The sequence below is a fragment of the Cynocephalus volans genome, chromosome 4, assembly GCF_027409185.1.
Source record: "Cynocephalus volans isolate mCynVol1 chromosome 4, mCynVol1.pri, whole genome shotgun sequence".
In the NCBI taxonomy this organism is placed as follows: Eukaryota; Metazoa; Chordata; class Mammalia; order Dermoptera; family Cynocephalidae; genus Cynocephalus; species Cynocephalus volans.
The window spans coordinates 69,757,143-69,829,231 of NC_084463.1; the positions used below are offsets into that span (position 1 = coordinate 69,757,143).

The following is a 72,089-nucleotide window of genomic DNA, read 5'->3' on the forward strand; positions in this document are numbered from 1 at the left end:
CCATTCTGCTCGTGCTGTCTTTCCTTGTGTATATAGTAATAACTAATGAAGTATTCTCTTACAGAAGCTTCAAGAGGGTTTCTAATTCGTTCACTCATGCCAATTCCTAACCTTTTTGACATAGTTTGCAGCAAGAAATTGGGCACCAGGAACCAAGACCAAATAATTTACTGGATTCTTCAGGTTTGTGCACTTTCGATGAGTTCTCTTTATAAAGGTAAAATAAAACTTAATGTGGCATCTTTTCTTTTTTGAGTGTGTCAGTCATAAATTGTGGGGGAAAAAAATCATTGTAGGTTGACTCCAAATATAATAAATGAGGATTTCAATGTTTTCCTCCACAGAGGAGGTGTATGGCATGGACAGGAGGTTTGTATTTGTCTGTGAGACACCAGAGATGAGGTCAGGGCTCTTTTCATATGGAGTTAGATGGTTTTTTTTAGAAAAAAAACACTCTTTAAGGGAATCACACTTTGAAGATGGTTTGGCAGTATGCTCAGTAATCAAGAGCATAGGTTTGAGATCAAGACAGATCTGTAATAAGCTCTGTAATCATTTGGAAAGTTTTCTTAATTCTTCTGAGGCACAATTTCCTCATAAGTAAAATAGGCTTTACAACATTATCCACATGGAGTCATTGAAAGAACTAAATGAGTTTGTAAAGGGCTAAGCCCATTGCTTACAAATGAGTGAACAAGCAATAAATTTTGCCTGCAAGTTTAATCATTTTATTACCACTTTTATTTACAGAGACACAGAATCATTATATGGAGTCACATTTAGGAAATACTTAAGGAGATAGACTTCCTGTAGTCTGTTTTAGTCATTGATCAAAAAAATCTATATATCATTTATAATCAAAGTGAAAATGCTAGAGTTTGAAGTTAAATAAAGAAAGTACACATCTTTATTCCAGATATTTTAAAATATTTAATTTTGGGAAATGTATAAGGAGAGACAGAAAAAGAGTCAAGAGAAACAATTACAGCAAATGTAAGGTGAGATTATGTGGTATTGAGTATAATTACCTAAAAATTCAGACAATGAAAATGATGCTGTGGAATAAAATTATTCATTAAGTGTCATTATTTTCCAGGCTTGAAGAGGTGTTAAGTTCTCATGAGAGTCCAAAGATCAAGGAGGTGGGGGAAAAAAAAAAAAACAACCTCAGTATCTTTCAACAAGTGGTGTTGGAATAACTAAATTTTCGCATTAAAAAAAAAAAAAAGGTGGACCCCCCTCAAAACACCATAGGTAAAATTTTAACTCAAAATGATCAACAATTAATATATAAGAGCCCAAATCATAAAACTTTTAGTAAAAAAATAGGGATAAATTTTCATGACTTTGGATTTGGCACAGATTCTTAGATACAACACCAAAAGCGTGAACAAAAAAAAAAAGAAAATATAAACAAATTGGGCCTCATCAGAACTCAAACATTTTTGTGTCAAAGTACATTATTGAGTAAGTGAAAAAACAATCTACAGAATTGGAGAATATATTTTCAGATCATATATTCGGTAAGGGTTTAATATCCAGAATGTATAAAGAACTCCTATAACTCAACAACAAAAATATAACAAACCAAATTTTAAAATGGGCAATTAACTTAGACATTTCTCCAAAGAGGACATACAAATGGACAGAAAGTACCTAAAAATGTGCTCCACATCATTAGTCACTAGGTAAATGCAAATCAAACCCACAATGAAATACTACTTCACACCTAGTAAAATGTGTATACATTAATAAAATAAAAACATAAAATAAGTTTTGACAAGGATGTGGAGAAACCGGAACTCTCGTGTAGTACTACTTACGGGAACGTACAATGGTTCAGCTACTTTGGAAAACGGTTTCGTGGTTTCTCAAAAAGGTTAATTTAAAGCTACTGTATGACACAGCAATTTTACTTCTGGGTGTATTGCCCCAAAATTGAAAACAGGGACTCAGACAGATACTTATATGCCAATTTTCAATGCAGCAGCATTTATGCACAATAGCCAAAAGTTAGAAACAACCCAAATGTTCATCAATGGATGAATGGATAAATAAAATGTAGTGTATACACACAATGGGATATTGTTTAGCCATAAAAAGGAATGAAATTCTGATATATGCTACAACATGGATAAACCTTGAAAACACTCTAAGCGAGATAAAGCCAGGCATAAGAGAACGGATATTGTACGATTACACTTTATGAAATATCTAAAATAGGCAGAATCGTAGGAGACAGAAAGTAGATGAGAGGTTGCCAGTGCTGGGGATAAGAGAAAATGGGGAGTTATTACTTAATAATGAAAGATTTTCCTTTCGAGGTGATAAAAATGTTTTGGAAGTATATAGTGGTGATAGTCACACAACATTATGAATGTAACTAATACAACTAAATTGTGTAATTAAAAAAGGCTAAGATGGCAAATTTAATGTCATATATTATACCATAATAAAAATTGAAAAATAATAGAGGATGAGTTGAAACATTAGGTGTATAATCATAAATATAAAATATTACACAGAGTGCCTTTGATTTGCAAGCATTGTGCTATGTGGTGCAGATCCAGTAGTAAACATGAAAGATATAGCCCCTGCTCTCATAAAGTCAGTATTCAATAGAACTACATGATAGTTACATCTATCTATCTGTCTATCTATCTATCTGTTCATCTGTCATCTATCTGTATGTAATCTTTAATCTATCATATATGTCTCTTCACAGTTTGTGATAAGTACAATGAAGGGAAGAACAGAGTCTCATGAAAAAAAATTAAGGAGAGAAGGTTCTTCTGATAGGGTCATTTTAGGATTTTGGATTTTGAAGAAGAATGTAGATTATTTTGTTTTGTTGTTGTGTGTGTGTGGGGGGGGGTTATTTTGGTGTTGTTGTTTTTTCCTGGTGGGGGAGCTAACTGGAATGTGGATACTAACCCTTAACCTTGGTGTTACAAGGCTGTATTCTAACCAACTGAGCTAAGCGGCCAGCCCTAGCATGTAGACTCTAATAGTGAAGACGTGTAGCATTTCACAAATAAAAGAAGCAAAGCCAAGGACCTGATTTAGCACTCAGAATGGAAAGTAGCAGGAAAATATTTACTGATCCTGGCAAGAGATTAGGAAGTAGCAGTAGCGGGGAGAAATGTCAAACTTCATTGATATCCCCATGGCAGGTAGTGAAGAATATGTTAAACATAGTACATTTTAGGCCCTCCAGAAGCCAGAATGGGAAACTTGATTACACGTGAAGATTACACATGAAGATCAATTGGGATTCATCCTAGGGACACACGGATGGTTCAACATATGCAAGTCAATAAATGTGATACACTGCATGATATAGATTCAATATGCCCCCCCCCAACCTTATTGAGGCTTAATTCCCATCGTTAACTATTGAGGGTGAAAAATCATATTATGGTAATTGAAAGATGGAGCCTTAAAGAAGTGTTTAGATTGTAGGACCCTGCAGTACTGAATGGATTAAAAATGGTGGTCAGGGGCATGGTTTTGAGGTCTTTGAAAGGGGAGCACAAAGAGTCTGTCCATCTCTCTGCTCCACAATTTTTGCAATGTGATACTCTGGTGTCACTGTTGCCACCACCAAGGCTCTCAATAGATGTGTTCCCTGGACTTTGGATTTCCCAGCCTCAGAAACTGTAAGAAATAAATTTAATTTTCTTACAAATCACTTAGTTCTAAAAATTTTGTTACAAGCAAAAGAAATGGACTAATATACTACATCAACAAAAATCAAGGATAAAAACTGTATGATTATCTCAATAGACACAGAAAAAGCACTTGACAAAATTCAACATCCCTTCATGATAGAGACACTCAACAAATTAGTTATAGAAGGAAAATATCTCAACACATTAAAAGCCATATACAAACCTACCACCACTATCATCCTGAATGGGGAAAAGCTGAAAGCTTTTGCTTTAAGAACAGGAACAAGAGAAGGATGCCCACCCTCACCACTCCTCTTTAACAAAGTACTGGAAGTATTAGCTAAAACAAGAAAGAAAGAGAAAGAAATAAAGAGTATCCAAATGGGAAAATATGAAATCAAATTGTCCCCTGTTTGCATAATAACATGTTCCTACATACAGAAAAACCTAAATGTCCATCAATGGATGACTGGATAAAGAAAATGTGGTATATATATACAATGAAATACTACTCAGCCATAAAAATTAATGAAATCATGCCATTTGCAGCAACATGGATGAGCTTGAAGAAAATTACATTAAGTGAAATAATCCAAGCACAGAAAGAGAAATACCACATGTCCTCACTCAAAACTAGGAGCTAAATAAACCAATAAATGAAAAAGAAAGAAAGATGAAGCAATCATAATAACTAATTGAACTTTCAAAGGAAAGAGCAGAACTATGGTTATTAGAGGTGGGAAAGGGGGAGAGGGCAGAAGATGAGTGAGAAATTGGTAAAGAGTCACAAAAATGATTATGTTTTGTAATGAAGAATATGCTAATTATCACGATTTCATCATCACATATCATACACAGTTACTGATATTCAACTCTGAACCCCACAAATATGTAAATCTATTACTTCTCAATAAAAAAAGAAAAAGAAACTAGAAAAACAAGAAAAAATTAAACCCAAAATTGGTAGAAGGAAGAAAATAATAAATCTCAGAGCAAAAATTGATAAAATAGAGACTAAAATCACATTCCAAAGATCAACAAAATGAAGAATTGGTACTTTAAAAAGATAAACAAAATCAGCAAACTAGAATAACCAGGACAAAAGGGAAATTCTATCTGTAGTTGTTTGAGGAAATTCCATACTGTTTCCCCTAATAGTTGTACTAATTGAGAGTCTCACCAACAATGTAGAATAATTCCCACTTCCCTGCATCCTTGCCAACATTTATTGTTCTCAATCTTTTTGAGAATGGCCAGTCTAACTGGGGTGAGATGATACCTCAATGTGGTTTTGATTTGCATTTCTCTGATTAGTGATGTTGAGCATTTTTTCATGTACCAGTAAGTCATTTGTATGTCTTCCTTTGAAAAATGTCTATTCAGCTCCTTCACTCATTTTTTAATTGGATTATTTTTATTTATTTATTGTTTTTTTTTACTGTTAGTTGTTTGAGTTCTTTATATATTCTGGATGTTAATCCCATCAGACGTATAGTTTGCAAATATCTTCTCCCATTCTGTAGGTTGTCTCTCTGCTCTGTTGATTGTTTCTTTTGCTGTGCAGAAGATTTTCAGTTTGATATAATCTCATTTGTTTATTTTTTCTATTGTTGCTTGTGCTTTGGGGGTCTTATTCATAAAGTCTATGCCCCGTCTTACTTCCTGGAGTGTTTTCCTTTAGTAATTTTATGGTTTTGTAAAACTTATAAAGCTGGACTTATATTTAAGTATTTAATCCATTTTGAGTTGATTTTGGTATATGATGATAGGCACAGTTCAAGTTTCATTCTTTTGCATATAGAGGTCCAATTTTGCCAGCACCATTTATTGAAGAGGCAGTGGGCATATATCCAAAGGAATGGAAATCATCAGGTAGAAGGGATACCAGCACTCCCATATTCACCTCAGTTCTATTGACAACAGTCAAAATATGGAACTAACCTAAACATCCATCAATGGACTACTGGATAAGGAAAATTTTATGTATACACAATGGAATACTATTCAGCTCTAAAAAAGAGTGAAATTCTGCCATTCGTAGCAACATGGATGAGTCTGTAGAAAATCATGTTAAGTGAAATAAGCCAGACAAGGAAAGAAAAATACTGCATGCTCTCACTCATAACTGAGTGCAAAGAAAGAAGGAAAGAAATTCAGGAATTCAGGAATTCAGAAGGAAGGAAGGAAGGAAGGAAGGAAGGAAGGAAGGAAGGAAGGAAGGAAGGAAGGAAGGAAGGGAGGGAGGGAGGGAGGGAGGGAGGGAGGGAGGGAGGGAAGGAGGAGAAAAAAGAAAGAAAACATCAAAACAATATGTTGAACTTTCAGAAGGAGAGAAAAAACCTAAGGCTACTAGAGATGGGGGAAGGCAGGGTGGGGATTTGGGGAGGGATAAGTTGGTAAAGGGCATAAAGAAAAATCATGATCTGTAATAATGAATATGCTTATAATAAGAAATAAAAATTTTAAAAATTTTTGGAAAACTCAAATGAATAAAATAAGAAATGAAAAAGAAGACATACTAATATTTGAAAAGGAAAGGATTCTTCCAAATTTATTTTACAAGGCTGGCATCATTCTAAAACTGGGCAAGGAGATAAGAAAAGCAAAAACAAAAACAAAAAAGCTATGGGCCAATATCCCCAATGAACATATATGCAAACATTTTCAACAAGATAATAGCAATCCAAATTCAACATAAATATGTAAAAAGATCCTTAACTATGACTAATTGAGAAATATCCTAGAGATGCAAAGATGGGTCAACATATACAAATCAATAAGTGTGATACATTACATTAACCAAATAAAGACAAAAATGATATGATCATTTCAATAGACACAGAGAAAGCATTTGACAAAACTCAACATCCCTTCATGATAAAAACTGTCAACAAATTAGCTATAGAAGTTATGTACATCAACACAATAAAGACCATACATGGCAAACCTACAGCTAAGATCATACTAAATGGAGAAAAGCCAAAAGATTTTCTTCTAATATCAGGAACAAGACAAGGATGTCCACTTTCATCACTCCTATTCAACATAGCTCTGGAAGTCCTAGCTAGAGAAATGAGGCAGAAGAAATAAATGATACCCAAACTGGAAAAGAGAAAGATTGTCCTTGTTTTCAGATGACATAATTTTTATATAGAAAACACTAAAGATTCCCAAAAAAATGCTTTTAGAAGTATTAAACAAATTTAGAAAGGACAAAGTTAGCAGCATTTCTATATGTTAATAGTGAACTGTCTGAAACAGAAATTAAGAAAATTTTATTTGTGATAGCAACAACAACAACAAAAGATACTTAGTAATAAACTTAACCAAGAAAGCCAAAAAAGAAAAAAATCTCTACACCAAAAACTACGAAACATTACTGAAAGAATTTGAAGACACATATAAATGGAAAGATATTCCATGTTCATGGATTGAGAGAATTAACATTGTTAAAATGACCATATTACCTAGAGAGATCCACATATTTAATGCAATCCCTATTAAAATACCCATAACATTATTCACAAATATTTTTTAAAAATACTAAAATTCATACTATACCACAAATACCCTGAACAACCAAAGCAATCTCTAGTAAAAAGAACAAACCTGAAGGCATCACACTACCTGACCTTAAAATACTACAAAGCTACAGTAACCAAACAGCATGGTACCAGCATAAAAATAGACACACAGCTCAATGGAATACAAAAGAGAGCACAGAAATAAATCCACATACCTACAGCCAAATGATATTTGACAAATATGCCAAGAACATACATTGGGGAAAAAGGCAGTTTCTTCAATAAACGGTGCTCAGAAAATTGGATAGACACACACAGAAGAATAAATCCAGACCTTACCTCTCACCTTATACAAAAATCAACTCAAAATGGCTTAAAGACATAAATGTAAAACCCAAAACTATGAAACTATAAGTAAACATGGGGGAAACTATTTATGATCTTGGGGCGGGGCAAGGACTGTTAAAATAAGACCTCGACAGCACAGGAAAGAAAAGAAAAAATAAATGTGATTACATCAGCCTGAAAAGATTTTGCAGAACAAACAAAACAATTAAGAGTGAAAAGACAACCTACAAAATGGGAAAAAATATTTGCAAAGTATACATCTGACAAGGCATTAATATGCAGAATAATAAGAAACTTAAACAACTCAAAAATTTTAAAATAGTACTACCATATGATCAGCAATTTCACCACTGTGTATATGTCCAAAGCAAATGAAACCAGTATGTCCAAGAGCTACCTGCATCCCCATGTTATTTGCAGTACAATTTACAATAGCCAAGATATGGAATCACCCCAGTGTCCAACAGCAGATAAATGGATAAAGAAAATGTGGTATATATCCACAATGTAATACTATTCAGCCATAAAAAAGAATGAAATCCTGTCATTTGGGACAACATGGGTGGACCTGAAAGACATTATGTTAAGTGAAATAAGTCAGGCACAAAAAGACAAATACTGCATAATTTTACTCTTACATGGAATCAAAAAAATTTTTTTAAAAAAGAGTTGATATCACAGAACCAGAATGTAGAACAGTGGTTACCAGAGACTGGGGAGAGGAAGGGGGAATAAAGAAAGACAGGTGGGTCAGTGGGAACAGAGTTACAATTAGATAGAGGGATAAATTCTACTTTTCTATTGCACAGCAGGGTTATGATGGTTAACAGTAAGGTATTATATACTGCAAACTAGCTAAAAGAGAGGCCCTTGAATGTTCACAGCATAGAGAAATTATAAATACATGCGGCAATGGACCCACTAAATACCCTGATTTGATCATTATGAAACATATCAAGCATCAAAACATCAAATGGTACCCCATAAATATGTAAAATTTTAATGTGTCAATAAAACAAACTAAAATAAAAGTTAAAAAAAGAATTATACTTATTTAAAGGATGACAATTACTGAGGTAATACAGTCTAATAACTTTAATTAAAATAAACTGAGGCCTAGATATCGAAAATAGAAATTAAGTTTCCTTGTTCCTAAACAAGTGTCCTTTCCTTTAAAACATCTTTCCCATTCCAGCATATAAAGAGCAAGTTAATTTATCAGAATAGGAATGCAAAGGATCCCAGGCTGTAAACTGAGGACTGGTAGAGCCTAGAATATTAGTGAGGACTTAGGATACAAATTCTAGGGTGCAGGGTCACAACAAAGAGGAATTATATGAATTTTAAGGTCTTTGAAGAATGGCTCCTTTCCCCTTTAAGAAATTTAAGACAAAAGATGAAGGATTTGGTGTTAAAATAAATTAGGAGAACAGAAAGCCTCCTACAGAAGAAGAGAGAGTAGCCCTGATGAGGATTTTCATAAAGAGTCATAGAGGTAAAGATTTCTCAGATTAAGGCTTTGGGAAGTTACAACTTAATGGTGGGGGTGGAGGGGAATAGATAGATAGATAGACAGACAGACAGACAGATAGATAGATAGATAGATCCTTCAGAGAACTTTCTGAGTTGAGATCAGGAATTGTGCTCCAGCAGCCAATCCGGGTATCAAAGTTTAGGAAATGATTAGGGTATGAAAGGTCAAGCCAGAAATCAGTTTGGGGATAGGTTATGAGATCAATATCAGTGGCAATGGGTGTCTCAGTGGTCAAATAAATAGAAAGGCTTTAGCGGTCAAGTCTCTAAGGACCAGAGTTGGGGTTTGAGCTTCAAGGGTCTTAAATTTTGAGATCAGCCCTTGGCTAAGATTGAGAGTGGACAATTCCAAGGTCAAGTTCTCCAGTGAGTTGACTCTGAAAGATGATTTACCATCCTGATCTGGTGATCAGAGAAGGAGATGACAGGAGGTAATGCATCCTGAAAAACCTTGGGTTTGAAGAGCTTCTTTCAAGGTAAAGGTGAAGCTGTTGACCTAGGGGTCACAGCAAAGAGATGGTGTGGCCCAGGTGATCCTTGAAATATCTGAGGGCTAGATCTCATTTGCAGTTGATAAAGCTCTCCTTCCCTTATAACTTCACCAACATTCGCAACTCAGGTATCTTCACTGTGGTCCACAGTGCAATGTATTTTCTTGAAAGAGGAAGAGGTAGGCCATCAAACACTCATTTTATTTTCAGGCACATGATAATTTGAAGAACTAGGTATGAAGGCATAGATGCCAAAAATTGAAATATTATCCAAAACGAAATATTTTTACCATCTCACAGACAATTAAACATAGTATCAATAGCTAGTTTTGAAACTTACATAAACAACTGCAGTAGAAGATGTAGTTTGTGATAAATTGGACCTAATACACCACCAGTGGTCTGGCAATGATTGCATTTAGCTGCTGTTTTTTTCTTGTGTTTTCCTGTCATCAGTTTAAAAAAAAAACAAAAAAAACTTAAAGCAATGATAGTTTTTGTATTGATAAGGGCATTACTTTTGAGTAGTTATTTATTCATGCATACCAATGAATAAATTTTTATCGCACACACATTGTTATCCATCAGTGGAAATAATCTGATCCTGATTCAGCAGGGATGGCTAGCTACAGAGAATCAAGATCTTTGATCAATTGAATGCACTGGTATCTTTAAATAACTCTGATCTGTAATTATCATGATGTACCCTTGGATATGTTGACAGTGGTATGATTGTTACCTATTCAAATATGTTTCCACAATGCAGCCTACAGGCACTCAAAACCTTACTTCAATTACCGAATTGAGACATTTCTTCAATTTCTCATCCTGACAGTAGAATCTTTCTCTGGTCAAAACCTTTTCAAATGCATGTGTGTACATTGATTTCAGTCAACAATTAATTTATACATATCAATAGTTATCATCATATCTAGGAAACTTACATACATTTTAGTAGAGTTTGAATTACTCACACACTTAATATTTATATTCTGAAATCAAGTCAGAATGGCAATTACTAAGCCACCTAATTTTGCCATCTAGTATGTCATAAATCACCAGTTATAGAGATTATCAGTCCAGAAGAATACTCATCATCACTTATGTCAAAATTTGTTGTTTGGGGTAATGTTGCTGCACACAACTACAAGCTTCTCTTTGCAATTTCCTTGTAGTTCTTGAACACAAAAGACAGTTGCTGTTTGCAGACTAATAGTGCAGAATAAGGCTATTGTTATTTCAAGAAATGGTTTAACGTAGCTTTTGCAAAGCTTCTCCTTTCTCCTTCATTTTTGCGGTAAATTACAATACAGCTTTTCTGGACTAGAAGCAAATTTGCCTGTTCTTCAAGTTTGCAAGTTTGTTATTTCTTGCTATATTCCAATAAAATATAAAGTTATAACTTTTGAGTGCTTTAATGGGAAATACAATTGTCCAAAGGAAATACATAATTAGAACCTTGAGATTAGAGGAGAGGATTTGCTAATTTAAGACTCATTTACAGTTTCTTCAATTTGCTTTAGTGAGCAAGCTGTATTTCAGCTGAATCTGAATTCAGTGGCTCTAGAATCTTTTGAAGATATGACTACAGAGCTAAATTATTTGTTGCCTGTCCAGAATCTTGGATTGCTGTTGGTAACTTTTCTTGTGTTTATTTCTTATAACATCTTAGAGAATATTAGTGTAAAGAAGCATTCAAAGGTGTGTTCTCAAACTTAAATACGCAAATAAGCTACCTGGTCATCTTGTTAAAATGCCAACCCAAGTTTCTGCATTTCTAATGAGCTACAGGTAAATCCAATGCTGCTGGAATAAGAATGAATCATGGATATCGAGGATTTAGTGGATATTCCAAACTTGTTGCAACTCAGTCTACCAAATCTGAGGCACCTGGAAGCGTTCCTCATTTTAAGGACAAACTGAAAGTCATCATCATCCAGAACCACTATTGGGTGAGTGCTGTGTTGCTTTATTGCAGGGGACGTAACAAAGTTGGAAATTCCTTGCTGTCGCTGAGTGTTCTTCACTGGATCCAGTGGTACTTGCAGCCTGAAGGAGGGAAAGCAATGTTTCCAGTGCCTTGGGACCTTCTTTTACTGAATTTATCTTACTATCAAGGTATCAAGTAACTGAGCAACTTGCAGATTAATGTTTAATTCAATATTTTACTGGTGGACAATGACTTTGTTATATCTGTTTTCAAAGTCTATTGTGCTAAATGACTAATTAGCATCGTTTTCAGGAAAACCAGAATGTAACCTTGCCTCTTGTGGGAGGGTGAGGAAGCAGGTTGTGAGTTAGTGTGTGTGCGTGTGAGTGTGAGAGAGAGAGAGAGAGAGAGAGAGGCACAGTAGGAACACAGAAAGAGGAACAGTAGCGGGTAATGATGGGGAAGAAAGGAGAATATGATAAAACAGAAAATATGAGGATGATCACACCAACATTTACTTCTTTTCGGTGGCTAATAAGCAATATAAACAATCTGTTCTGTGAAAGAATACGAAGAACTCACTAGAACACCAGTGAATATGTCTTTACTGCCCCAGGTGATATTAATAAAGCTCATAGGAGTAAGGCTTTTTTCAGTTTCCTAGATAGTTTTGATGATTTGAGACCACTAATATCCAGACTTCAATAAATCCAGAAATTCAAGGAGCAGGAGGCCATGCAATATGCAGACCTAAGTGAAGAAGTTTAGACAGCTCAAATAGGGGTCTTAGTGTTTGCAGTGATTTTCACATATTATTTTATGTATTCCTCCCTATGCTATCTCACGTTCCACTTACCCATTGAAAATAATCCTACATATATGACCCCTGCCACATGAACTTTACCTGTCATTTGATGATCTCTTCAAGGACAAGGAGAAAAATAACAGAGGAATATCTAGAGTCCCCTCAGACAAAAGCAAAACAAAACAAAACACAAAAAACAAAAAGCCTATAGTCTGAATAGGCAGACAAGATAGATAATTAAGGATTACTCAGTAGCTCAGTCCACCTAAAGTTAGTGATTCAACATTGTGGAGAGCAGTGAGAGCTGACAGGTCTGATAAGATATACAAGGAACACAGTCGCAAGGCTTTTAAAGCTCAAGTAAGAAGGTTGCACTGAGAAGCATTCATATGCTAAAAATACATAAATCTAACACTCTGCTTAGACTGGATTTTTAGAATTAAACTTACCTGGATATATATCCAAATCTACTTCCAGCCCGTACTTGTTATTATTTGTGTGATCATATGTGTTATTAATCTTAGCTATATAGTTTTTTATCTGCGAGGTGGGTTAATGCTGTCAATCTCATAGTGTAGTAAAAATTATATCACATGATACACATAGGAATTTAAGCATAGTGATTTCCACATAGAAAGTGCTCAGTAAAGATGACAATGATAAAGTTGATGATGATAATGTCTCAATTTGGATGCCCCTAAAAACAGAGACAGAGTCAAGATCTTGAGTGCAGGTAGTTTATTTGAACAGTGTTCCCAAGAAGCAGAAGTGAGGGAGTAGGGAAAAGAGATGAGAGGAAGATAATCCCCAAAGAGTTGCATTAATAAATTCATTACTGCTTTGAGCAAACAGGTTTCAATCTCTCTGGGGGATCCTCTGCAATCATGTAGAACCTACCTTACTAGAAGATGAGAAATTGGGGACATTCGTCAACTGACTACTGCCACCCATTGGCTGAAATTTGCCTCCACAGTCAGGCTCTCCCCTCTGAAATGTCTACCTGCATGCACACAGCTGAGCAGCCCTCAGCACTTTGGTGAACATCTCCAGAGAGCACAGCAGAAAGAACGTGAGGCACAGAGGCTTAATGTGGGACACCAGCCACAAGACAGGAATTCTGCACCATGGCAGCACTAAAATTACATGGGGTGTGGCATGTGATGATAACGGTTTTCTCAGATTCATACTGCAAATTAATATCGCATACTACGTTGCTAAGGATACTTATGTTATATTCTTCATACCTTAAGTTTATTTATTTTTGTTAATCAATATAATTAGTACGTCATTCCACCCTACCCCACCCGGAAATGGGTGCATTTGCTCACTCCTTTGATCTCCTTATGGAAACATGTTGTTTTTCTCATAAGAAAACTTCTCTTATTCTGCTAGCATTATAGACACTTGAAGAATTATATTAAAGTAATAAATAACATTAATGGATGTCTGCTGTTCAACAGGTATTATTGGTTTCCAGACATTATATTTAGTCCAACAGCTTCTCTAAGGCAGGTGTTTTACAGGTAGAGAAATTTCAGGTGGATAATTATCAGGCTAATCATTACACCAGTGTAAAGTGTTAAGAATAATAATGACTGCTGATTATTAATAACAATAATCTTATAAGTTCTGGCCTCTAACCTCCCCAGCAGAGGCCACAGAAATCAATACCCCATAAGCTTGGCAGGGAACACACATTAAGTTAACCAGGTTAGGTGGGGACAGAGAAAATGGGAGAACATATGAACGTAGGAATGCAGCATCGGAGACTCAGTTCTAGGTAATGATTGCCATATGGAAATTCAGGCAAGATAGCCATGCAATACAACATTCTACGTGCAATCTCACAATTTTAACTTGTGGTAAATAATTCAATGTTAAAAGAAATCACATTTGTGAGGGTCAAGAAAAATACATCTGTGCTGATGATGGAGTCTGTGGGTCACCAATTTTTGATCTCTGTTGTAACCCCACTACTGGATTATAAATCCATGAGGCTGAGATTGCTCCTCATTCACTTGGATAAATACTCAATCTCTCCAAGTCTCCGTTTTCTCATCTGCAAAGTGGAATGCCTGTATTCATTTCCTAGGGCCCTCATGCCACATTGCCACATGCTGGGAGGCTTGAAATGGAAAGTATTCTCTAGTAGTTCTGGAGGCCAGAACTCTGAAAGCAAGTAAGACCGTGCTGTCTCTCCTAGCTCTGGTTGTCCCTGACAGCCCCTGGGGTCCCTTGCTTGCAGCTGCTTCCGTCAGCATATTGCTGCCTTCCCCCGTCTTCTGCGTCTTGACGTGTTCTTCTCCTGCCTGTCTTTGTCCTCGAGTCTTTCTTTTTATAAGGAAACCAGACATATTGAATTAAGGGCTTACCTTACTCCAGTATGATCCCGTCTTAGCTAATTGTATCTGCAAAGACCCTGAAGATCACCCTTGGGAGTTCTGATTGGGTAATCTGTGGTGAGCATAAATATCAATATTTTCCAAAAGTTTGACTAGCAGACAAATATAGATGAAGTACTTATTCAAGTGCCTACCTCTTGTTAAATACTCAATACAAAATAACAACTTTAGAGGCATGTTAATATGACTCTCTTACTTAAGAAGCCACATTATCTCCCTACTGCCTGTCACATCAGTTTCAATTGCTCATTGAGGCTGACAGTCATAAATCATCATAATCCGAACCCAGTCTATCTTTCAAAACTTATTTCCCACTGATCCCAAACCAGCTTCTTTTGACTCAAGCAAATTTTTTTTAAAAATTTTTTTCCTCCCTCCTATGACTCTGGCCTCTGAACTTTGTTCATATTATTCTCTGTCACTGGATTGCACTGGACTCACATCTCTACTCTTTAGAGATTAAAAACAAAAAAAAAATTGTGAACTTTGCAGTAAAGGAATCAAATTACACTTTGCACTCACAGACCATTGCCATTGAGAAAGAAACATCTACTTTGAGCCTCAATTTAGTGATCTTTAACATTGAATATTATTAATAATTTCCCAGCATTGTTGAGTGGGTAGCAGGATCTATCTCAGCACCTAGAACACAGGAATGACCCAGTAAATTAGTTACCTTCTCTCCCCTCCCGTTATCAGTCCAGAAACCATCCCTCCTGCAGGTACAGCATGTTTTGCCATCCTCAACAGCCTTACCTGCTTGCTCCAGGCTAGTTCATTGACTTTTGTTTGATTTCTCATCACATTTTTATGTATACCCTCTTTTATTGCCATTATAATTATTCTCTATGCTTATGCTTATACTTGATCTTCTCCAAATTATCTTCAGTTCCATAAGAGCAGGTGCATAATCCTATCCTCTGCTGACATACTCTATATTTCCCAGTGCAGTGCCAGCTAGAAGGGTAGCAAACCACACAGAGCAAAGATTGTGGGGAGGGGGGAAGGCTGGCTTCTCACTCAAGTTCTGCAACTTGTGCTTGCCAAGTCTTTGATCCAACTTTTTACCAGGACTTCTTATTCACAATATGAAATTAATGCTTACCTAACCTGTCTAACCTACACAGTTGTGATAAGCCATGAAATAAAGCAAATGAAAAATTTAGGAATACTTTACTTGGAAGTATATTTTGACATTACCTTGTTTCTGGAAAATAGCTCATAACTACTATAGATGGGAGATACTGTGGCATGGTCTTTACACCTGTCATTTCATCCTATAAAGTAAGAATGATCATAAGCCTTCTCACACAGATGAGAAAATGGAGGCATAGAGACATTACCTAACTTGTCCAAGATCTGCAACTAATAAAATGGAAGTCAATCCAGTACTATTAGATCTCAAAGTCCATGTTGATAAGACGTACAGAAGGGAGAAAGGTTTTAGACAAAGAAAAAATAAAATAACGTGTTATAGTTGATTAGTGCTCTCACTAAGTTGTATTAACAAAAATGTCCCAACAGCCAAAAAATTTAAAGAAGAATATGAAATAATTAAACTGAGTGAGTGACATTCAAAGGGTTGGAAATGGCACAACCAGAACCCAAGCACAGGGATCTTCTGCTTTCTATTCAGGACTTTTCATAATATCTTGTGTGTTATTTAAAATGATATTGTTGCACAGACTTATCACAAGCAATTCTGACTTGAAGATTTTTAAATCATTATGCCTCATGTAAAATACTACTTACAGCTGAACTACTCCCTCTATTTATTTTCAGATGATTTTATCTATACAATGCTATTTTCCAGGTTCGTGTACTAGTTGATAAACCGATCCCTATAAATTATCTCCATTCTGTCTACAAATCCCCATCCAGCTAGGGTAGTGGGAAATTCCACTGCAGTCACTGTGAAAACCACTTCTTCTTACCAGAGTTTTGGCTGATTTGTGGAGGCCTGAGTGTGTCCAGAAATCAAGGAAAGAAATTCTTCTCCAATTCTGTTTATCATGACACTAACTGGTCTAGTAAGTTTTTAAATTTTAATGTTGTTATGGTATGATTTACATGGAGTGAAATGTATCCCTTTTAAGGATACAATTTAATTATTGATGATAAAAGTATTTTCTAGTGTAACATGATCCCAGTCATGATGCAGAGCATTTCCATCACCCCAGAAAGTTCTCTCATGACCTTTGCACTCAATTCCCTCCACCTCCACCTCAGACTAGTGATATGGTTTCTATTGCAATATATTAGTTGTTCTTACTCTAGAACTTCATATAATGGAAATTATAGGGTGTGCATTTTTTGTGTATGGCTTCTTTCACTCATAATAAAGGTATAGTGTTTTTTCCATGTTATAGCATGTATCAGTAATTATCTAATACCTTTAATTATAATAAATAATTATATATAATTTTATAGCTGAGTAGTATTCCAGTGTATGTTTATAGCACAATTTGTTTACTCATGCAGCTGTATTGGACATTGGGTTGTTTCCAGGCTTTGGCATCTTCAGTTGTGAAGTGACAGTGGACTCTTGGTTTCTAGTGGCTCTCTGCTTAGTTTCCCAGGATGTGGAAATCAGTGCTTACGGTTCTATATCCCCAAATATATGACCTGACCACCCTTTCTGTGTCTTGGATGCCACCTTGGAGCACTCCAACTCACTGGTGTGTGGTCCTGGCTGGTGGAAAAACCTTCATGTGAAATCCTTAGGCATTTGTGAAAATAAATAAGTAAATAAGCAACATGGAAAAGAAGCAATGCACACGCACTTTCTGCTTTCTTCCATGCCATAAGTCTCCCCTGTGGAAAGGAGCACAAGACTGAGCTGCAAACAGATTGGGTTAAGTGGCAAGGTAAAGATAAAACCGCTTTGAGAAACTACAGAGGCTAAAATCTACACTCTTATCCTACTACACAGTGAATTCTATTCTAACTGAGATACATTTAACACCTAGCCTAGAGCACAGGAAGTAAAACAGGTGGCCCACATGTCAAAAGGTGAATTTGTTTTGAATTGTATAGTTTTAAAACAATAGTAATCCAGCTGTCAATATTTAGATATTTCGCAGGTGTGCACACACACACACACACACACACACACACACAAACATACACAATCTGAGTGCTGTAGTAACTCTGAGTTATTATTCCCTTAAGATAATAAGGTAATAATCTGAAGAGTATTTTTTGGTAAAGATATTGATAAATGTGAAAAACCATCTGCATTTTATTATTTGTCCATCTTCCATTAAATATATCTATAAAATAATTGGCCACATGGAGTTTATTCCAGGGGTAATCAATTGAACATGTGCATACAAAAAGCAGTGACCTCTTTGGACTTTCCCTGGTTTCTCTGTCTACAGTTGTATGAATCTTCCAATATTTCATCACCCACTTCTCTAATTCTTTCTTTCTCCTTTGCACTTACTACATTCTAGCATTCTGAATATCCCAGTTACATATGGGGCTTCCTGTTTGTCTTTCCCTCCTGAATGTGAGGCCATGGGGCAGGAAGCATGGTCTGTTTTGACTGAACCCCCTGTATTTTCAACAGTGTCTGGCATGGAGTAGGTCATCATGCATAATTGCCAAATATATTAATAGAAAAAATGTATGAAGAGTCTCACAAAAGATGAACTTAACTAGATAATCTGCAAATAATTAATCTTGATTATTTTTCTAGTATGAAATATTTATTTGAAAAATAATATTACTTGTATGCTTATCATGTGCCAGGCAAAATATTCTATGCAGTTTCCTCATTTTCACTCACTCAGTGCTCAAAACTGTGAAGGTATATACTATTAATAAATAAAATTATTTTACAGACAGAGGGATCAATGAATAGGAAATATCAATACTTTGCCCAAGAAGGAAAGGTTAAAATGCCCAACATTTTGAGTCCAGAGCCTGAGCTTTTAATCTCTATGATACAATGTTCCTCAAAAGACCGCCATCTGAAAAGGAAGAGCATTAGATACGAAAAGATTTGATTTTGGTTAAATATGTTTTCATTTCTAAAAGCAAAACTGCTTCACAGGGGCATATGGCTCCAGGGACTCTCCCCAGAGCTGTGGGGTAAGACAGGGAAAACCCTGGTTCAGTTTCTCCAAAGGGTGAGATATATTTCTGGATCACACTTCCTAATGAATGTGAGACTCCTTTTTGTGTGAGTTTAATTGTATACATATACTTTCTCATTACTATTTCATTCTCCAAGCCCCACTCCCCTTCTATCCTGACCTGTTCCACGTGCTGGTGAAGAAAAGTTTCCAAGGATACACTGCCTGAAAGAGTGAAAACTTTAGTAATCTAACTCTATCTTTGGAAAAAAAAGAATAAAGACGTATATGCATGCACAGTGATTATTTCTCAATACATGTACACGCCCTGCTGAAAAGGAAGGTGGAACACACTTTCAGTTTCACACCGCACAAGAAGGGTAGGAGAAAAAAGCCATGGCTGGTGAGTTCCTTCTTGTTAAACAAATAGGTCTTGGGGAAGAAATAGTTTTGGAACAATCTGGCTCTTCTGGAAGCCATGATTAGATTTTGTGAAAATTTCTGTGAGCAAAACTGAGGGAGAGGAAAAAAGAGGGAGAAAGGGCTCAGAAGACTCTCAGCATGCTTTAGAAAGGACAGACAATGGTCAGAAAGGAACTGGGGCTTTACTGGTATCCTGCTGTCATTTCTCAATCTTAACTGAACTCTGAAATGTCATTAAGCCTCACAAAGGGTGCACAATTGGCTCAGGATGAATACCAGCAGCTGGTATCGCCAAAGGAAATGGGCTATCACTGTTTAATTATTTTATTATTCAGAGTTGAATAAACATGAAACAAAAGGATGATCTCTGCTTTTCAGGGACTAACACAGGAATAGTAAATCTCAGTCTTCAGGCCACTCTGTGAGCATATGTAGGTAATACTGAGAGAAAAAAAAAGGGGACTGTGATAGAATTAGAGAAGGGATTACTGAACTGTGTGGAGACGTTTCACTGAATAAATCTGATGGTGATTCTTCCTTGTGGATGACATGGGAGAAAAATGAGGCTGTTTTCGTGACTTGCGAAATCCATGTGCTCTAAGCAGATGCTATCCTGAAGGAGAAGAGGAGGCAGTTTATCCGCTCAGTGGGCGCAGGTACCATCAATGGCTTGCTGGATGAACTGTTAGAGAAAAGAGTGCTGAACCAGGAAGAGATGGAGAAAGTAAGACATGAGAATGCTACAGTTATGGATAAGGCAAGAGCTTTGCTTGACTCAGTCATTCGGAAAGGGCCCCAGGCATGTCAGATTTGTATCCTTCACATTTGTGAAAACGACTGCCATCTGGCAGGGATGCTGGAGCTCTCCTCAGGTAAGGGTCGATGACTCAGACTAAAGTTCACATAGCCCTGTACCTTTGTGTCCTAATCTGATTTATTTATCAGTCATTCCAGTTTGCAGACAACTTCCTTATCTCTGGCTGCAGGGCCCCATTTCTGTATCAGCGGTCCAATTGCACATCCCCTGATTTCTTCCCTTTCTTCCTGTTCCTTCAGTGTCATTGACCTTCTTTCGTCTGAAGTTCATTTCCTGTCCTGAGTATGTGGTCAGCTCATTTCTTGAAGTTCATGAAAACAATCTGAAAAGCTTCATACTGTATGCTCCAGTCCTCCTGGCAAGGCACGTTATTATAATTAATTAATTTATTTTTGTTAAGTCCAGGGGTGCTTATTTAGTTCCCTGGCCTGAAGATTTAAGGTTTGTAATCAAATACTTTTTATAATTCTCTCCAAAATTTTGCTCTCTGGGAAGATTAAAGTATATTTCAGTGACAGCGGAACACTCAGAGAATAAATTATATGTTTATAGAAAAGTGAGGATTTTAAGTGGGCTATTTTTTTTTTTTTTCTGTTGTCCCTTTGCTTTTCCTTTTGAGTCAGATTGTCCACCAGTGTGGTACCAGACTGCGGACCATTCTGTGAGTCCTACTCCCTGCACCTCCAGTCTTCCAAAGGGCTGAATATGGGGCTCTGGCATCTGAACTGGTCCATTCTTGCAATCTCTTAGACCTCCCACATGGTGAAGATGGGAACTTTTGTGGACTCTGAGTCACTAATCCCTGTTGTACCCAAAGCCACTTCAGAGGGTGATGCTCTTGGGAAGCAAGAAGCCTTTTTTCTAGGGATTAGGGGGAGCCCATGCCTGTCAAAGCTGCAGATGTTTTCTGTGTTTATCAACATGTAATGAATTTCTTGTTTTTCTTTCAATACCTCTTTTTTTTTTTTATTTTACACCCCCCACCACCCTCTAAATTAGAGACAGCCAATCAATAACAATGAAGGTCAAGAATAAATGTAAAATAGCCAAAGTTTCTTCTTCCTTTCTCCATTCCTTTTAATCCATAATCCTTGAATCCTAGAGGCATTTACACAACCCACTGTGATAATTCCAACACCTGGAGTCTGCTTTTATAGCTATCACATGATACCTCCTCATGCAGGCATGTTTTCAGGGCCATAGATTAACATAATTAGGTGTAATATTTGAATGTTCTCTAATGGGAGAGATCCATCTAGAAGAAAGTTCTTGGCATGTACACTTCTGCCATAACAAGGCCTCCTCCAGAAACTGTTCTTGAATTTATTGATGGTAATTGTAGCCCAGTAGTCTCAATAGGAAGGATGGAACAACCTGTAGCCTGCTGCCTCAGGCTTGAAGTTTTGGAGACATCCTATGCCTCTCCTCCATACCAAGCATGGAACTGGACTCTATTTTGTCTGCAGAAATCTAGTCTTCAGTAGGTACTATGAAATGAAGAGTTGGAGTATTCCTCATTTGTTAGCTCATGCCAATTGTTACAGTTTGTGAAGTACATTTCTCAGGTGGGTGTTATATTGAGATCTTCATAAAAGTATAAGTAAAATTAAATTAACTCATTGCCATTGGAATTGACAATCCTCCAGACCTTGGTGGAATTATTAAAAATAGGTATGAGTGATTTTCTACATGGTTTAACTGAGGGTTTTCAGTGTTTTTCTCCTCAGAATAGGGCTCTTGGCACTGATAGGCAGATTGCATTTACCTGGCAGGTTCCAGAGGTTGTGGTCAGAGCTCCTGTTACATACATAAATATGCAGCACCCTTTGTGGGCTGTCTGGCAGAATGACTTGTGATTATGACCCCCAGGATTGATAGTGAAGACAGACTTATGTTCATACCCTGATTTCACCAATTTTCTGATCTAAAACACTTAGAAAATTTACTTAATCCCTCTGAGATAATGCATTAAGGAAGTAAATGAGCTAACACCTGTAAAGGGTCAATCTACAAAATAACCAAGTAAAAATTGGTAGTTTCTTATTACTATTACTATTAATATTATTACTGTTATTGCTCACTGCAACATAGTATAGAGAAACATATGTAGTATAGAGAACCGAGAACATAGCATATGGAATAAAGAATGGTTGGGAAACAGAATTCATATAGTTCAGTTTGCAGAATATTTTCCCATAACTCATAAATATGACAGCATCAAACCCATAAAATGGTCTAATGCATGTGTCAGGAATCTCTCCGGACCATGGAAATTTTACTAGTTCATGAAAGTGGGTGTTATTAACATCAGTGAAGAATACATTTGAAAGAGTTTTTCAGAAACTTATACAGAAATATTGCTGACTTTGCACAAATATCTGTGGTTCTGGAATGAACAAGACATTTCTGTTAACCTTCTCTTCCTAAAAGCAGATAAAAAGAGAGTCCCAGTATTTCTCTGACCCCCATCCTTCCCAGCATCTAAACAAATTTTTCTGACAACTTCCCCAATTCATCTAAGGCTTAGAACTAGCATTTGTTCTCCCATTGATTTATCCAATGAGTGGCCTTACCAGACATCTGAGATTCATCACAGCCGAAAGTGGTAAGGTGATTCACTGGCCTGTGGAAGGAATTTTCAGTGGGGAGTGTCCAGTAGATTGGGGTAAAGTTTTTCAGAGATGATCAGTGACTATTTTAATGTCCTTCATCTTTTTTCAGGTCCACAATCTGGGAACCACCTTAATACACAAAACTCCCGAGCAATGTTTTCTACCATCCCAGGTAACGCTGTTTTCAGAGAAAAAGCATTCTTTGAACCCCATCTTCCCTGACATTAACTTCTTGATCTCTTAATCTATTCTGCTTTAGCAGTAGTTATTTCCACAGCTTCACTATCTGTGTTTATACTAATACATTCTGAATCTGTGTCTCAAACCCTGATTACCCACTGGTGTGTCCAACTTCACTATTCAGTGCCTACTAAACACATTCACTTACATCTCCCATAGACACCTTTATCTAAACATTCCCAGAACTGAACTTGTCATTCTTTTTCCACTCTGCTTCTCTTCTACTTTCCTTATATTTCATTCAAACCAGAAACCTGAAATTCACTTTGGCTCTCTTTCTGCCCTCACTTCCAACATTCAAGCAGTGGCCAAGTTTTGAATCCAGATCTGACTCTCCATTTCTACGTCTCCTGCTACATTTCAAAGTCCCTATTTCTACAGTGTCCTATAATTCTTCAGTCATAACTCTCACTACATTTTGCTTGTAACTTTTCAGGATAAGTTTACCCTTTCCCCCCCACTGGAATTTATGCTTTATAATAAAATTAAACATGTCTGACTTATTCATAAGCATGGTCCTGTCTAACAGTGCTTCGCTCATAGTGTGCATGCAATAAATATTCGTTAAAAGACTATTTCACTGAAGAATTTTATCAAAATTATTATTATTCACTAGGCCCTTAGAAAAATATTTATCACATGCCAACCATGTTCCTCAGCCTGTTCTATGGACTGGTTAGAGAATCATAAACCACACCAACAATACTCCTGCTCTTATTGAGCCTGCACGAATACATGAATCATGAATAGATAGGTATTTAAGAATCTCTACTGTCAAATTGAAGCAATTCGCAAATTTAGGGATAGACATGACACTACATACACCTGTATCAGTTAAGATAACATGGGATACTATAACAAAGTCACACGATTATAATGGCTCAGGTGTGGAAGAAACTTACTTTTCATTCATGAAAATTCTAAAACAGCCATTCCTGATCAGTAGGCAGCACTTTTCCAAGTGCTAACCCAGTTACCTATACCTCCTTTATCCTATGGCTCTGATATCTGCAGCATACGATGCCAAAATAACTGTGGCTAGAGCCATCCAGCTAATGGCACTGGAAAGAATACAGAGGATCATTTGTGAGAAATTTTCCTTGATCCTTGACTCAAATAGATGTGTCACACCCCACTGGTGCTTGCATTCTGTTGCCGAGAAACCAGTCTTGTGGTCATACCTAACTGCTAGACTGTTTGGCAGCAGGCTAGCTGAGTGCCTAGGAAGAAGAGGAGAGTTTCTTTTTGGTTCTCAGTACAGACACTCAGAGTATCTAGTGTAAACAGATACTCAAAAATGTAAACACAAATCTTTTCATTCCATCTGTATTAGAGGTAGCACAGGTACCTAGATCCCAATGACAAGATAGATCTAAAAATGTTTCAGTGCTCTACCCTGACAACGAAGTCTTAGCTTTATCAATTCCTGATATAGTTCACAAGCACTAGGTTCCTTGAAAGTAAATCTCATTTTTGTATGAGTTCAGCCTCGTACTTATCAAATAATAAATGTTTTATTTGTCTTGGAACAGTATTTCACCCACTGTTATGAAATAATTTTATCCAAAAGTGGCCATTTTCTGTTCAAATAAAAGGACTTTATATTTGGAAGAGATTTAGGAGCCAGGGAAACAAGTATTTTTCCAAGTTCAGAAATTACTTAATCTATTAAGGGTGATTATTTCATGCATATTTTCTTAGATGATATTTCATCAGATGGGACACTCACTATTATACCAAATCCCCTATTCCTTAATAAGAAAAAATAGCTGAAATATAATCCAAATATTTTTACTTAATTTTTTCTGTTGTTCTCCAGACTCCTTTATAAGGAAAAATAAATTTCTTCCACTAATAATTATTCATGTTTTCTCCAATATGTGCATTCTAGTTAACTCTTGTCTTTTCCATAATCAGCACACTTCATGCTGCCTTGGGTTAACTAAGTGAGTATACAACAGTTTCTTTGAATTTCTCTTCAAAGTTGAATATGATTTCCTCATTTTAATAGCTGACTTTCTAAAACAACCTCCAAATATCTAGAAAACATTTCTATTTTGAAACAGACAAAGATTGCTTTAATTTCTTTAACAAGTGCATCACATTGTCAGATAGTGTTGAACTTGTGATCATATAAAAGCCCCAGGGATTTTTTCACATAAACTTCTGTATAAACTCTTCCTCTTATATTTATGCAATCAATGTTTGCTGCTATGAATCCATTTAGTGTGTACCTTAATTTTAGCATTAATCATTCTATTTCATATTCATTCTAGTTCATATATTCAATATTCTTCCTTCTCCTCCTCATTTACATACATAGTAGAAAGAGATCCTGAAGGACAGGACAAGGGCTTATTCTTTCTTTCTTTTTTCTTTTTTTTTTTTTTTTATGCCTACTATCATGCCTATTGAGAAAGTAACTAAATAGATAAACATATATTTTTAAAAATATTTTTTAAAAACATTTAAATAGAATTAATTAAGACCTATTTCCATTAAATTTTATCATAGGCTTTAAGTCTTTTGAAATAAATTCATACCTTAAATATTATATCTAACATATTGATTATTTTCAGAATATTTTTACGATGCATGGCCTTGAAAAGCTCCCTTTCTAGGTTTTTAATGAAAATATTTGTAAAAATGCTGATCCTAAGATACTGCAACGTTGAAAATCTCCATTGGCTTGGAATGTGTTTCATTAGCAGTGAACTTACTTAAGAGTGTTTACAACTAGATTAGGATCGTCCTCCTAACAATGCATTTGCTGCTCTGTGGCTTCTTACGTAGATGGTGCTGTGAGGAACACAAAACGGGACAAACAAGGACGAAATCATTCATAATATTTCTTGTCTCTTGCAGCTCCTCAGCCAGACAACTCAGCTATGCCCATGGCCTTGGGCCCAGGAAGGGGACTCAAGATTTGCCCCCTAGAAATAGCCCAAAAGATATGGAATGAAAAGTCAGCGGCAGAGGTACTATGCTCAGAACAGAAAGATGGAGTGCGGTGAGAGACACACTTGAGGCGATTCTGAAGTGCAGCGGCTTTTTCTTACAGTCAGTTTTGCTAAGAAGTTCTGGGCAATCATCCTGCTGCTCCCCTTGCATGAAGGATTCCCATCTCCCAGAATCGCAGGCTTATATGGAGAGTTTCAAATTTGGTCCAATTCCCCGAGTAAATAACAATACCAAAAACAACAGCAATGGCAACTACTGAATGCTTGCTATGAGTCAGACACTGTTCTAAGAATTTTGCATATAATAATACCGTTAACCTTTAAAATAACCCATTTTAGAAATCAGGATACTGATGCAGGGGATTGTTAAATATTTTGCCCAAAGTCAAACACCTAGAAATTGGAAGACCCAGTTTTGAAATTCAGTCATTCTGTCTTCAAAGTTCCTATATCTTTCAAAAGATAGTTTCAAAAGTTTCCTCTATCTTTCAATTATTCCTGTCAGGAATAATTAAGTCAGGTGCTCAGGTACCATCTGGGCATTTGCAAACTCCACTCCCACTCCTATGTTAGCACTCAGTCTCCTTCCCAGTTGTTAGTATGGTTAATGGGATTTGATTTCTTGACAGGACTGAGGAAGGGGAAGCTGTCTTAAATCTGCAAAATGAATGTTTAATTAGAGAGCATAGTGCTGTTCATCCAATCTGCATTTCTTATAGATTTATCCAATAATGGAAAGGTCAGTACGCACACGACTTGCCCTCATTATTTGCAACATGGAATTTGATAATCTTCCCAGAAGGGCCGGAGCTGACGTTGATATCAGAGATATGAAGATGCTGCTAGAAGTTCTGGGATACAGCGTGGTTGTCAAAGAAAATCTCAGTGCTTTGGTAAGATCTATCACTCTGTAGAGACAATGGTCATGTTCTTCCTTTTCTTAAATAAAGTTGGATGTTTATTTGTAGTACAGAGAAACTTGAACTCTTGATAATTGAAAATCTACATGTGCCCCTAGAGGGTGCTTGATGCTACATATCCCTTTTTAACACAAGAGTCTTTTAGCAAGAACCTGGTGTGACTTTTAATTGGGAAGTGTTCTATTAATTCAATAATCCCCCCCCCTTTATTAGAAATCCTTGAATGACTTTCTCTCATCCTTTTCTTCAGCTTTCTCCAAACTGATATGTTTTCCATTCCATTGATTTTCATGAAATTCCTTTAAGCGTTATTTTTTAAAATTTATTTATTTATTTATTTATGATTATATATGTTTATGGGATATGTACAGTGTGCTGTTTTAATATATGCACACATTTGATAATGATAACCTCCAGGTAGTTAGCATATCCATCACCTAAACATTTATCATTTCTTTGTTAATTGGATTCCCAAGGTGGCTTGATAGTGAATCACATAGTCCAAGATCAGTGGTATGGTCTCTTCCAGGACATGGATGCAGAGCTGAAGACATTTGCTGCCCGGCCAGAGCACCATACTTCTGACAGTACTTTCGTGGTGCTCATGTCTCATGGTATTCGGGATGGCATTTGTGGGACGAAATACTCTGAGCAAGTCCCAGATGTATTAAAAGTCGACACCATCTTTCAAATTTTAAATACCTGGCACTGTCGCAGTTTGAAGGACAAACCCAAGGTGATCATCATTCAGGCCTGCCGTGGTGGTGAGTGCTTATGTTTGTGGGGACACAAGACATTCAATTACTGACCTCATCATCTGTATGTATCCACTACTTTTCAGTTCCTTTGCGTCTATTCATTAACGTCAAAGAATACCTATTGTCATTAGTCAAGACTATGGCTTCTGTGAATTGTGTGTCTGTTGGTAGATATTTGTTCCATTTTCAAGCTTGAAACTTTGATGTTCAGATGTTAAAATACATTTGAGGATTAGGAGACATAAGAATTGTTGAAAAGATATTTCATGAGATGTATGCATGTCTGTGCATGTAAATTAAAGATAGAGACAAATAAATTAATAAATATGGCTGAACAGAGGTTTAGAGAAGAAAGTAGTTCTCTTGGCAATTGGTAATAACAAGAAACCAAATCTTGTCTTTTCAGAGAACCCAGGGGTAGTGTGGTTAAAAGATGCAGTAGGAAACTCTGAAAACAGATCCTCACTGGCTCTAGAAGATTTTGAGGACGATGCCATTAAGAAAGCCCATATAGAGAAGGATTTTATTGCTTTCTGTTCTTCAACACCAGGTAATGGGTTTCTGTGAAAGACAACTTTGTGTGGGTTATCAATACAGAAAGTCACGCTCACCCATTAAAGTGTGGGTGCCCATGCTAAACCTTAGATAAGATTTTTGACCACCAACTCAAGACTTCTTTCCAGTTATACATTCAATTCCTCATATCCATAGAGATCAAATTTGCATGTATTTTGTAAGTAGTGAACTCCTTGATGGTGCAAAATATTTTCCTGCAACTGTGAAGGGTAACAGAGAATTAAGTAGAAGACTATCTACACTGAAGTGAATTAGAATCTGATTCTACATAGGAAAGGTTCACAGTGTTGGGATCACTCAGCAGTCCAATTTTCTAGACATCCTGTATATACAAGAGAATAGTGGAATCTGGGGCGTGGGGGCAGAAAAGCAGATAAGGCATATTGGGACCCTAAGTTAAGATGGCTTTAGCTAGAAATATGGAATGAATAAAACGTAATACATCTGAATGATTCTAAATGTAAGCTTTGGAGTAAGAGTCTTAACAATTATATCCTGACCTTGCCATAGTACTTTTTAAATTAGGTCCAGTTATTTAGACTCTCTGAGCTTTCTTTTAATTCCTCACTAATATATATGAACATAAATATCATTGTTCTAAGAATTGAATAAGGTCACGTATGTGAAATATGGAGCATGACACAGAGTGAAGAACACATTAAATGACTTCTGTGGTCCATTTTAAAACTTAAGTCACTTTCCTTATCAAGGTTTGAAATAAAAGTCATTGGAATCCTTTAATCAACTATGTTTAGAAATTTCCTGAGGACTCACATTGTTTTGGTCAACTCTGACTAACAGGCCTTGCCTTTGCTCAAATATTTTAATTTACAGATGATTTTCTGTAATGAAATGCCATCCCTCAAGAGGCAGCCTGATTCTACATTCTATTGACCATGTCCTGATGAATAACTCAAGGAATTTTTTTCCCCCAATGATCAAAAAAAAATGCTACTATGCAAAACCCCCACACATTTGTAGCTTGAGCACATTTAGCAGACTTTCATATTGCACATAACTGTTCTTTAATAGCCTTTGATCCCAGACTTCCACAAGACTTTCATCTCTGGCTATACAAACCTTTGTAAGTCCCCTGGCTTTTCTACAACCATCTTGTAGATTTCTGTCTCGTTTTCTTTCACTTTACTCACCTGTCCTTTCTAGATGACTCCTAGAAAGTCCAATTCAGTTATCTTCCACTCCCCCTACTAAATCTAGCTCCTTGCTTCCTTGTATAAATCCCAACAACAGCGTAATGCTCTCCTGAAGAAAAATGTCCATCTATTACCTTAATTTTACAATTACTTGCAGAGATACCTGTTTCTGCCTTCTTTCTCCACTTCCTTTAACTGAAAGCAGCTACATAAGACAGCTGTAATTTTAAACAGAATTTTAATTCATTATTAATACAAATTTTATTTCCATTATTATTGGCTAAAAGTTTTGGTTAAACAATGTGTCCATGATTATAGAAGGAGCTGTTGCTACTACTTTCTCTTATACATTTCTTGGTATAATTTTTAACTGTCTTTATTATTTCTATATGTCTACTACGTTATATAATCAATGTCTCTGTTCTTTAGTATTTCTCTTCTCCGTGAGAACTTTTCATCCTCAAATAGAATGTGATTTTTCCCTCTTGAACCCTTTCTAGATTTGTACTTTAAAATTTTCTTTGTATAAATATCCTGTGGTCAATATTATTTGATTTTAATTAAAATTATTTATAAACTAGGTAAGTTGAAAAGTTACTAATCTAATTACTCTTCTTAGGCTAGGTATTATATTTTCTATATTCTTCCAGACACTTGTGATGCATTATATCTAATTCTCAAATATCTCGTGTGGCAAGAGTTGTTACCCTCCCCACTATAGTTTTGCATTTCAGAGGGTATAATTAACTTAAATCACAGTTAGTAAGTAGCACCCTTGAGATGCACACTCAGATATTTCTTCTCCAAGTCCCAATCACTCTCCTCTACCTCATTATGCCATTTTCTCCCTCTCTACTAATTTTGCAGCTCCTTGAACTCGGGGACTATTCCATCCTAATATCTGTACCATATACAGCACCCTTATCAAAGTATCAATAAAAATATATTCACTGAATTTGAATATATTCACTGAAAAGTGGCATGCAGTGTATAGAAAACAGGGTGAACTCAATAGCATGCCTCAGCTGGAGTGGAAATACTAGGGCTCCCTTCATGTGTTCAGGCAAGAGCCTGTCTTGAGTTTTGGAATGTATTTTTATTTGCAGATAATGTTTCTTGGCGACATCCAACACAGGGCTCTGTTTTTATTATGAGACTCATTGAAAAATTGCAAGAACATGCCTGGTCCTGTGACCTGGAGACAATTTTCCGAAAGGTAGGGCTCTAGATGCTTCTCCCACTCTATTTCCCTGGATGTTTGACTATTCTAGTTGGAAACTTAGGGAGCAGCTCTAGACATGTTTGTCATCCAATAATTCCCTCCTTTCCAAATGAGCTTTTAGGTTCTTTGGTGAGTTGGCAAACCTGGAAACCAGATCTAATCTGTTATAATTCATAACTCCTAGAAAATAATCATTTATTTTAACTCCTCTCCCACCCTGCATAGACAAATGAGTTGACTTTCATTGGCCTGTGTCCATCATGGGTATCAGATCACATAGCAGATATTAAAAATCTGGTGGGGGACTAGTGTCATTCAATGCTTAGATACGCATATTGCTGTGATTCTTACGGATGCAAGTTTTATCACTTATCTTGCTATGTCATTGCATTTTTTTCTGACTTAAGATTCTCCATTCAAAAAAAAAAAAAGGACTACAGACTTTCCTTTTTCTTTTAGGTCCGACTTTCCTTTGAGCTGCCAGATAGTAAGGCGCAGATGCCCACCACTGAAAGGGTGACTTTGACCAGATATTTCTACCTCTTTCCAGGACATTAAAATAAGTAGGTTTTATCAATGTCTGTGGGCAGGTGTGTGTGTGTGTGTGTGTGTGTGTGTGTGTGTGTGTGTGTGTGTGTGTGTGTGTGTGTGTGTGTGATAGGAGTTGGGGGGAAGTTGGGGAAGAGTACTGAAACTCCATCTTGGTTAAGGCCTTAAGCTGGTTAAGGTTAAGTGTAATAAATGGGTGATACTGAAGAAATGCTTTTCTTTTGTTCAGCACAGAGCACATTGCTCTTCTGTCAACACTCTGCAATGAGACAGCCCTTTCTTAGTGTTGGCTGATATACCTCCAGAGGTGGTCATAAGGTTATGAAAGGTTACTTTTGGATTTCTTCACTTCTTAGCAAGGCAGTATTTAGACATAGCATGGGCTCCTTCTTTCCTTCTATGAATGTGTATGTTCTCATTGGTGGCGTGATCTGATAACTTGCATATCTTTTATCAGAAATGGTTTCTTGTTTGTTTGTTTTATTTTTTTATTTTCTCTTCCTGTAGGAAGCCAAGAATTCTTTCATTCTGTACCTGCTTTTGGAAACATTTCAGCTGGAAAGAGATAGTTCTTTAGACATTCTAATAAAATCTAAAATAAAAATAAAAGGTCGTCCTGTGTTTTATTTGTTTTATTTTTTGTTTTTACCATGCTGGGAAAATGGGGGGGGGGTGGAACTTGACTTGGAGTGGATAATGGATTCAGAGTTTTTGGATTTGACCCACAAGAGGTGAACTGGCTAATAGCATCATTCTTTCAAGAGACTAACTGCTAAGCTTTATGCTTTAGGGATACAGATGTGAATCACAGTAGGTACCTGACTGAAAAGAATTTAGAGCTCAGCAAGAGAGATGCAGAGAAGACAAATAGTTATGACAGTTACTGCACAGTGTGAGGAATGAATTATCCCAAATCCCAGTCTACTACTGACAAAGCCATGACCAGTACATACATATTTCTGCACTTTGTTAAGATATTTCAGGGATACAAAGTAATTTTTTATTCAACCTGAGGCTTTTAGTGATTTACAGTCTAAGATAATCAACAAACATGAAATAATTATTGGACAATATGTGACACATTATGAACAAATGCTAGGATGTGTTGTGTGCAAAGTGATGTCCCAGTGTGGTGCAGGGCAAATGAGTGTGGGATGAAATCATTCACTGAGCAATGGCAAGGTTTAGGAAGGACTGGAGGACCTATCCTTTCACTTGCAAGTATGAGCCCTTTCTAATCCTAAACTCATTAGAAGTGAAGGTGAATTTCTGACCTTCTGAAAACCTTCGAAGTTGAATGTGTCACAGCCTTTTTTTTTTTTTTTTTCCTTCTTTCACTGACTGTTCTTCTGGAGATATCTATTTTGTACAATCCTGCACTCATTCCACTATAGCCTGGGACTGCTTCTATGATCAGTCTTTGTTTAGAGGCTACCAAAAAGCAGAGGTGAACAGTCACCCTTAGTAAATATTAAATGTTAAGGTACTCTTAGGCATTAAAAAAAAAATAAAATAAAAGCCTGCCAAGAACTAAGGGGAAGGAATCCTTCAGAACTACCTCCAATAAAAGATGGAGATGACTTGGAGAAAAGGAGGGGAAGATGATTTCATGATCCACACAGTTTAATCAGAAAACATAAACTGGTTAATGCTAATCCAGAAATAAAAGGACACCTGTAAGTTTTAACTCCTTCAGGATTTGTGTCTTTAGGTGAGCAGAGGTGAAAATACTGAGAGATCAGAAGTAGAAAAGAAGGACAGGTAGAAGGAGGTGGGGAGGCCATGGAGTGAAAAAAGGAAAAGGAGAAATAAACCAGTCAAAGTTGCCAACCTACAGAGCAACATTTTATTTCCATCTTGTTTTCATCCCAAAGGAGGAAAGTAGAGTTCAGGACTGGGAGACAATTTACTGACGACAGAGGACTTCCTGAAAATGAACCTAGAAGTTCCGAGCAACAGTTTCACAATCACTCATTAGATGTCCCCACCCCCTGGACTAAGGAAATGCACAGTGACTTTCATTTTCCAAACTGAGGCTCTCTCCACAGCAGTACGAAGGGGCTGCGGCTGTTACCTATGGCTGGTAAGTTGCGGTCCTGGGGCTTAGAAAACACTTTATTCATTGCTCTGTGACAGGCAGAAATAACAAAAAGCAAGCTAGCTGATACTAGATAGTGTGCAAGCTGAACCGTTGCCCTTATTAGTTGTGTGTAACTTGAATTGGGGGTCAGGGCATTAGAGACGCTGAAGTCTCTAATGTATGGTCTCCAGAAGCCTTGTAGCCAGAAAGAAGTTAATTTCTTTCTTTTAGCTTCTGGTTATCAAAGGGAGGATAAAGACAATGTTATATCTGGGTGAGACAACTTTGGAAGTTTCTCAATGCACTCTGAATTCTTGTCTGCTTCCTGTTAATTCTAAATTAGTCATCCAGGTTACAAACGTTATTCCCAGAATTAGATCTGAGAGCCTCTGAGTTCCCACTGGCTTATATTCAATGACATTCCCTGTCTGTTTAAAATGACTCCATTTTTCCCCTTTCTTTCTAATCCTGGTACTAACTACTCAAACACAATATTTCTTAGGTTGCTATCACAGTTTTTAACTGGTCTTTCTCTCTCCAGGACTTGACCCTCCAATCCATCCTGCGTGCTACATTCAGGTCACCTGCTTTATACACAGAAGCAGAAAAAGCATAAAAGATGGAGTCATTAACTATATTGGCAGCTAGTATTCAAACATATATCACTTCTTTGTCTTTTTTCTTCTCATTTGGAAAGGAATAGGTTGCACTAGATCAGTGGTTTCTAAACTTTATAACATATCTAAATATACAGTAGGCATTTTCTTAAAATCCAGATTACTACCCCTTCCCTGATCTTGAAACACTTAATCTTAAATAGACTATAGACATTTATAATTGTTTAAAGATCTACAGATAATTTCTATGTAGCTGGCCTGGCATAGGTTTGTCTGCAGATTAGCATTATTAGAATAGATCAGTTAGTTAACTCTCAGTTCTCATGTTCTAATAGCTCTAATTTCTCATGTTCTAATAGTTCTAATAGGTAGATACCTATCTCTTAATGCAATGCTCTTACTCAGGAACATATAATGGCTCCCTATTGCCTTTTTAAAAAATGTTTAAACTTCTCTGACAGGTTTGCCTACCTTTCAAAATACAGTCAGCCCTCAGTCTCAATGAGTTCTGTATCCATAGATTCAACTGAGCACAGCCCGAGTATATTTTTTTTTTTTTAAATTGCATCTGCATTGAACATGTACAAACTTTTTTCTTGCCATTATTCCCTAAACAATACAGTACAACTATTTAATAACACTTACATTGTATTAGGTGTTATAAGTAATCTAGAGATGATGGAAAGTATACATGAAGATTTGCATAAGTTATATGCAAATACCACACAATTTTATTTCAGGGATTTGAGCATTGCAGATTGGGTATCCACAGGAGGTTCTGGAACCAATGCTGTGCAGACACAAGGGACAACTGTATATTTATTCATTTTTTTCATTAATTCCTCTGAAGCATGAATTCAGCTTCATAGAAATAGTATATATTTACTGTATTTACCCCAGTCATACTCTTGCTATCACGTTTCTTTACTACTTTAATTTTCCCTGTAGTATAATTCTTTCCAAGGTTTATGTGTCACCTCACAACACTTAATGTAAGCTTCTAAAATGCAGGGATTGATTGTTCTCTTTTCTTGTCTTCCTCATGACACTAATAAACCATTTGGCTGGGAAGTAGTAAGTCTGATGCACACCCATAGCTTCCTCTTTGGTCAGGCAAACCAACTTTACTGGCTATTGGATTGGCATCAGAGGATCACTAGATAATAGATGTGAGAAATTGAAAGGCACTAGACAAAAATGAGTAAAGTGGCTCAATACATATAAACCAAGTTTGGTTGGCTATTGTTAACTAAAGCTCCTCTAAAATAGTGTCCTATAATGTGCTAGATCATTACATCAATTTGCCTGGGACCTAAGCTGTGGTCTTGATGAGTTTTGTCCTCTAAATTATTCTTTCCCTTTTTATTATCACTGCAACCTCGATTCAGTGTTTATGACAACAACAAATAACCCATAACAACTGTTTTCTTTTCTTTTCTTTTTTTGAAAACTTCTACCATATTACAGCTATTTCATGTACTCTCTCTGATTGAATATTTAAAACTACCCAATTAGGTTTGTGCCATTTTACAGATAAAGAAGATACTTAGAGAGAGGTAATGTAATTTGCCTTAGGTCAAATGTCTGTGAGCAGTGCGATTACAGGTTGGCTTGACTCTCAACTCAAGACCCTGCCACTACCCCTATTTTCTGCAAAAAATCTTCAAATATCTACCTTGTCTTTAATCACTCCCACTTCAGTCCCTCATGTACACTTCTGCTTTCAGTAGTGTACTGTCTAAAGCCCAGTTCTCCCAGCTTCCTGACTCTATCAGACACCCTCAAGCCTTTCCACTTCTGCCCACACTGCCGCCTGCCAGGAGACTAGTCCCCAGCTTGCCCAAGGCACAGACACTACTTATCTTTCAGGTCTCAGTTCTAAGCACCTCCTTCTCTGGGAGCCATTATCTATCCAAGGTGTGCTTTCCTTATGCTTTTCTTATGCATATGCCCATTATTTAAATTATTATAGTGCTTTATATTTTGCATATCTATCTCTCCATTTGACTGTAAGCTTTGATGTCTAGGAATATCTTTCTAAAATGGTACCCCCCATGCTAGCAGAGTATTTTTTACAAACTGATGCTCGTTAAATATTCCTGAATGGAATGGGAGAATGAACATGCCTTCCCTCTGCTTGAAAACGTTTAATGTGTTCTTATTGCCTGTTAAATAAAATCAAACTTATTTAGGTGGCTTGCTATTATATATTCTTTAAGAGTTGGGCTTTGCCTACATTTTATTTATTTGTTCCGATGTTTGCTCATTTGACTAGTGATTCAAAAGATAATTATTGAACACCCCTTGAATGCCAGAAATAGTGCAGGCCTAATTTATGGCCCCCAGACTCACAGAGCATAGAATCTAACTGCGATATTGAGAAGGCTGAGAATCACAATTACACGGAAAAAAATGCCAGCCCAGGAAGAAACAAAGTGCCCTAGGAGCACATACTTCTGTCTAGCCTGGCAGCATCAAGGAGGATTTTCTGAAGAAAATGTCATCTGATCATGGAGGATAAAAAGATTAAACAGATAAGCAGATAAATAGACTGTGGTGGATAAATAGAGAGCAGTGGGGGACAGGAAGGAATTAGGAGACCCAGGAATAAAAACATAGAGATCCCTAAGTGGGTGCTTTCCAGAAACTGGAAGGACAGAATGTTTAAAATGCAATGAGCAAGGGGGTGGAGGGACAGTGTTAGATGAGACTGAATGAGAAGCCCCAGATTAGATTAAGATGACAGCCATGATGAAATCTAGTTATTGGAACACACATTCTGCTTTGCTATGAAGAATAAAGAGAAAGAGTACAAGAGTAGATTTATAAATTTCTTAGAAAAATTCAGAAAGGAAGAATGTTGGCCTGAACAGGAGTAATAAACAGCTGAAATTGAGAGAAGTGATAAGATTCTGCAAAAATTTAACAGATAAAATCAATACAGTTTGAGACAGAAGAGGTTTAATGTTACCAGGTTTTGCTGCTTTCTTGTACCTGGAGGTTAAATATCCTTCACTAGTACAGAGGATGAGGGAGGGAACTGAAAAATGAGCAGTTCAGCTTTAAACTTTGAATTTAATGAGTTTGTGGGATATGGAGAAGAAATGTCATTGACTGTTGGAAATATGGGTCTCCATACTGGGATCTACATCTAGGCTGAATCTATAAATTTGAGAGTCATTTATTTATTATTTAAAGCTTATAATTAATGCCATGAGAATGTATAGATTACGAACAGAGGACCTCAGGACAAACCTCTTTGGTTGCTTTTTCATTACAATTTACTTATTTATTTTTTTAATTGGCAAGTAAAAATTATATATTCTCATATTTGTGGTATAGAGCATGATGTTTGGAAATGTGTATGCATTGTGGAATGCCTAAATTAAGCTAATTAACATGTGAATTACCTCAGATGCATATCAATTTTTGTGGTGAGAACACTTAAAATTTACTCTCTTGAAATTTTGAAGAATACAATACATCATTATTAACTATAGTCACCATGCTATACAATAGATCTTTTGAACTCTTCCTCCTATCTCTCTGAAATTATGTTTACTTTGACCAACATCTCCCCAAACTCCCCACCTGCCCACTTCCAGCCCCTAGTAACCACCATTCTACTCTCTGCTTCTGTGAATTAAACTTTTTAAGATTGCACATATAAGTGAGATCACATGGTATTTGTCTTTTGGTGCATGGCTTATTTCACTTAACATAATGTCTTTCAGTGTCATCCATGTTATCACAAATGACAGGATTTCATCTTGTAAAGGCTGAATAGTACTCCATTGTGTGTGTACCCACATTTTCTGTACCCATTCATCCATCCATGGATATTTACACATTTTTGTTATTGTGAATAATACTGCAATGGATGCGGAAATGCAGATCTCTCTTTAACATACTGATTTTATGTCCTTTGGATATATATCCAATAGTGGAATTGCTAGACTAATTTTTTTAATTTTTTGAGGAATCTCTATAATGTTTTCCACAATGGCAGGTCTAAATTACATTCTCATCAACAGTGTGCAAGAGTTCCCTTTTCTCCATATGCTATCCATCATTTGCTATATTTTGTCTTTTGACAACAGGTGTGAGGTGATATCTCATTGTGGTTTTTACTTTCATTTTGCTGATGATTAGACATGTTGAGCACTTTGTCATATTCCTGTCTTCATTTGTATGTCTTTGAAAAATATATATTCAGGTCCTTTGCCCATTTTTTAATCAGTTCATTTGTTTTCTTGCTAATAAATTGAGCTCCTTATATATTTTAGATATTAACCTCTTATTAGATATATAGCTTGCAAATATTTTTCTCTTGTTCCATAGTTATCTCTTCACTTTGTTGATTGTTTTCTTTGCTGTGCATAAGCTTTTTAGTGTAATGTAATCCCATTTGTTTATTTTTACTTTCGTTGCCTGTGCTTTCTGGGGTCATATCCAAAAAATTATTGCCTAAACCAATGTCATCATGGAGCTCTCACCCTATGTTTTCTTCCAGTAGTTTCACAGTTTCAAGTGTTACAGTCAACTCATTAACCAACTTTGAGTTGATTTTTGTTTTGTGCGTGGTGATAGATAAGGGTCTTATTTCATTCTTCTGCATGAAAGCTGGATATCCAGTTTTCCCTAACATTATTTATTGAAGATACTGTCCTTTCCCCCATTGTATGTTCTTGACATCTTTGGTGAAAATCAATTGGCCATAAATACTTGAGTTTATTTCTGGACTTTCTATCCATTTCCATTGATCTATGTGTCTGTTTTTAATGCCAGTACCATGCTGTCTTGATTACTATAGTTTGAAGTATATTTTGAAGTCAAGTAATGTGATACCTCCAGGTTTCTTTCCTATGCTCAAGATTGCTTTGACAATTTGACTTTTTCTTTGTGATTCCATAGGAATTTCAAAATTGTTTGTTTCATTTCTGTAAAAAATGTCATTAGAATTTTGATAGGGATTGCACTGAACCTGTAAACCCATTTGGATAGTATATACATTTTAACAGTATGAATTCTTCTAATTCACAAACACAAATATCTTTTCATTTATGTGTATCTTCTTCAATCTCTTTCATTAACACTTAATAATTTTCAGTGTACAGGTTTTTAACCTCCTTGATTAAATTTTTTCCTAAGGTTTTTTTTTGGGGGGGGAGGGGGTTGCTATTTTAAATGGGATTTTCTTAATTTTTTTCTGATTGATATTGTATAGAAATGCTACTGATTTCTGTATGTTGATTTTGTATTCTGCAACTCTACTAAATTTGTTTATTAGTTCTAAAAGTTTTCTGGTGGTGTCTTTCAAGTTTTTTTATTTGTAAGTATGTCATTGGCAAACAGGGACAATTTAACTTCTTTCTTTCCAATTTTAATGCCTTCTCTTTCTTCTTCCTTTTCTTCCTTCTCCTAATCCTCCTTCTTCTTCTTTATCTTCTTTTTTTCCTAATTGTTTTTTTCCCTAGAAAGTTCAGTATTTTGCTTAATAGAAATGACAAGAGCGGGTATCTTGGTTTTGTTCCTGGTCTTAGAGAAAAAGCTTTCAACTCTTCACCATTGCGAATGATGTTAGCTGTGGGTTTGTCATACACAGCCTTCTTTGTGCTATAAACCTCTTTAGTTTTATTGCTTAACAGAATTTTCCACATATCATTCATTCAGTCAACACTCTACTAGTTTGTTGAGTGCACAAATAAATAAAACAAAAGCCCAGAACTCAGCCAGAGTGGATATTCCATACACTAACCTATGTGATGTTTTCAAGTCTTCAAATTCTGTTCCAACATCTGTGCACTGTATTTCAAGACTAGTTTCTCTGCCACATTTTCAAATAAGCCTTTGTGACCTCACCTTCTGGAATTTACTCATCTTTTCTGTGTCCCTTAAGCATCTTGTTTGTATTCTTTTAAGTAGCTCTTCACTAAATCTCATGTAATGCAGTTTGATGATTTAAGAATGAAGGCTCTAAATTCTGAACCACTGGGTTTCAATTCCTACTCCCCAGTTATGACACACTCTGCATTTTTTTCACACAATTTGGATCAACTACTTAACTCACTTCTCTGAGTATGTTCCCTTTCCAGGGAGATTTTGTGAAATTTTAGTGAGAAGATTCATGCAAAGCACATGGCGCAGTGGGGGCTCAATGAATATTAACTATTATTACTGAAGCTGTGTCATGGTTAACTATGTAGGATATGGTGCTAAAACAATATTTGAATCCTAATTTGTGTCATTTGGGATAAGTTATTATTTATATGACCTGTAAAATAGGGAAGATAAGAGCTATCTCACTGGCTTATTGTGAGGGTCCACTATATTAATATTTGTAAAGTGCTTAGTATAGAGACTTGTAATAATGATGATAATTACAATGATGATTTACATTTCTTTACATGTATTTCTTTTTCAGTCATTATAAGTTTACACAGATGTTACCTTTTATTAAGTTAATTGATATTAAGTAATTTTTTCTTTATTCTGTAATTTCCACTTGTCTCTCTTATAATAGTTGCCCAATGAACACTTATTGAAATATTAATTCAAAATAACATGAACAGTTAGGCTGGTGTTTCTAGACCAAAGTCCTTATTTAATGTTCTGGCATATGTTTTTTAGAAAATGTCATGTTATGTCAAAGCTATCCTTACATCTAGGTGAACTGGATAGCTATCTTTGCAGAGTTAATTGAGAATTCAGCCTTCTCATACACTACCTGCCTAAATCATATCTGTAGTATTAAAATAAACAATTTATTACTTTGATATTTATATTCCCCTATAAAATTCAAGTTAACCAAAGGAATAAAACATTAATTCAGAGCTAAGTTAATCTACCATACTGGAGTGATCCAATGCTTTTCAATTCTGAATCATGATTTAGAATAAGATCTTAAAAAATTAGAACCCTAGATGGGCTCATTTATTTATTTATTAACTCATGTATTCAGCCAGCAAGTTATGTACTTTCGAGCATTTTAAGCACAAAGATATGGATATAAGATGTATGTAAAAAGATGTGGATTCAAGGACATAGTGCTTCCATCATCAAAACTAAATACAGAGGAGATGAAAATCTACAATCTAGAGGGAGGACAAGAGCATGGACTTTCTTCAGCTCACATTCCAGGTGAATTGTCAGCAACATGGGCTACGAGCAGAAGAAAGAGAAATATAAAAACAGTGGATGACCAGGAAGTTAGCATTAGGCTCAATGCCACAGAAGAGAGATGAGAAGTGGCAATGAATCATGAAAGATAGCCTGATATGAATTTGAGGTGGTGAGGGAATTCTTCAGGTACAATGAAAGAGGTGCATAGTTTGCTGGGGAGATGGTAAAAGAGAATGTATTGGGGGGGAGGGTATTTCACATTACAGAGAGCTAGTTTAAAGTTAAGGGCAAACTCTTTAAGCTGTGCCCACAGTTGAAGGAATCTTTCTATTTCCTACAGAAGAGAGCCAGAAACAAAACCCATCCAAAATTTTGGAATCCATTGGCAAAGAATTCCTCAATGGCTTTTTGGATAACTTGGTGGAAAAACAAGTGGTGAAATTGGATGAAGAAGCACAGGAAAATTTTAGTAATGCCAAAGCTGAAAAGAAGGCCAGGATCTTGATGGGCTCTGTGCTACAGAACCGCCATAAGGCACGTGACGTGCTTATCCAAACCCTCCTTAACACGAACCAAACACCCACCAATATACAAGGTAAGACTGGAATCATTTACAATAGATATCCCAAATTTTTCAGTCTATTCAACTCCAATGCCCATTCACTGACCGCTATCATCCTCCTGTCCTTTCATTACTAACTACCATTTTCACTAAACTTACCCTTGTTCTTTTAGAGGCCACCTTGCCTTTTGTGGGGTGGTATCCAATTTCCAATTACCTAAAAAGCTGAGTCCTTTTGTTTAGGCTGTTCACAGAAATTGTTAATCATAGAAACTTTGTAGTAAAGATACCTAAATCCTAACCTAGATTCTGTCACCTTGTGAACTATGTGACTTCATGTACGTTTCTTAACCTCAGTGGTCATCAGTCTTAGAACCTTTGAAATGGGGACAATGTCAGTACTTCCTCACAAGATTTTGTAAGGCTGGGAACATAGCAATGCCAAGCACATGCTAAAAACTCCCACGCTATTAGCTTTTATCCAGAACTCTCTCCTCTGAGCTCCAGACTAATTTAGCTCTAGCTACACATTCAGCACTTCTGCTCAAATGTTCCACTGGCTTCATAAAACAAACACATCTCAAATTAAACACTTGCTTCCCCAACCAAATCTGTTCCACTACTAACCCCTTTCCATCTCAGTAAACAGGACTAACATCTACCAAGTTTCTTCCACCAGAACATAACTGATTTCTTCACCAATGAATAATGGTAATTAATAGCATGCCTGGCACACAGCAGATAACTAATTAATATAAGATGAATAAACAAATGAAGGATATGCATGCAATAAATATTAGTTATTGTAATTATTATGTGGGTGCTAAGATTTAGGCTTTTTCAGTGCTTATCCATTTCTGTGAGGTACAAAAATTTGATCAAGTGAACCTCTATAAAATGTCTAAAATTTTATAATCTTTCAAGACTTTTGACCCAGATTAAATTGAGTATTATTAAAGCCTAATTGTTCTCAGACCCAAGTTCCCCAGTGACAGACTCAACTTACCACAGAGTTTAAACTGAAATCTTCAGCCACGAAATACTAGAGTTCACCAACAATGATAAATGATAAGGAACAAAGGCAACATAAATTGTTGAAACCTCATTATATATCAAATGAGCTTTTTCAATAAGTCCTTCTCTGTGGAGAAGACATGTTCCTACCTGTAGGAAGCACATGCTAGTATGTAGTGTGTTCAAAACTGTAGTGTAGGTTGCATTCTCATTAATACTTAAACTGGTCCATTTGCAGATTTATTGCTTTTTTTTCAAATCTGGGATGGCATGGGAACAATTTCAATTTTATAAAATCAGAGTTGATGAAGCAAATGGGAATCAAAATTGAAGTAACAGAGGCTTCAAAATAATTTTAGCAAACCTGAGAATCACAATGAACATTAAACTGTAAACTAAAATAACCTATGTGATCAGGAGAGTCTGTGGTAGAAAGAAGACAGGTATAGACCCTCAAATGAGGAATCTAGAAGCTGCCTGGGCTCTATCTGTATTTGGATTCCCTAAAGTGGTTTCACAACATTTTGAGGACACCAGTCCAGCAGGACAGGAAGGTGGGCAAGCTGGTCTGTCAGCATAGGTAAAGGCCCTGTCCAGCCTTTTGGACATGGACATAATTCTGAGATTTCCCAGCATGGTAATGAGGGTGTGAAGTGGAGGGTAGGAAGAATCCAAGATATTTATTTACTTTTTTGTTTTACTTAACAAACTTATGTATTTACATACTATGTGCTATAAACACTGTCACTGAGACAGATAACCATTTGAATTCCTACTTGACAAGGCAGATGGTTTTGTTTTATCCTGTACCACTCCCTTCCTTTTTGCATCAATTTAAAGAGATTCCTTACTGAAGAGACAGTCTTTTCCCCAGTGTGTAGTCTTGGTGCCTTCATCTCCCTCCAGTTAGGATGGCTAATATACAAAAGACTGAGAATGATAAATGCTGATGAGGTTGCGGAGAAAAAGGAACCCTCCTACACTGTTGGTGGGACTGCAAAATGCTGCAGCCTCTATGGAAAATGGTTTGGAGGTTCCTCAAACAATTACAGATAGATCTACCATATGACCCAGCTATCCCACTGCTGGGAATATATCCAGAGGAATGGAAATCATCATGCTGAAGGGATACCTGAACTGCCCTGATTGTTGCAGCACTATTTACAATAGCCAAGAGTTGGAACCAGCCTAAATGGCCATCATCAGATGAGTGGATAAGGAAAATGTAGTATATCTACACAATAGAATACTACTCTGCTGTAAAACAGAATGAAATACTACCCTTCACAGCAACATAGATGGACTTAGAGAAAATTATATTAAGTGAAATAAGTCAGGCACAGAAAGAGAAATACTGCATGTTCTCACCTACATACGGGAGCTAATAAAAATAAATAAATAAATATACAAATGGGGTGGGGGAAGACACAACGATCACAATAATTCCTTGAACTTGTTGAGATAAGTGAACAGATATGATGTTGATGCATGGGGGCAAGAAGGGGGACAGGAAGGGGGCAAAAAAAGAAGAAGAGATTCCTGAGTATTTCATTAGGTAACAGATAAGACTCAGAAAGTAAAATTTTTATCTAAGCTCCTAATTCCCTCATTTCCTTCTGGTGAACTGCCTGGCTAATATGAACTCCTTTTAGGCAGCAGACTACGCTATAATATTTACTACTTCATAATGAAAGGGTCTGTTGTTACGCAAATTTTACTATTGGATGTAAGACAGAAATTCTGTTTAATTCCTAATTTTATCTGAAAACAATGTGTCTATACAAAGACACATAATACTCATTAGGAGATGATTATTAAGTGAGAAAGTTCTTTAAACCTGTGAATAGACTGGAAACAGAAAACTCTAAATGAGAAACTATATTCTCTGACCAGGAATCATCACGGGACCATGGACATCTTCACTTAGTCAGAATTTTCTGGAACAGGAAGGGAGAGCATGTTGCACTGTTTAATCTTTAAAAGAGAAATGCTCAGAATATTTGGTATTCTTACGTACCCATAAAACTTGCTGCCTCTCCAGAGCTTAGGAATTTATCATACTTTTTAGAAAGACTTTTGTTTAGAAATATTATTTAAAAAACTAAAGGGAACAAATGAGTAAAATAATATATGTGTGTGTGTGTGTGTGTGTGTGTGTGTGTGTGTGTGTGTATAAAATACAAAACTAGAAAATACATACAGGATCCTATTACATTTCTCCTTTAAATATAATAAAATCAGAGAATCTCTTGGTTAGCTCATGCAACTGAACAGAAATAACATAGCTGTCCATTTATGGACAGAAACCTTGTTACATTAGATCATCGTAAACTTCTCTTCTAATTTCTGGTTATGAATTCCTCTTCTTTTCTCCTTCAAAGGAGGGCTCTGGAATTTCCCGGTCTCTTGCACAATCTCAGTCAAGAGGTCAAGCAACATCAGATTACATTACATTTCTCTAGGGGATAGATTAGAATGACTCAGAAACAAGCTTCTCCCAAAGGACAAATTACGTCCTTGCATAGTAAAACATGAGTTGCGAAACTTACTAGTGGTTGATCAGCACTGTGGAGGCAAAACACCTAGAGTCATATCAGAATCTGACAAAAAAAATTATTCCTGAGACCATGGATACAGCACTATTCTTTCTAGCCAGCATTTCTCCTTTAAATGGCTGACTTTACTATTTGGTGAGGGATAACTGAAGGCCATTTCCTCCAGAAAGGTTAAGAATACAGGCTGAGGATGCTGAAAAAATAACTCCTGGATGGTACAGGATTCAAGATTCTATGTGTTTGGTGTGCATATGTGTCTATATGTGTTGTGTGAGTTAAGAGGGCATTTTCACTCCAAAATGGGATGTTGTACCATCCAGTATGCTAGCCACTAGCCACTAGCCACATGTGGCTATTAAGTACTTGAATTATGGCTAGTAGCACATGTTGAGATGATAATATTTGGGATATATTATGTTAAATAAAATTTATTATTAAAATCAATTGCATGTGTTGATTTTTACTTGTTTAATGTGGATACCAGAAAATTTAAAATTGCACATGCAACTCAGATTATATTTCTAGTGGACAGCACTCGAATAAGTATTTACTCAATATACTCTTGGTCAGAAACAATAGGAAGTCCTCAGGGATGAGTGAATATCCTAGAGTAAAACCACTAAAAAAATCAAACTGTTTTTGCTGAATATGGGAAGGCCACATTTGACCCCAAATCATTGACGTGTTTTCCCCAGAATTATCAGAATCTGTTATTGCGCTTTTGGGTGGATCTGTTTTCTCTACCAAGGACCTCTCTCTTCTCTCCCAGTAGCAATACATCTCCTTATGCGAGATGTTAGATACAACTACAATACCTCCGTGTTAAGGAAACTTCTTCCCAGGATTTCCCTCTCCCAATCTTCTTAGGTGATGAATTACATCACAGAGGCAGAAATCTTAATTTATATTATGCCATGTATCCTGCAGCTCCTCTGGAAAATGAGTCTCATCCACCTAAGTCAGAAGAATACACAGATACCCTGAAGCATTGTCCTCATCAAACATTCCTGAAAATATGTAAAGAAAAGGCTGGAAAGGTACTGTGCTCTACGCATGAAACAGAGAAAGAGAGAGAAACAATTGCTTTCACTAAGTACAAGATTTCTTAAAGCACTACGTGCAGGGGCTGGGAAAGGTGGTAACCTTTTTCATAAGTGCTTTGAGCAAGAAAGAGGTCATGTGGCTTCACACAGATTCCAATACTCTTTCAAGATCTTGAACAAATGCAGATTCCTCTTTTTTTTTCATTTATTTATTCTTATATCTAGTTGGGATTTATGAGAATTTCAGCTGTAGTTATAGAATGAAAATGTTTATAAAATGGCTGAAGAGTTATTGTTTGTACTACATTCTAAAAGCCTAGACATGAAGCATATTTAAAAATATAATTAAAGCTTGCAAAGCATTGTAAGTTGATATGTTTAAAACAGTATCAAAATAAAAATGATACCAAAGACAAAGGGATTTTGGTAATTCATTTTTACTGGAGCCAATGACAAGTATCTCTTGGTTTTTTATGAAATTTTAAATGAAACTTGAATGCGAAGAAAAATTTGACTGGGTGGGAAAAAAAAGGGAGAAGTAGAGGGTAGGAACTATTCTAGTTTCCTCAAGATTCTTAAGTAGTCATTCCAGATATGTTGTAGTTCTTGCTCTGGGCTCTTGAGAGAGGGGAAAGTGGTGTCTTCTGTAGAGGTTAGGGAAGAGGGCCGCCTTATGAGGCCTTAATAAAGCAACACTGATGGGCATATGGGGATTTAAAAGAGACTCAGGTAACTTAAATTCACTGCATATCTGTTTTCTGCAGATCTATCCAATAAAGGACAAACAGAATCGCACTCGTCTGGCTCTCATCATATGCAATACAGAGTTTGAACATCTTCCTTTAAGGGAAGGGGCTGATCTTGACCTTGCAGGGATGAAGGGGCTGCTTGAGGGTCTGGGCTACACTGTGGATATAAAAGAGCGGCTCACAGCCAAGGTAAGAGCCCCTCACCCTCTCCAAACTCATGCACATTCAACAAACAACCTTCTACTAATAATTTAGCTTTATAATGTTAGGCAAAAGTTTTAACAACCTCAGGCCGTGTGTGTGTGTGTGTGTGTGTGTGTGTGTGTGTGTGTGTGTGTGTATTAGCAAAATGAAGGTGTTTAACAGGTAAAATCTGTGGGTTTTTTTGAGCCCCAAATGTCCTCAATTCCATGAAACTGGACAGAAAGTGACTGACCTATACAATTCTTAGTTAGTTCCCAAGAGGGGTGATTATGATTCAGCCCCAAGATTCCCCAGAAAATTCTAGAGTCATGAATGAAGGATTGCACTCATAAAACAAATATCGGACTCGGTTCTGGTTGCTCTTCCTAGCCCTGGGGATAGGTCTGTAAATGAGATAGGAAGTTCCTACCTCCCGTGGATCTAGGTTATAGTGGAGAGTAAAATCAAAATATAAGCATAGCGTATACTTTCAGAGGTTTGATGTGTGTATGTGTCTACATAAGAGTAGAAAGTCAAAAGTAAATGGGGGGGGGAGAAAAAGGAATCATGGGAGGGACCTGACAGGTGGAAGGCAATGACCCAGAAAAGCCCTGTGAGGAGGTAAAACATGTGCACAGATGTGACTACTGGAAACGGGGTGGCTCTGGAGAGATGTGAGTGAAGTGCCTTCTAAGTAAAGGGAGAGACACATGAAAGGCTAATCTGAAAATAAAACTGCACATGAGAGGAACAGAGAGAAGATCAGTGTGACTGTGACTCGAGTTTAAAGGAAAAGGAAGCGCAGCAGAGGGTGGGGTACACACAGGCCAGATGTGTGATTGTAGTGGTGTGCTGCATTTATAATACAACACTCTTGTTAGGTAAGGAGAGAAAAGATAGAGGTGGAAAGGAAGAAGTAAGATGAGTGACATCACTAAATATACAATATAATCAGTTAACAGTATGTCAGCAGCAGCAGAAAGTTGGAACCCATTGCCCCATTAAGAAGAAAAAATAAAACAACCATCATCACTGAGTAACCACTATGTGAAGGCACTGTGATCAGAATGTTCCATAGATTTCTCATACTGTTCATGGTAAATCTAGAGGTCAGATTAAATTTAATGCTTGTCCTATTGAATTAAGACATGGGTCTTTTTCAGGATATGGTGTCAGAGCTGGAGACATTTGCCACCCGACCAGAGCACAACTCCTCAGACAGCACATTCTTGGTGTTCATGTCTCATGGCACCCTGGAAGGAATCTGTGGAACTAAGCATAGTGACAAAACCCCAGATGTGCTACCTTATGACACCATCTTCCAGATATTCAACAGTTGCAACTGTGTCAGTCTAATAAACAAACCCAAGGTCATCATTGTTCAGGCCTGCAGAGGCGGTGAGTTCTGAAATGCAAGATCTAAAAGCTAGGAGGGTGTTTGCAGAGGATTGTGATGAATGTTTTATATCTAGGGGAAACTATTTTAGACCCCATCCGGCTCAAATAAACTAAATTGAATGATGAGAAAAATCCATCTGCAGGATGGTATCATGAGATATGTTCTGGTCAGCTGAGAAATTTCTATACAATTTAATCCAGGGTAAGTATGAAGGAGATCACGAGAATCCCTAAATCAAATTAAACAGAAATACTCAAACCTTGGAATGGATATGATATCTTGACTTGTAAATATTTTACAGACATTTTGACATTATCTGGTTTTCCCATACATTATTGAAAGGGAAAAGAGTTGGGAGTTGAGGGAGTTTGGGAGATTGCAATCAAACTTTTCTTTTTTGTCCCCAATTTCCAATTGCCTGTGTATTGAGAGGTTGTTTTTTAAGCAAAAAATAATTTAGCTAAAAATTGGTAACTGTGCTTTGAAATTATGTGGGTAAGGGTTTAACTTCTTTGCTCTTCTTAGAAAATGAGTTTTTCCAGTTTTATAATATTGTCACTATGTATTGAGACATTGCTGTCACTATTAATTGGCACATTGCTCAGTGACACTAGAGAGAAGGCAAAGTGTGTGTATGTTGGGGGGTGTGGGTGTGTGCTGTATGAAACTAGTTAGAATGAACATTCAAAAAGAACAAGGTGGTCAACTGTGGTGGTCATACTGAGGAAGGCACAGCGGTGTGTGGAAAATTGATGTCTCCACAGAAAATGTTGGGAACGCATATGCCTGGGCCTCTCCAGCAATCTCAGCAGACAGCTCTACACAGTCACTTAGGAACCTGCAGAAAGATGCTATTTCCTTGACCCATGTGGAGAAGGACTTCGTTGCATTCCACTCCTCAACCCCACGTATGTATCTTTTTGCTGCAAACAGGGATTTATGGACCTGAGAGCACCTTTGAATGATTCTAGAAAATCTAGGTAGGACCTATGCAGCAAAGGTCTTGGAGCCATTTTGAGTGCTGTCAATATATATCACATCTTATCTGTGCTGTGAGGACAAAGAGTCTCCCCGCCCCCCCACTTTTTAAAAAATGTCCTTTTATTATAAGTGTTTCACTTTACCGTCAAAGGAGCACCAAATATTAAAACAACCCAATACAAGAAACCCACTTCACCATACACCATTTAAACATAAATGATTGATACAGTTTTCTATTAAATCCATTTAACATTTTGAGCAAAGATTTTATGAATCCCAGGACTTGCTGCCCTTTTGCAAATGATCAACTCCAACTCCTTTTCTCCATATTTCCCATCTGATTCCACACACAATGGTACCAGGCCCCAGAAGGCTTGTGGATGCCTTTTTAAAAGAAGTAAAAAATGATATGTTGGGGCTTATTAGATCTAATAATAGGAAATAGTAGTTAGTATTTTGCCTCTAGGTAATACCTTAAGGAGCCTTATATTTGACTATTTTTAACATGAAAATTGTAAAGTCTTATTTTTTAAACCCCTTTATTAAGGTATAATTATGTACAAAAAACCTGTACATATATAATTTATACAATCTAATGAGTTTGGAGATAAACATATACCCATGAAAGCATCTTCATAATCTATGGCATAAACATATCCCTCCCCTCTGAAAGATCTCTTCCCTTTCTCCTTATTTATTATTATTATTGTTTTTAGTGCATGTGATAAGGACCTTAATGCAAGATATATCCTCTTAGGAAATTTTTAAGTATATACAGTAGTGTTAACCATTGGCATTACAGTATAGAGTAGATTTCTATGACTTACTCATCGTCCATAACTGAGACATTGAATCTGTTCATCTATTTTGTTTATTATATTGTGAAAGACAAAATGACATAATTCGTAAACAACCTGGAGCCAGGTGGCCATTTTTTGTTGCTTGTTCACTGAGTGAACATGGGCATATTCCTTAACTCTCTGAGCTTCTACTATTTCCTCTGTACAATGGAGTAATTCCAGTTATCTCTCAAGCCCCTTTCCAAAGCTAAGTGAATGAATGTAAGGCGCAGAGCAGAAAGTCAGCACCGAGAGTCGAAATGCAATCACTATGCAATTGCTTGCCATTCTGACAAGCTGCTACTTTACTTCAACCTCTGCCAATGCTTTTGATTCCTCTTCTGTGGCAAATGAGTTAATGTGGGGTTATAAGTCTGTCAAGATAATTCCCAAGCTATGGTGAAGACCATAGCCCAAGGTGTACTACTTTCTATCATCATAGATAATGTGTCCTACAGAGATGGCACAAAGGGCTCTTTCTTCATCATTCAACTCATCGCATGCTTCCAAAAATATTCTTGGTGCTGTCACCTCATGGAAATATTTAGGGAGGTAAGCTTCCATTTTCTTTTCTAGTCATTCATTTGTTTGTTCAGGAATAAGTTATCATTATTCACCTTTAAAGTTACAATGACAGACTTTGTCAGGCAAGCAAAAGTAGAGTGGTACCTGGTCTCTGTCATTTAGGTGTCTACAATCTGGTTTAGAAAAAGATGTCAGTATAGCACAGTGGGAGCTCAACGGAGAAGGAACATGATACCCAATACAAGTTTGTATTTTATGAGCTATCAGTTCTTAAAATTCAGAAAGTGGGAAGTATTTTGAAATAATTTTTATTGCTTAATTTATTAGATAAATACATTTTGGGTGGTCTACTAGGTAATGGGCTCTATTCTGGTGACACAAGGGTAAATGAGGGATATGTGGCATAAGCCTACATAGGACTCACATTTGGGGGCAGATATGGATACTAAAAAAACAGGTCAACAAACAAATGTGTGATTACAGATTGTGATAGCATTCATAAAGAAAACGACCTAGGCAAGTGAAAGGGAATAAAGGAGAAGACACTCTCTGTGTGGAACAGTGCAAAAGCGAAGATTTGATATTTATTCCCCAACTTTGGACACTTCATTTTCCCCCTGCTTCCTCATTTATTTTTCTCCATAACTCTTACCACCAACTGTTCTGTACATATTTTATGTATGTGTTTGGTTTTTATATGCATTTACTCACTAAAATTCAAGCTTCATGAAAACAGGGATTTTCTCAGCACCTTAACGTGCCTGGCACATAGCAGATATTCAGTTAATATTCATTGGATAAATGGACCCATGAATGACAGAGAGGTGCTCTCCTTTTTTTAGAGGAAAGGAGATTGACATTTAGAACTTAGGGAAGTGGGGTTGTTTTTAAATTCTAAACTGTAGAGAACAGTAATACTCCTGTGGGAAAAAAGGATTATACCTTTGGTAGGTTAGAGAAGATTGCATCATAACGTGAGTCAGCGTTTCTGTGAATAGAAACCTAGGAAGTTACTTCCTCTCGGATGAATAGAAATTAGATATTGTACTTTCAAGGGTTTTCCTAGGAAACGACTAGAAATACTGGGCTTAGCGCAAGTACAATCCCATTGATTACTCCGTGACAAAATACTTCAGAGGTTATCTTCATGGTGGGGATGTAAAAATTGTTCAGTGTTTAGGCTTTAAAACAAGATCTTGGGATTTGAGTCTTCTTGGATTGATGAGTCAGCCTTGGTGGGGGTTGAAGGTAGGGGATCTTCCAGTTCTCACAAAAGAATCCCAAAAAATAATTGGTTGTCAGATCTGTAGGTCAGAAATGGAAAACAGATGAAATGGAGGTTGAAAGGCCTTGGATTAGGCATGAGGTGTTTATTTTGAGGTAAAGATTATAGTCTGACATGGATGTCAATTCTAAGAGGCAGGGTAGCAGCGGCAGGAACGTCCTACATTTCCAGTGTTTTCTGATTCATGGTGCAAAATGTTTTCTGAGAGTTGAAGAGCACATCTCATCGACGGACTGTTTTTGCCTTTAGGTACAAAATGCATTCGAAACCCCAGATGATTATGCCCAGATGCCCACCATAGAACGACAAACCATGTCAAGATATTTCTACCTCTTCCCTGGCCATTGAAAATAGTAAGTATCAAGAGCTGCTAGTGGGTGAATTAAGTGGGACAGTAATATTAGTACTAAGGTCCAATGATCAATGACAGCTGAATGCTTGGATAATCACATTAGTGTTCCTCGCTGATGTAGTTTGGTGATTATTTGCTATTTTTTATTCTACTTATATGCATTTGGATTTCCCTCCCCCATCTTCTCAAACAATCAATCAAGAAGGTAAGCAAATCAAAGGGAGGAAGTGGTAAACAGAAGAATTAGGGTAACAATCATTAAAACAAATGAGCTCCTGCTTCCATTATTACTTATATTCATTTCTGTCTCATGCTCTCTGTCTCTGTTCTCTCTCTCTCTCTCCCACACACACACACCCACAGACCCACACACACTCACTGTGTTATCAAACATTGCATCAGCCCCAGAGAAAAACAAAAAATACCGAGGAGCTGACTATGGGGAAAGCAGGACTTTCATATCACTGCCATTGAACTACCATTAACAGACAACATAAAGTACATCCTGGACTGTAAATTTTGTGTCAGTGTAGTTTCTGGTTTTCAGACTGTTCGCAGAGTGTAGATTACAAATCACTTAGAATATGCTTTCAGACTTTCTATTCCAGCTCAGAAATTCCTTCAAGCTCCATTGTCAACATTTAAACATTTTTTTTGTTTCGGTCAAAATATTTTAGAATGGGTATGAGTTTAGACCCAGTGATTATTTATTCACTCATAACAGCTTTATTTAAGACCATATAATAAGCATATTATTAATCTCTCAGAAGCATACTTAAAATTATATTTTATAGTAAAGTGTATCTCAATACTTCAAATATTTAACCCACCTCTCTTCTGGCATCTGACACTCCAGTTGCAGATCTGCGTAGATACTTCACCAGAACAACTTTCAAAGCCCATTTCATCCCATAAGGCTACATTCTGGTATTGAATTATTTATGTGACTAATATTTATCAATAGTTGTCATGTGTCAATTTCCATTCTAGATGCTTGGAATATATCAGTGAACAAAGTAAATGGAATCCTTACCCTCAGAAAGTGTATAGTCTAGTGGGTGGAGACTCTGAATCCATAAATAGGTAAATATATCACAGATCAGAGACTGATAAGAGCTAAGAAGAAAAACAAAGAAGGATAAGGGGTACATAAAATGGTAGATGTTGTACTGCCATAGACAGATTATTCAGAAAAGACCTCTTAGAAATGATGAAATCAGAACCAAAAAATGGGCAGAGCAGGAGAGTGAACCTTGTAATTTTTTTTTTTTTTTTTTTGGTGGGGGAAGACTGATCAGTACAGGGATCTGAACCCTTGACCTTGTTGTTATCAGCACCACACTCTCCCAAGTGAGCTAAATGGCCAGCCCTAAGCTTGTGGTTCTTATACAGGAAAAGTGTGCCAGCACAGATAACAGCAAATATGAGTACCCTGGGGCAGAAATGCACAGAACACGTTTAAAGAACTGAAAGGAGACAATGCAACTGGGGGAGAATGAGACTAGAGAAAATGGCAGAGACAAATTCAGATAAATGGGGAGAAGTCTGATCACATGAGCCTGGGTTATCACATGGTAAATCTTTTTAAAATTTTTATCCTGATTGACCTCAAGTGCCTTTGAACAGAGAAGTGACATACTCTAACTTAGATTTTATAAAGATCACCCTAAAGAGAACATAGATGTCACAGATGGAAGTCAAGGGAAGTGACAAGAGCACATGGAAGATGATGGAAGAAAAATCATAAGGGATGGGATGAAGCCTGCAAGGGATAACAATCTTGACTTTCTGTTCTTTTCTCTCCTGCAGGAAACCACAGGCAGCCCAGCCCTCCTTTAATGACTTCAAGAAGTACCTGTACAGCACAAGCATGCAAACGCTTGTATTTCAATAAAAATGAAAACAAATGAACTATCTCTTTCTTGGGAGGTTCTCTAATAGAGAATAGAATTCCATTTAAAATGCTGGATGAGTGGAAATGAAGTGGAAGAAACTAACTGAATTTTCTAGCTTTGCAACTCATATGCACTTCAATGAGTGAAAAGGACCAACTGCAACTTACTCTCAGCAAAGGATAAAAGGACATGGTGCTTAAAACTACAGTGAGATACCACCTCATACCCATTAGAATGGCTACTATCAAAACAAAACAAAACAAAACAAAATACAGAAAATAACAAGTGCTGATAAAAATGTAGAGAATCTGGAACCCTTGCACACTGTTGCTGGGAATGTAAAATGGTACAGGCATTGTGGAAAATAGTACGGTGGTTTTAAAAAATTAAAGATAGAATTACCACATGATCCAGCAATTTTACTTCTGAATATTTACCCAAAATATTGAAAATATTCAAAATATTGAAAGCAGGGTCTCACAGTGGTATTTGTACATCCATGTTCATAGTAGCATTACTCACAATAGCTAAAATATGGAAGCAACCCAAATGTCCATCAACAGATGAATGGATAAGCAAAATGTGGTACATACAATGGAATATTATTCAGCCTTAAAAAGGAAGAAAATTCTGACATATACAACAACATGAATGAACCATGAGGACATCAAGTTAGGTGACTGAAATAAGTCAGTCACAAAAAACCCAAATATTGTATGATTTCACTTATATCAGGTATCTGGTAGTCAATCATAGAAACAAAAGCAGAATAGTGGTTGACAGAGGCTGGAAGAAGAGGAAATGTATAGAGTTTCTGTTTTACAAGATGAAAAGAATTCTAGAGAGAAGACAGGAGCACACCCAAGGACCTTGGCAGGAGCCACAGACAGCTTCTCCTGCCTGACAGAAGACAGGAATATGCCAGGGACCACAGTCCCAACCACTACCTCAAACAGCACTTCCATGCAGGTTGTCCACCACAGACACCACCACAACCACTGCCAACAGAAGTGCAATCTACCACCACAGCAGCTGACAAGATCACTGTGCAGGTGGTCTGTCAACCACTTGGCTGTACTGACACTAGGAGAGTCACCAATACAGCCCAGAAAAAAATGAGGAAGTCTCTCTCCTCAAAGATCACTCCAGAGTAATAGAAGAAACAACTGCTCTAACTGATGATGAGATATCAGCATAGAGATATTATAAATATGCAAAAACAAGAAAATATGACACTGTCAAAGGAATACAGTAATTCTCAAGTACAGACCCAAAGAGCAGGTGACCCTCAAAATGACTAAAAAGGAATTCTGACCAGCAATCTTAAGGAAACTCAGTGAGATATGAGAAGATTCAGTCAGACAAGAGAATGAAATGAGAGAAAGAATCCATGGTACAAAGGAAGAAATTTACAAAGACATTAATACCTTAAAAAAGAATGTAGCAGATCTCCTGGAACTGAAGGTTTCATTCAAATAAATAGAAAACACAACCAAGAGCTTAAGCAGCAGATAAGAGCAATCAGAAGAAAGAATTTATGGCCTGAAAGATGGTCTTCTTGAAAAAACACAGGTGGACAAAAAGAAGCAAAAAGAATTTTAAAAATGAAGAAAAACTAAGAGAGGTAGCAGACAACCGTAAGCACACAAATATTCAGGAGAGGAGGAGAAAGGAAAAGGCATTGGAAACCTATTCAGCAGAGTAATAATGGAAAACTTCCTAGATATAGGGAAAGACATGGACCTTCAGATTCAGGAGGCTCAAAGATCCCCAAACAGAGTCAATTCAAAAAAATCTCTCCAACATACATTACAGTCAAACTGGCAAAGCTCAAAGACAAAGACAGAATCATAAAAGCAGCAAGAGAAAAGCATCAAGTTACCTATAAGGGAGTACCCATTAGACTAACAGCAGACTTATCAACAGAAACTTTATGGCCCAGAAAAAAATGGGGTGGTTTATTCAAAATACTAAAAGAAAAAACCTGCCAGTCAAGAATACTATGCTAGCAAGGCTGTCCTTCAGAAATGAGGGAGAAATAGTGTATTTCCCAGATAAAAGAAACTTTGGGAGTTCACCACCACACGACCAACTCTGCACTGTATCTGGAATCTGAAAAACCATAATCACTACCATGGATACACAAGAAAGAACAAAACCCACTGTTAGAACAAAAATGCAAATGAGAAAAGGAAAGAAACTATATCTTATCACCTCCAAAAACCAACAAACATTGAAGACAGACAATAAAATGGGAAGTAAGGAATAAAAGATATTTAAAACATCCAAACAAAAATTGATAAAATGCCAGGAGTAGGATACTACCTTTAAATAACAACCCTAAATGTAAAAGGATTAAACTTCCCACTCAAAAGACACAGAATGACTGATTGGATTAAAAAGCTACACCCAGACATATGCTGTTAACAACAAACTCACTTCACCTACAAGACACACACAAGCTAATAGAGAAGGGATGAAAAAAGATACACCACACAAATGGAAACCAAAAATGAGCAGGAGTAGCTATTATTATATAGGTTAACATAGATTTTAAACCAAAAACCATAAAAAGAGACAAAGGCCACTTTATAATGATAAAGAGATCTATCCAGCAAGAAGATATAACAATTATAAAGAGATAGGCACCCAACACTGGAACACCCAGAGATATAAATCAAACACTATTAGAACTAAAGAAAGAGGTAGACCCCAACATAATAACAGCTGGGGTCCTAAACACACCTCTCAGCATTGGACAGATTATCTAGGCAGCAAATCAACAGAGAAACACAAGATTTAAATTACACCTTAGACCAGATGGACTTGCAGACATCTGCAGAACATTTCATCCCACAACTACAGAATATACATTCTCCTCATCAGCACATGGAACATACTCAAGGACAGATCACACATTAGGTCAAAGATCAACTGTCAACAAATTTTAAAAATTAAAATCATTTCAAGTATCTTTTTAGACCACAACAGATTAAACCTAGAAATCAATAACAAGTGAAACTCTCGAAACTAAACAAATACATAAATATTAAACAACATGTTCCTAAATAACATATGGGCCTAAGAAGAAATTAAACAGGAATTCAAAAAATTTCTCGAAACTAATGAAAAGAAAGACACATCATAAAAAAACCTGTGGAATACTGCAAAAGCAGTGCTAAGAAGAAAGCTTATTGAAATAAATGCTTACATCAAAAGAATAGAAAAATTTCAAATATACAACATAAGGCTATACCTCAAAGAACTAGAAAAACAAGAAAAATCCAATCCCAAAATTAGTAGATGGAAAGAAATAATTAAGATCAGAGTAGAACTAAATGAAATACCCAAAAAATGATACAAAGATCAATGAGACAAAAAGTTGGCTGTTTCAACAGAGTGGGAGAAAATATTTGCAAAATATACATCTGACAAAGGATTAATATCCAGAATATACAAGGAACTGAACAACTTTACAACAACAAAAAAATAAATAACCCAATTAAAAAATGGGCAAAAGAGCTAAATAGGCATTTCTCTAAGGAAGATATAAGAATAGCCACAGACACATGAAAAAATGCTTAACATCACTCAGCATTCGGGAAATACAAATCAAAACCATGCTGAGATACCATCTCACCCCAGTTAGGATGGCTAATATTCAAAAGACTGTGAATGATAAATGCTGGCGAGGTTGTGGAGAAAAAGGAACTCTCATACACTGTTGGTAGGACTGCAAAATGGTGCAGCCTCTATGGAAAATGGTATGGAGGTTCCTCAAACAATTGCAGATAGATCTACCATATAACCCAGCTATCCCACTGCTGGAAATATACCCAGAGGAATGGAAAGCATCACATCCAAGGTATACCTGTTCTCCAATGTTCATTGCAGCACTATTTACAAAGCTAAGAGTTGGAACCAGCCCAAATATCCATCATCAGATGAGTAGATACAGAAAATGTGGTATATCTACACAATGGAATACTACTCTGCTATAAAAAAATAATGAAATACCGCCATTTGCAACAACATGGATGGACCTAGAGAGAAGTATATTAAGTGAAATGTGTCAGGCTCAGAAAGAGAAATACCACATGTTCTCACTTATTTGTGAGAGCTAAAAATAAATAAATAAATACACAAATAAACTTGGAGAGGGGGAGGGAAGAAGACACAACAATTACAGTTCCTTGAAGTTGATATGACAAGTGAACAGATATGAGGTTGTTGGGAGGGAGTGGGGAGAGGGAGGAAGGAGGGAGGTTTCGGTAATGGGATGCAATAATCAACTACATTGTATATTGACAAAATAAAATAAAATTTTTTTTAAAAAGTTGTTTGAGAAGAAAAATAAAACAGACAAACCATTATCAAGGCTAACTAAAAAAGAGAGATGACTCCCCAAAAATCAGAAATGGTAAAGGAGACCTTACAACCAATACACAAAGCTAGAAAGAATTATTGGAGACTATTATGAGCAACTATATGCCAACAAATTTGAAAACCCAGAGGAAATGGATAAATTACTTGAATATACAAACTACCAAGACTGAAGAAAGAAGACATAGAAAACCTGAACAGACAATGTAACATGATTGAAGTAGTAATCAGCATTTTTCCAACAAAGAAAATCCCAGAACTGAATGACTTTAATGCTGAATTCTACCGAAGCTTTTTTTTTTTTTTTTTTTTGTCCTTTTCTGACCAGCATACCGCTCTCAGCCAGTGAGCGCACTGGCTATCCTTATATAGGATCCGAACCCGCGGCGGGAGCACTGCTACACTCCCAGCGCCCCACGCTCCCGAGTGCGCCACGGGGTTGGCCCCTACCGAAGCTTTAAAAGAATTAGTATCAATTCTCTTCAAATTATTCCAAAAAGTTGAAAACAGAGGCCATTCACCTAAACTCATTCTATGAGGTCAGCATCACCATGATACCAAAACCAGACAAAAAAAAGAGAAAACTGTAGGCACATATCTCTGATGAACGTAGATACAAAAATACTCAACAAAATATTAGCAAACATAATACAGCAAAACCTCAAAAAAATTATGCACCATGATCAGGTGGGACTCACCCTAGGGAAGCAAGGATGGTTCAACATATGCAAGTCAGTAAATATGATACAGCATGTAAAAAACATCAAGGACAAAAACCATATTATTATCTCAATAGACACAGAATAAGCATTTGAGAAAATTCAACTTCTCTTCATAACAAAGACCCTCAGAAAATTAGGTATAGCAGGAAAGTATCGAAAAGCAGTATAAACCACATATGATAAACTCACCACTAATATCATCCTGAATGGGGAAACCTTAAGAACAGGAAAAAGACAAGGATAGCCATTCTCACCACTCCTGATTAATATAGTATTGGAAGTCCTAGCCAAAGCAATCAGACATTAGAAAGAAATAAAAGGGATCCAGATTGGAAAAGACAAAGTCTAAGTGTCCCTGTTTGCAGATGAAAAGATCCTATATATAGAAAAAGCTAAAGACTCCACAAAAAAACTCTTAGAGATGATAAGCAATTACAATAAAGTTGGAGGATACAAAATCAACATGCAGAAATCAGTAGCATTTTAATACTCCAATACTAAACTAGCAGAAAAAGAAATCAAGAAAGCAAGCCCATTTAAAATAGTCACCAAAAAGAATAAAATACCTAGAAATCAATTTAACCAAGGAGGTGAAAAATCACTGCAAAGAGAACTAGAAATCACTGCTGAAAGAAATTAAAGAGGACACAAAAAGATGGAAAGACATTCCATGCTTTTAAATAGAAAGACTTAACATTGTGAAAATGTCCATACTACTCAAAGCAATCTATAAATTCAATGCAATCAATCCCCCTCAAAATTCCAATGGCACTCTCCACAGAAATAGAAAGACCATTCGTAACATTCATATGGAACAAAAAAAGAACCCAAATAGCCAAAACATTCCTGAGCAAAAAAAAAAAAAAAAAAAAAGAAAAAAGAAAAGAAAAAAAATAAAGCTGGAGGCTTAATACTACCTGACTTCAAATTATACTACAAAGCTATAGTAACCAAAACAGCATGGTATGAGCATAAAAACACTCAGAGCAATGGAACAGAATAGAGAACTCAGAAATCAACTCACAGATCTACAACTAACTGATCTTTGACAAAGGCAACAAGAACATACATTGGGGAAAAGTCTGCCTCTTCAATAAATGGTGTTGGGAAAACTGGACAACCATATGTTGAAGATTGAAACTAGAACTATACATCTTGCCATATACCAAAAGCAACTCAAAATGTATTAAAGACTGAAATGCAAGACCTGAAATTATCAAACTACTAAAATAAATCATAGGGGAAACAGTTCAGGAAGTAGGATGGATAATGAGTATAAATAAGACCCCAAAAGCACAGGCAAAAAATAAACAATTGGGATTATATCAAACTAAAATGCTTCTGTATGACAAAGAAACACTTAAGAGAGCAAAAACACAACCTATATAATGGGAGAAAATATTTGCAAAGTAAGCATCCAACAAGGGATTAATATCAGAATATGCAAAGAACTCAAACAACTTAACATGTAACCTGATTATAAAATGGGTAAAGGAGATAAATGGGTATTTCTCAAAAGAAGATGTACAAATGGCCAACAGACACATGAAAACATACTCAACGTCACTCAACATCAGGGAGATGCAAATCAAAACCACTTTGAGATACCGCCTCACACGAGACAGACTAGCCATTATCAAAAATACAGAGAACATCAAACATGCTGACAAAGGGGAAGCATTCTCCACTGTGTTGGGGAGTGTAAATTAGTGCAGCCATTATGGAGAACATAAGGGAGGTTCCTTACGCAACTACAGACAGAACTACCATACGATCACTACTGGGTATATACCCAAAGGAATGGAGATCATCATGTTGAAGAGATACCTGCACTTCTGTGTTTAGTGCAGCTCTATTCACAATAGCTAAGAGTTAGAACCAACCTAAATGCCCATACACAGACGACTGGATAAGGATAATGTGGTATATATTTACAACAGAAAATTATTCTGATATGAAAAGGAATGAAATTCTGCCACTTTGAACAACATGATGAACTTAGAGAAAATCATGTTTTGTGAAACAAGTCAGGCACAGAAAGAGAAATACCAGCTGTCATCACTCATAAGTGGGTGCTAAAAAATACATAAATAAATTTTTAAAGACAGAAAGATACAACAATCACAATTATTTGTTGAACTTTCCAAAGGAGAGAATGCAACTGAGGCCACCAGAGGTGAGAAAGAGAGAAGATGGCGGCAGGGGGATGGCGGGGTAAGAGTTCTGGAGATTGTTGATGGTGATGGTTGTACAGCATTATGAATGTATTTAATGCCATTAAACTGTACACTTAAAAATGGTTAAGAAAGTAAATTTTGTGTTATGTGTATTTTTCTACCAAAAAATTTTAGAAAGAAAACCGTATACTTCTTTTGAGAAAAGGGAGAAAATTTTATTAGTGTCACTATCACCAATTTAATAGAGGAGAATTAAGCTATTGAGAAACATTAACAGAAGAAATGATACTTCAGTATATTACTTAATGTTTCAAAATTAATGAAAGAAGAATTTAAAATTATGATATCAAATGTTAGGTAGAATAGAATAATATGAAGCAGTGTAAATGAGCTGCATTTCATTTTTCAGATGAGGTAGTCAGTGGCATTGTTTGTATTCTATATACCAGGAATTAGAAGGATAAAAAAGGCATGTTAATGAGAGTTCTGAAGATTGCCATCAGAATACAAAACCAGATATTATTTAAAGAAATTATATCTAGGATGTGGGACTTAAAGTATGAAGAGTTGAACTGAAGAATATAGTTTTTGTTATATTGTTCTGTACTACTGAATTAGCTCCCTTGTATACGTATTAATTTGATAAAATATTTTAAAATTATAGTTTATCAACACTTTTACTACAATACAATCATTCAAAAATTAGACAGGTCTTAATGTCCTGGTCTATTAAAATGTTTTTCTTACATAGTTGTTTTTGGAAAAAGCAAATTATTGATAATATAATTGTCTAATACTGGCACTATTAGGGAAAAAAAGCCATAGGTATCTATTGCTGAGTATCAGACCACCCAAAGACTTAGTGATTTAACTCCATATGCATTTACTATTGTTCACAAGTCAGCTGGGTGATTCCATGTCTCTGCTGGGATCATGCATGCGTCTGAGTCCACTTGCATGTAGGGTAGCCATCCCTACTGACAACACTGGGATCTCTCATATGTTTGGGGAGTACCTGGCTGGAGGCTGGTCTAAGATGACCTTGGCTGGGACAGCTGGTTTCTCCTGCATGAGATGTCTCTTATCCTCCAGAAATCTAGCCCAGGCTTATTCTCATGGAATTTCAGGTGTCTAAGAGGGAAAAATGCACAGGCTTTGTGAAGGCTAGACTCAGAACTGCACAATGTCCCTCTCCTGCATTGTGTTGGCCAAAACCAGTTCATAAGGCCAGTTCAGAGTCAAGGCAAAGGAAGCCAATGATTGGAGCCATCAATAAAGCCAGTATTGTGTTAAGGAAAAAAGTCACAAAGATGAAAGCTAAATATATAATTGTGGTTACTTTACAGTATGAAATTAAGGAAGCTGGATGATTCTTTTCTGCTTTATAAACTTTCCTATTGTTTAATTTTAATGGCAAACATAAATCTATTATTTAAAACATTTTTTAAGCAAAAGAGTCCCATGTGCATTAAACAAACAAAAGTACATGTGTGAATCTCTTGGATGAACAACATCCAGAATTGACAAACGAGCAGATCAGGAGAGACAGAGGTAAAGAGATTACTTATCTGGGTTTTTATTTTTATTTTATTTTATTTTTATTGGCAAATAAAATTGTATATGTTTACATCATACAATGTGATGTTTGATGTATGTATACATTGTGAAATGATTACCACAGTAAAGCTAATAAATATTAAACATATCCATCACCTCACGTAGTTATCATTCTTTTTTTAAAATGTGATCCTCAGTCAGTATAATTGCTATATAGCCATATCTATTATTATACAATGTAATCATTTTTTGTGGTCCTTTACCAATTTCTCCCTAACTCCCCTTCCCCTTTCCCACCTCTGGTGGCCTCAGTTCCATTCTCTCCTTTTGAAATTCAACAAATTATTGTGATTGTTGTATCTTTTTTTTTCCAGCTCCCACTTATGAGTGAGGATATGTAGTATTTCTCTTTCTGTGACTGGCTTACTTCACTTAACATGATTTTCTCTAAATTAATCCATGTTGCTACAAGTGGCAGAATTTCATTCCTTTTTATGGCAGAGTTGTATTCCATTGTGTATTATATACCACATTTTCTTTATCCAGTCATCCAACTATGGATATATAGGTTGGTTCCAACTCTTAGCTACTGGAAATTGAGCTTCTATAAACATAGGAGAGCAGGTATCCCTTCGACATGATGATTTTCATCCCTTTGGGTGTACACCCTTGTCAGGCTGGATTACAGACCCCTCTGCCCCATCCTGTGCAGGTTGTGTGTTAGATAGCTGAAAAAAGATTCTGGCAGCCAATGGAAGGGTAGACATGCTTTATTCTGATGCAAACTCTGCCAGCCAGCAGTTCAGAGCCATTGTCTTTTATACCAAAAGTACACAATAGTCAAGGAGTACATGGGTGCACAAGTGCAGTTATACTTCTCTTACATAACTTGTTTACAGTGGATGTGCTGAATCATACCCAGCCAGATATGAGGCGAGGGGACCTGACTATACTGACTCCATTTTCCTCACAACCCAGTAGCAGGATTCCTGGGTCGTAATGGCAGTTCTATCCGTAGTTGTTTGGGAAAACCCCATACTGTTTTCCATAATGACTGTGCTAATTTACGGTCCCACCAACAGTGTCGGAGGGTTTGCCTTTCTTCGCATCCTCACCAGCATTTGTTATTCTCTTTTTGATAATGGTTAGTCTAAATGTGGTGAGATGATATCTCAATGTGGATTTGATTTGCATTTTCCTGATGCTGAGTGATGTTGAACATTTCTTCATGTGTCTGTTGGCCATTTGTATATCTTCTTTTGCAAAATACCTATTCAGTTTCTCTGCCTATTTTTTAATCACGTTACCTGTTTAACTGCTAAGTTGTTTGAGTTCCTTGTATATTCTGGATGTTAATCTCTTGTCAGATGAACAGTTTGCAAATATGTTCTCCCCCTCTGTAGGTTGTCTTTTCACTCTGTTTACTGTTTCTTTTGCTGAACAGAAGCTTTTTAGTTTGACATAATCCCATTTTTAAATTTCTTCTTTTGTTGCCTGTGCTTTTGGGGTCTTATTCATAAAATCTTTGTCCAATCCTACTTCCTGAAGTGGGTCTTTAAAATTGTGATAGAAGTATCAATGTTTGACACTTCTCAGTCAGCCTCTCTCTCTCCTCAAGCCTCCCAAATTTATAGTTTTGGGGTTGATCAGTCATCAGTGAAGTGAGGTCTCCCTGCCTTTTAGACGCTGGTGGTGGCACAAAGACAAATGGGAAGCTTGATCTGAATTATTCACAGTTGTAAAAGTAGACTGGAAAATAGAATGCGGAGGAATTGCTTGCATGTGAATCTGTGTGATTTCATTCTGATAACTTTGTTATACCAAAGTGGAAAGATGCATTTTACTTTCTGTTTTCCAAAGGAAAGAAGGACAATTCTATCCTGGCAAACAGCAAAAGAATGCGAGAAGCTGGAGTTTCCCACTTAGGCGTATCAACACACTACTCCACTGAGAGGAAAGCAAGCAAACTACTGAGACTGCTTTCATTTTCATAGCTTTTCCTGCCTGGGGAGCTGGAGCAGCCATGGCTGGTGAGTGGCTCCAGTTTTTCTGCTGTTTCTGGCTGTGTGTTGAGAAAGTTACAGCTCAGGAGATAGAAGGAGGAGGCATGGAGTGGGGCCTCACTAGACACAACTGTTTTACTCTGGAGACAGAGTGGGTATGAGAGCTTGGGACACAGCAAGGAGTCTGCTAACAGAAAAAGTATCTGAGTTAACACGTTACAGCTTGTAGAAAGAAAAGAAAAAGTAAAAATCTGGACCTATGTTAAACTTCTCCTATTATTTTAGACTTTTCTTTTGACTGATACTGACCTGAAATTCTCACCCAGTTTTTTTGTGTTCTATTGTCAGACTGAAAAGACATGTAGTTGAAGAGAGTAACTTGTATTTCCTCTGTAGTTCTGCTCTCTGTATGACCTTTTGTTTACAACAGCAAAGAAATCAGCTACAATGTTCTGTACTGTCAGTCTGCATCCAGAGCCACCCTGCCAGTCTTGGCAATAGAAACAAAACATATTATTTTTAGAGGTATAATGTGTTTATCTTTTACCACTACACATACTGAATATAATATCTTTTAAAACTATTTTCTAATAAAAATAACAGAAAGTGAAGGGATCATGGGTGATGCAAAGGCTGAACTAAGTCGGCTTTAACTGAGTTCCTTAGTGAAGTCTCTTCACTTCTCTGAACCTCAGTTCCCCCATATGTGGAAAAGGAGAGTGTTGAACAAAATGGGTGTTACTCTAAGTGTGGTCATTGGACCAATAAATTGTTAGAAATGAAAATTCATGGGCCCTATTCTAACCTATCAAATCAGAATTTCTGGGAACTGCTGTAGGCAGGAATCTCAGATCCTTCTGCCCCTTCCTATGCAGGCCATGAGTCAGATAATTGAAAGAAGATATCTGGCAGCTTTTGCAAGGTAGACTTACTTTATTCTCCAGATGTGAGCCTCATAGACATACTTTATTTTCAGACACAAGCTCAAGCTCTATTCCACTGACCCTCCATGCTCTGCCTTCCTTCCATGCCCCACTGACCCTCTGTGCTCTGCTGACCAGCGGTTCAGAGAAGCTATCTTTATACATTTAGTACACAACAGCAGCCACAAGCCAACTGTGGGGAAAATAGGATAATTTAGTCAGGCTCCCTAGGCTCAGGTCTGGTTGGGGGTCAAGCAGCACATTTCTTGTAAACAGGTTTTGTGTGGGCAGAGTTAGTGTGCATGTGCAATGTATCTTTTTAGTTTTGTTGCTATTGTGTGTTCTTGAGTTTGTGAAGCAGAGCTGGCAGAGCTCATGTCTAAAAATAGAGCATGTTTACTCTGTTGGCAGCTGTTCAGTTTTTCTTTGGACTTTGCCCTTAGCAATTGAGTTTCTGACTTTCTCCTTTGGACTGTTTAATTCTTAGACTGTCTGTGTGTGCTAAATAAAGACTATTATCTCTTCAACCAAGGCTCAAAGGACGTTTTTGCCAGTTTCCTAGAACATAGACCTGCATATGAAGGGTTTGTGAACAGGCTCGAGGGGTCTGTGAGTGCCAGACCCTAGCCCTAGTTCTACAACAATCATCACATAGTTACAACAATCATGCTGAATCAGTAAATGGGCACACATGTGCAGTTATACTACTTTTATAACGTTTCTAGTTAATGTGCTGAATCTTGCCCATTTGTAACAGATGTAAGGCAAGAGATCCTGACTAAAATTTTTCTATTTTCCTGACAGAAGCTCTGCTAACCAAGCTTTCCAGGTGATTCTTTATGCAATTAAAATTTGAGAACCACTGGTCCAGAATCAGTTATCTAAGGTTCTGTCCATATCCAAGACCCTATCATTCTCACAAGGACCACCATTCTCAAAGGACTACCCAAAGAAGATCCAATTACCACGGTGAAGTTGATTGCCAGGAACATGCTGGATGGAATTTTTGATGACTTGATGGAAAAGGATGTGTTAGATAAGGGTGAGTTACAAAGATTAGGGGAAGGTATGAAACACATCATGAACAACACTGAAAACCTGGTTGAGGATATCACTGAGAAAATTTAAGTGGCGGGCAAAATATTTATGGACCTCCTCTTCAATCACAAGAAACAGCTGAGGTTAAGTGAGTAGCTGGGGCCAAAGGGCTTGTTTTTACTCTGCTGTCCTTAAGAAGTGCCTCTTTTCTTTGTATTTTATGTTTACAAGAGGAGAATAAACTATCCCGATCTCTAGGACCTTCTTTGCCTGTCTGTATGTCTTAATACCACAAAATACCCTGATCTACCCCAGTCACACTTAAACTGCTGAGTACTTTCTTTTTTCTTTAACAATTTATCATCCTCAATCATTTCATAAAATTTACTTGTTTATTATATTATTGTTTTTCCCTGCTAAAATATAAGTTCCATGAGGCAGGAATATTCATCTTTCATGAATACATCCCAGACACATAGGAATGACACCTGATATGTAATAGGTGCTCAGTGAATATTTGTTAAATGAATGAATGGTGCTGGAGCTGTATTAAATTTACTGATGGTCTTTAGCTAGTCTGGGCTACTCTGGAAGTATAATGTGAACACTAGAGTCATTTTCAGATGTAGTATATTTAGTAAGGGAAAAATCCATCATCTTCTGCTTAGCTGTGGCTTTTCCCCAGGGAGAAAAGTCTGGGAATCTAAATTTCTACTAATTAAAGGATGATATAGGGAATTTCAGGGTTAGGTTTCTTTCTCTCTAGAGTATGGGTTGGCTCAATTTTTCTTTGAAAGACAGCAGATATCTTAAGCTTTGTGGAACATATGGTCTCTGTCATGATTTATATCTGCTATTGTGGCATGAAAGCAGAAATAAAACAATGAGTACACAATGAGTGTTGATGTGTTCCATTAGAATTTTATTTACAAAAACAGGTGTCAGGCTGAGTTTGGCCTGTGGGCTATATTCTGCTGATTCCAACTCTAGAGTATAATATATAAGTGTGTATATTCCCCATTCTTGGGAAATCGCTCTGAAATTACTTTCATTGCTGTTGAAAGACTAATTTTTATATAGAAATATCCTTTCCTTCCTCAGAATAAAACATGTAATTACAGAAAAACCTTGATTAACAATTTTGATTATTCCTCAAGTTATGTAAGCAGGAAGATAATGAGGTCTTTTTTGTTTCGTAGAAACTCTGCCTCCCTTTTTGATTGGCAAAGGCTACAGTCCTCTAAAACAAACTTGGAGCTTAGAGAATTGGCCAAATCTCCATGCTTCATATAGTATCTCCATGCTAAGCATGATCGTTTACTTAGTATAAGGGAGAGAGTTTGAAGTGCGTAGGTTCTAGAAAGTCAGTTCTGCTAACAAATTTTTTTGTATTATTTCGGAATCTCATCCTGAAAGTGAGGATGATGAATCTGAGAAAAACTCTGCATCTTCAACTGTGACAGGAAACTGCCTCCAAACCCCAGATCTCAAGGGAACACTCTTAGACCTGTATTGTCATGAGAAGTTTTCCTAGTATAGGAAACCTGTGTGCTCAGTCAATTTTCATCTTGATCTTCAGAGTCAGGCACTGGTCCTTAACCTTTCGTTCATTTCACCTCAGAATCTGAAAATGAAAATGAAGAAATTAAAGATGAAGAAAAAGCTGGGTCAGCCAGGCAATGGCTGTCTCTCTAACAGGTAAATTGGTACCAAACCCATGGGTTCACTGGAAGCCTCAGATGTCACGTGGAGTAAGGCAGCCATACATGAGGCTGTACATTGTAGTGAACCACCGCATTGAGGTTCAGATAAACTGGGTTATCTCTCACTTCTGCTGCTAACAGTCATTCAAAAGCAAGGTTAGCATTTACGTCTCTTCTCTTATTCTCCTCAGAATCCAGAAATAAATATGAAGATGAATAAACTGAGGAGTTGCTGGATTGGCCCAGGCATCAGCTCTCACACTGATAGGCAATGTCTGACTATTGACACATAATGACATTTGAGCTAAGGCAGATTAATCAACAACAACAACAAAAAGACCCAACAGAGTAGTGGAAAGAGAGCTGGAATAAAAACCAAGAAATCTATATACACTGAGTCTGTTACTGCGACTGACCATGTGCCCCAGTGTAAATATCTCCACCTTTCTGAGACTCATAGTTTTAAATGAAATTAATAACATTTTAAAAATAATTCATAAAACAACAAAGATATAAGAAACTACCGACTGCACAAAACAGAATAAGGGAATGGTTAAGGAAAGCACATTAAAAAAAAAAAAAAAAAAGGCTAGAATGAGTCACACATACTATGTGGTCACCAAAGAAACTGATGAATTATTTGGTTACATTAGAGAATTGTATTGTCTACAAAAGACTTAGCGAGAATGTTGTCTGACGCGTACCGTATTTTCAGAAGTTCTGGGCAAACTTACAAAGGAATAAAAACCTTGTAATCTTTTATCGTGGTTGTATCCATTTAGCACATATTAATTGAAAATGGTCTGTATGTTGTTCTAGTTACTGGATTTATAGTAGTAAGCAAGATGGATAAAGATCCTGCATTCATGGAGTTTACAGCATAGTGAGGGTAGGTATATGATAAACATGTAAAAAATAAATAGTATAACTTTGGAGGAGGTGTAAGAAAAAAAAAAGGATTAGGCCACAGAAAGAGAGTTTATGTGTGTGCTGGTGTGTGGGGGGGTGGGTATCAAGGGAAGGTAGGTGAGCCAGGGTTGTTAGTTATGACCTCTCCATTAAGGTGATATATCAGTACACACCTGAACTATGGGGAGGGAGTTGTGCCAAACTCAAAGGGGTAACAAATCAAGGACCCTTCATGTAAGAGGGTCATAGAGAAGGATAATCTTGCTGGTGAATAGGAAATTAGGGGGAGTATGGTAGGAGGAACTGTTAAAAAATCAGTTCGGGGCTACGCCACATAGGACCTTTTAGGCAGTGGAAAAGAATTTGGATTTTATTTGCAATAGAAAGCCTTAAAAGATTTTTTCTTGGAACAAAACTGCTTTATTAATAGCTGGCAATCCTTACACATTCCAGGCATGTCGCACAGCCTCTGCTCAGCCCAGCCATCTATTACAGTTAATATCTAGCACTAAAACAAGTGCTTAAAGCTTGTGCAAGTACTAAATAATATGTTCATACAAGCTAAGTTTTATCTTAGCTTACATAAAATAAATTGACATTAAACAGATAGAGCAATGTGAAATAGGAGAAATTACCCTCTCTGATTAAGAATTTAGTACTTCCTCTCACCAACACGTAAATAAGGTGGTTCCAACTGAGAGTGTTTTCAACAACCCTCCAGGTGAGAGAGAACTTTGTATCTCCCACTTTTCCTTCCCTGCCCTTCTCATTTCTCATTTGCCCCCTTTTCTTACCATCTGTTCTGTTTTCTTCCCTGTGAGCATTCTACTTATCCCTCCTCAGTGTTTTCCTTTTCTCTGCTTTTCTTCTTTATTCTTTTTCTCCCTCCTTGCATTTACTTTCTTCTCTTCACGCTCTCAGTTTTCCCTTTTGTCTCCCTGCCAGTGTTGAAATCATTACACACTGACAAAGCCAAGTAAATTCCAACTGCAAGGACATGGCCTGATATCTACAGCAGAACATTTATAAATGATGAATTTTCCTTTTGTTTATACTACTTAGAAGTTTTTAAGCAGAGGAGTGATAGGATAAGCATGGCATCAGAAAGAACAGTTGAACGCTGTTTACATATTTCATTTAATGGATAACTGCTTTTAGACTGGTGTTAGCATAAGAGAGATTATGACAAGTGGTAAAATTTGGAAGCTGTTTTGGAGGCAGAATCAATGGAAGCTAACTAAAGGATTGGATATGGACTATAAGAGAGGGAGGAATCAAGGAAGACTCTAGGTTTTTGGCAACTGGATGAATGGTGCCATTTACTGAGTGAGAGAACACTTGTGCACGGAGGAGACAGATTTGTAGGAGTAGGCAAATATCAGGAGTCCAGTCTTGTACTTCTTTAGTTTGAAACATTTGTTACCTCCAAGGGTCGATGTTGAATACACAGGTGGATGTTCCGCTGAGGAGTTCACAGAGAAATCAGGGCTGGTGATAAATTTGGGGATTCATCAGCATTTAGATAGTGTTTAACATAATGAGACTGGAAGATGCCACCTGGGGAGAGCATTGATAGAGAATAACAGAGGACCCAGTAGAGAACAACCCAACTTTCATAGGTATGGAAGAACCAACAATGAAGACAGAATTAGGAAGAATGGCCAGAGAGGACAACATCACAGAAGCCTAGAGAACATTTTTCAAGAAAGAGGATATGTTCAATCATGTGAAATACTAAAAAAAGCAACAAATGGTCTGTGGTTGCCTTGATAACAAGTATTTAAGTGGTGAGGATAACAGCCTGAATGGATTGCATACAAGGAAAAAATAAGAGGTGAAAAAAAATGGAAATAGTGAAAACAGACAATGGTTGTAATTGTGTTGAGTAGTGAAGCAGAGAAATGGGACAAGAGCTAAAGAGGAAACAAGGCCAAAGGAAGTTTTTGTTTTTGTTTTTGTGTTTTAGAAATAATTGTTATTAAGTCACGCTAATATGTCAATTGGGATAACACAATAGAGACAGAGGGAGAAACTGATGATGATGATGATGATGATGATGGTGGGAACTAATAAATACCTAAGCAACATGCTCGTGGGTGAGAGGGGATGGAATTCAGAGCATAAGCAGAGGTGTTGCCTTTAGAGAGGAGGAAGGACATATCTTTCTTTGTAATCGGTGGTAAAATGGAGTAGGCGGGTAGAAATGTAGGTAAATTGATGAATTTGGTGGTTAAAAAATTGAAATAATTCTTATGCAAAATATTATAAGGAACAGAAGACTTGTTGTCCTGGTGGAAAACAAAGATCCAGGGGCTACCTGATAGCTATTTTCAAGTATGTGTAGATATCCATTCATTAACCAACACTTATAAACTTTTGGTCTTGCCAGATATTATCTTAGATACAGGGAATAAAAAGATGAGAAACATCTCTGTCCTAATTAAGCTTCAAGTACAGTA

General features: G+C 36.7%; 2 protein-coding genes and 1 pseudogene across 4 annotated transcripts; all 3 read left to right on the forward strand.

Moving 5' to 3' along the window:
* The first annotated feature begins 19,155 nt into the window (after positions 1 to 19,155).
* CASP1 (caspase 1) lies at positions 19,156 to 31,573 on the forward strand. The gene is made up of 10 exons (XM_063092621.1): positions 19,156 to 19,186; positions 19,812 to 20,078; positions 22,745 to 22,807; positions 25,741 to 25,853; positions 26,555 to 26,728; positions 27,285 to 27,519; positions 27,920 to 28,063; positions 30,350 to 30,459; positions 30,925 to 31,028; positions 31,522 to 31,573. The coding sequence occupies exons 1-9, from the start codon at positions 19,180 to 19,182 to the stop codon at positions 31,021 to 31,023; spliced, it is 1,212 nt and encodes a 403-aa protein (XP_062948691.1). The 5' UTR covers positions 19,156 to 19,179; the 3' UTR covers positions 31,024 to 31,028; positions 31,522 to 31,573.
* Positions 31,574 to 33,013: 1,440 nt separating this feature from the next.
* Positions 33,014 to 54,231, forward strand: LOC134374700 (caspase-13-like). 3 transcript variants are annotated; one of them, XM_063092617.1, is made up of 10 exons: positions 33,027 to 33,097; positions 40,673 to 40,851; positions 41,174 to 41,428; positions 45,892 to 46,001; positions 46,772 to 46,945; positions 48,103 to 48,337; positions 49,103 to 49,246; positions 50,601 to 50,710; positions 52,218 to 52,321; positions 54,130 to 54,231. In XM_063092617.1, the coding sequence occupies exons 2-9, from the start codon at positions 40,725 to 40,727 to the stop codon at positions 52,314 to 52,316; spliced, it is 1,254 nt and encodes a 417-aa protein (XP_062948687.1). In that variant the 5' UTR covers positions 33,027 to 33,097; positions 40,673 to 40,724; the 3' UTR covers positions 52,317 to 52,321; positions 54,130 to 54,231. The 3 variants fall into 3 exon arrangements, with proteins under 3 accessions (XP_062948688.1, XP_062948689.1, XP_062948687.1); XM_063092618.1 differs by lacking the exon at positions 40,673 to 40,851 and having other exon boundaries at positions 33,014 to 33,097; XM_063092619.1 differs by lacking the exons at positions 50,601 to 50,710; positions 54,130 to 54,231 and having other exon boundaries at positions 33,025 to 33,097; positions 52,218 to 52,319.
* Positions 54,232 to 65,077: 10,846 nt separating this feature from the next.
* Positions 65,078 to 72,089, forward strand: part of LOC134376195 (caspase-12-like) — a 13,739-nt pseudogene continuing 6,727 nt past the window's right edge.

Excerpts from the sequence above, each read along its gene's own strand:
- CASP1 (XM_063092621.1), top strand. Across the intron at positions 22,808-25,740 it reads AATGTTTTCTACCATCCCAG|CTCCTCAGCCAGACAACTCA; the intron begins GTAACGCTGTTT and ends TGTCTCTTGCAG. Across the intron at positions 25,854-26,554 it reads ATGAAAAGTCAGCGGCAGAG|ATTTATCCAATAATGGAAAG; the intron begins GTACTATGCTCA and ends CATTTCTTATAG.
- LOC134374700 (XM_063092617.1), top strand. The coding sequence starts at position 40,725 with ATGTATGTAAAAAGATGTGGATTCAAGGACATAGTGCTTCCATCATCA. Across the intron at positions 46,002-46,771 it reads GTAAAGAAAAGGCTGGAAAG|ATCTATCCAATAAAGGACAA; the intron begins GTACTGTGCTCT and ends TGTTTTCTGCAG. Across the intron at positions 49,247-50,600 it reads ATTCCACTCCTCAACCCCAC|ATAATGTGTCCTACAGAGAT; the intron begins GTATGTATCTTT and ends CTATCATCATAG.